Here is a 70892-nt window from a genome sequence, read left to right as displayed (position 1 = left end):
ATTTGGATCTCTGTGAGTTTAAAGCCACACTGGAAACAGCCAGGCATGGCAACAGGAGCCTTTAATCCCAGGAAGTGATGTCAGAAAGCAGAAAGATATTTAAGGCATGAGGACAAGGAACTAGAACCTGGTTAAGCTTTTAGGCTTTTGAGCAACACAGTTCAGCTGAGAGGCATCCAGTCTGAGGAAACAGGATCAGCTGAGGAACTGGCAAGATGAGGTAACTGTGGCTTGTTCTGTCTCTCTGATCTTCCAGCATTCACTCCAATAACTGGCTTCAGGTTTGATTTTTATTAATGAGACCTGTTTAAGATTCATGCTACACATCTCTAAGACCATTATGAGATTTTCTAGTGGCATTATTCTCTCTGGCACTAGCAGCATGACCTAGGTAACTTGGAAAGCAAAGCTAGAAAGGTTGATGCACAGGTACCTTTGATTAATATGTTTTGTTGAGAAAGAAAACCAAAAGTATGACCTCCTTTAACACCTTTGCCTTTGACTCTTGGTATCTTGTTTTATATTTTAAAAATAAACACAACAGTCTTAAATACTTACACTTTTATTGTGTGAAGCAATTCAGCTCTGCCTAAGGTCCAATATGGAAATTTACATTTGCATATTACATTTAGCCTAAACCAAAAAGTTTTAAAAATGGCAACCAACCTGACTTACTCATTGTACTTTTAAAGGGCTATTTAAGAGAATCATGTAGACAAAAATGAGTCTCCCCACTGGGAATTTTTAAACCAGGTGCTAAGCAGGGGAGGGGTATAGGGTGTACATAAACACATTCTTGATCACATTCTAATAACTTCTACTGCCTGAATAGTTCGTGAATTGGCTTGTCTTCCTGCCAACCAGTTTCTTAGCTTAAAAAAAAGTATTTAACAGCATTTAGCAACTGAAAAACTCTTAGATCATTGAGAAAGGCATACATCATAACCATTCACAAACTTCTTTGAGTTCCAACAAAAACCCTTCAAAAGACTCTAATCGCTTGCTTACAAAGACATAAAATGGTTTCTATCTGGAAAAAATAGATTAAATTATACAATTCAGAAACAAACTTATTACTAATAAAAGAACTAAATGGGAATAGGCATTTGACATACAATAAAATAACTTCAGTGTAATTAACTTAAATCATAGAATTTCCTCATCCTCGAGAGCATTGCATCCCCTATCTCTATCACCATAACTATAAAACGGTTTTAATTGAAGGAGAAGTATTTTATAAAAATGTTTACAGAATACAATTTGTCAATATTCATCAGATTGTTCAGAATTAAAAGCATTAATCAGAAAAGCCATTCTAAAATCTTAAAATTTCTAGTCTGAACTAAGAAGAGAGGGAAAAAAATTGCAAATCCCACCTCTGTTTTTTGTTGGTGTTTATGCTTTAAGCTATGAGCGTTTATTTGAAAATTATTCCAAATTATAAGACAGAAAAGTGCATAATGCCCTATTGGCTTATTTGAAGATTTGCAGGCTCTCACAGGAGAGTTATTTAACATACCATCATTATTAGTCTTCAGAATGAATTACTCAAATTTGGAATGCATTGCTAAGCCCCTTCTTAATCAGCCACCTCACTCAGTTCCTACCACATTCAAATGAAAGAAAATGATAGCTCTTGGAGACCATTAGGAATAATTATCCCTTTTACAATCTATAATTTGATCATAGATAATTATGTGATGTAACAATAGAATAATTAGACTTGTTTCTCTATCTGTGTTTCTGTGTGGCCTAGTCATGCCGTGATTGCTCAGTTATATTTTTTTTTAATTTTTTGAGATTATAATATAATCATATAATTTCCCCTTTCCCTTTCCTCCATCCAAAGCCTCCCATATACCACACTGCCCTACGCCTTGCTCTCTTTCAAATTCATGACCTCTTTTTCTCATTTTGTTGTTATATATGTGTCTGTGTGTGTTCCTAAACACATAAATATAACCTGCTCACTCTTTACATTGTTACTTGTATGTACATGTTTTCAGGCTGACCATTTTAACAACCCCCTATGAGACCTGGTCAACCCAATAAATGTCACAGATACATAAGATTCAGATGATCACAGTATACATTATACTCAAAATATTTTATTTTCCTTCTTTAATACTCAAAAAATTAATTGAGTAGAAAAGCATCTACTAGATTATTTCAGTGGGCAGATACTGTCAGAAGAAAAATAAACAAATGACACAGAAATGGTTTGGGAATGTTGGTCAGTCCTGGGGAGGAGAAAGACATTGCTTAAAAGTAGAGGTGTCTAGTCTTACTGCGACGACATGCCATGGCTGGCTGATATACAAGGGAGGCCCACCCTTTTCTGAAGAAAAAAAGGAGGAGGAGTGGATGAGGGGTGGGAATAGTGGAGGTTGTGGGGAGAGATTGGGAGGAGAGGAGGGATGGAGAGGAACTATGATTGGGCTGGAAAACATAAATTTATCAGTTCAATAAAAAACTTATTGCTGTGGATGTCTTTCTGTGCGCTATGAATATGTGTTGCTCTGATTAGTTGATAAATAAAATCCTGATTGTCCAGTAGCCAGGCAAGAAGTATAGGCAGAGTAAACAGACAAGGAGAATTCTGGGAACAGGAAGGCTGAGTCGGTAGACGCCAGCCTGCCACCCAGGGAGCAGCATGTAATGGCACACAGGTAAAGCCATGGAACACGTGGCAACATATAGATTAACAGGAATGGGCTGAGTTTAAATGTAAGAACTAGTCAGTTGTAGGCCTGAGCGAATTGCCAAACAGTTTTAATTAATATAAGCTTCTGAGTGATTACTTTATAAGCTGCTGTGGGGTCTGTGGGGCTGGGCAGGACTGGAGAAAGCTTCAGCTACAACATATTATGTTGGAAAAGAAAGAAAAAATAAGTAACCAAACATACACATGACAATTGAGGAAAACCATGATAAGATGATCAAAGGAACTCTCCATTCTAAGCAGATGATCTCAGGTTCCCCTCTAATAACAACCCAAGGGATGACCTTTTTTTCTTTTTTCTTTTTCTTTTCCCCCTTTGAGACAAGTTCTGGCTTCAAATTCAAGGTTTTTCTTCCTCAGCTTTGGAAGTACTGGAGATACGGGCATGCACCACCATATGAGGCCACTATTTTTCATTTTAACTACAGTTCAGTGTACTATATATATCCACAAATTTACAGTCATTACCACTTTCTGTACCCAAACCTTCTTTATTGACTTTAATTTAAAAACTGTATTATTAAATAAAAATTCCTTGTTTTAATTTAATTTATATTGCTGTGATAAATACTATAACCCAAAGCAACTTGGGGAAAAAAGGTTGGTCTCAGTTTACAGTTTATAGGCGTTGTGAAGGGCAGTCAGAGTAATAGCATAAGGCAGGAACCTGGAGGCAGGAAGTACAGCAGCAGTCTGGGAGGAACACTACGTACTGGTGTGTTCTCCATGGCTTGCTCAGCCTACTCCATTATACAACTCAGGACCACTTCTCCAGGAGTGGAGCCACCCATGGTGGGCAGAGTTCTCCCACATCAACCATTAACCAAGAAATGCCCTACAGACTTGCCTACAAGGCCAGTCTGATAGAGGCAATTCCTCAGTTGAGATTCCCTCTTCTTAGATATATCTTGTTTTGTGACAGGTGAAAAACACCAACCAGAACAGCTCTCCTCCCTCCCTGCATCCTTGGTAGCCACAATGAGATCTTCTGTGTATGTTAATTTGCTTATTCATGCTACTTTTATGACCATGATCTAAATGTTTAGATTCCGCCAAATTTTCTATGTTGAAATTGTAACATAGAATATTGATATCAAGAGGTGATGCCTTTGGGATATAGGATCATCATCAATGAGATTATTAGCCCTGTGAAAGAATCCCAAGAGAAGTCTCTTATACCCTCTGTGGTGTAAGGGTACAGCAAACACATGACCCAAAAAGTCAGCTCTGGCCAGACCTTGAATCTGCTAGTGAATTCCTAAGTCCAGAATTGTAAAAATTGTATTTATGTTGCTTTTAGTATATGGTACTTTTCTCTGAAGCACCCCGTGAAACCATAACATATGTGTTAACTGGAAATGTATGATATTTCCTCCTCTTTTTCTGAATTATGCCATTAAGTATAAGAATTTCATGATCTATTCATGTTGCAGCATATACTGAAGTTTGTGGTGATATTTTATTTGTGGACACAATAAAGTTTATCTGAGTATCAGAGAAAAAAGCCAGCCACTATATTAAACATAGAAGTCAAGCAATGGTAACACACGCCTTTAATCTTATCACTCGGGAGGCAGGGATCTGTCTGGATCTCTGTGAGTTCAAGGCCACACTGGGAACAGAGCCAGGTGTGGTGGCACACACCTCAAATTCTAACACTAGTTAACCATAAAGGTTTTGAGGTCTGTACAGACATACAGAAAGTGACAGAGCTGGGCAGGAAGAAGATGTGATATAATTGGACAGAGAGAGAGAGCAAATAAGATAGCAGAGCAGAAAGGCATATAGGCATGGATATACAGGAAGTAGGTCTCTCTTTGGAAGCTGACGTTTCGGTGAGGTGAGGGTGGCTTGTAGCTTTTCCTATTCCTCTGATCTCTAAGGTTTTCATCTCAATATCTGGCTTCATGTTTGTTTTTGTTTTTTTAATAAGACTGTTTAGCAATTCATCTACAGAAGTTGCTTGTGGAAGAGTCTGATATAGCACATACTTTTACTTCCAGTACACAGGAGGCAGACACAGGTGGATCTATGTGAGTTCAAGGCCAGCCTATTCTACATATTGAGTTCCAGGTCAGCTATAGTTACATAGTGAGGCCTTGTCGCTATTGTTTTTCATGCCTCTTTATTGTTAGATAATAGTATATTACTTCATGTACCAGATTTTGTTAATCTTTTAATCTAATGAATTTTTTCTGAATGGCAATTTTTATGATGAATGTTACTATTAACATGCAACTGTCTATTCTAGACCTTATTTTCAATTTGGGTCAGAATAGATACAAGTGTAATCACTGAATTATGGGGCAAGTCTGTAGTCAGTTTTTGTGTATTTGTTTTTTTTTTTTTAATGAAAAGCCATACTTCTCTTCATGGTGAGCATCATTTTATATTCACCTCATCAGTGTGTAAGATTTCTAATTTCTACACAGCACCATCAACACTTGTACTTTTCTATGTCCTAGGAGAGGTGAAGGATCTCATTGTAGCTTTAACATGCATTTTCCTAATAAGAAAAAACACCAAGCATCTTTGAACACATTTGTTGGATATTCATATGTTTTTGTTTGCGTATGTTTGCTGTGGAAAATACAGGGGAGAGAAACCATTTAAAGTAGGAAATGTTTCTTTTGGTTCATGTTTTCAGATCATGGTCAACTCATGCTTCTGCTTTTGGTTGAGTTGGCAGAACATTGTGATGAAGGTTTGATAGAGCAGAGTTGATGATCTCAGAGTGGTTAGGAGAAAGAGTGTGGGAGGAGGGGCCATGATGAGACACTCTTTAAAGGCATGTCCCCGGTGAACTATTTCCTCTTTTTAAAAAATATCATTTATTATTATTATTATATGTGTATGGGTGTTCTGTCTGCATGTTTATCTGTGCACTAGATGTGTGCACAGTATCCACAGAGCCAGAAGAGGGTATCTGATACCCTGAGACTGGAGTTATAGATGGTTGTGAACCACCATGCAGGTTCTAAGGAGATCAAACTTTAGTCCTCTGGTAGAGCAGCTGATGCTCTTAACTTCTGAGCCATCCATCCTTCTAACCCCTGTACTTTCTCTAATCCCATCGAATTATAAACTTTTTAATGTGTTGACTCTGGTTAGATCATATCCTTCATTACCCAGTTGCTTCTCAGTGATTAGGTCTACAAGCTTATGATCAATTATTCAACCCTTGAGTCTTTTGGAGATGCTAAATATACAAACCCCAACATCCACTTTGGAGATTTATCTATTCAAACTCCTGTCCATGTTTGAATTGAGCCATTCATTACTTATTGTCATGGTTGGATTTAGAGTTCTTTGTGTGTTCTGACATCAATTCCTTAGAAGTTACAAAATTTCCAAATATTTTTCTAATTCTCTAGATTGTGATTTTGCTTTTTTGATAACATCCTATGATGCACAGACGTTCTTAACTTTTGAAGTCTAACTTAACTGTATCATTTTCCTTTTCTTCAATGTGCCTTATCTGTTGCATTTTCCCTAATCCAATGACAGGGAAGTTTTCTCAAATGCTTTCTTCTAACATTTTTGTAGTTTAAGCTTTAGGTTTGGATCACTGATCCATTTGAACTCACATTGGTGTTTAGTGTACAGTGAGGGCCTGACTTCAGTCTTTAACAGATCAATATCCAAGTACCATTTGTTGAAAAGACTTTTTTTCCCCATTAGAGAGACTTGGCACACTTGTTGAAAATCAATTGGCCACTTATGTGAGGGTTATTTCTGGGCTCTTTGCTGATATTTCGAGGATGAACAGGAATTAAGTCATGAACGAAACAGCTCTTAGAGAGGAGAGATTGATTTGTACAACAGTAAGCTCTGACTTCCTTCTCTAGGTGTGAAGGAATATAGCATTGATGAGTCTCAGTCCCCCATCCATCTCATACATAATATATTAAGTTATTCTTGCATTGAAGTCTCTTGGGAGAGATTCTGAGTTATTTACTTCACTTTGGTGTCTCCAGCAGAGTAGGGTGGTACTTAATCCATTCTTCTTTGTCTTACTACCACCATGTCAGATGCATACCTCTTTTGTCGGTCTAAGAACCAGCAGGTATCAGTACTCTGGAAAGCACATCTTCCGAATAAACCAGTTGGTTCTCAGAAACAGTATACAACATTGCATGGAGAAAGCCTGATTCTCTTAGCATTGCCCACTTGGCCAACAACAGAAGGATTATGCTGCTGTGAAGAGTACAACTAGGAAAGTTTCTTCCAGGTAGTTACAGATTTAGGGTGATGGGAGAAGGGAGGGTTGTGTCATTAGTGGAAATTTAGCAAGCTGTTAACATTGGAAATTTCTGTCATTTAAGACAATTATTTTTATAATTCTATATTTTTGTCAAGTATCTCTTGCCCATTAATTTGTTTTGAACAGTAATGATGGATGATATATCTAGTTAAGAAATGCGCTGTTTTCTGATACAGAAATAAACAATTTCAGCCATTTAGTTAAAATACTTCAAATATCTAAGTATATGGCATTTAATTTCAATGTGTGTTAACCATGGTTAAAAAAAAAAAAAATCTCCTACTTCCACACGATGTCCTCTTAGCTTTATAATAAAGAAAGCAGCAGCTATTTGCTAGGTGATAGCCCTTTTCATCATTGCTGGCTTAGCCACTCAAAGGCTCAGATGAAACTTTGAAAGTATGACTTATAGGAGTCTCCTCAGTTCTGCAGACAAGTCACTGTTATCCCCCTGTAGCTCCTGGAGATGTGAATGTACAGGAAAGAAATGAAGCAGAGAAGGGAAGGGGGGAGGATGGGAGGTATGTGGGTGGGAGAGGAAGAAGGGAGAGGGGGAAAGACAAAAAGATAAAGCTGCTGTTTTACTCTGTGTGTGTGTTGTGTGTGTGTGTGTGTGTGTGTGTGTGTGTGTCCAAAATTTATGGTTCAACTGTTTCAAATTATACACTTAATTTTAACAAGAAGTCATTTATACTGTCACTGGTGGTCCCATTGTTATTTGAGAAATTAAAGGGCTACGTACTCAGACAATATTGCCTTGTTTTTATAATTTTTTTTCAAAAATGTAAGACAACAGCAATTCATTTGTGTATATAATAAAACAAGAAACAGTTTTTGTCACCCACTACATGAAATTTCACAATGCGCTGATCCCGCCAACTTACCATCGAAATTGTTCTAGAATATTATGCTCCTTAGACACTGCACTGTGCTTGACAGCTGTCACAATTATGCTTTTTGTGTTTTTGTGCTTCTCTGTTACCTCTTCTCTATTTTCCCTTTAGATGAATGAATCATGTCCACTTGTCTTTATCTTTTATCTAAGACTTGAAAGGTTAACACCCTATTTTAGAGATAATCTTACATGATTATCTTAAGGCATTAAAATTCTTTTAACCTAATTATGCCAACAGTAACTACTGGCTTCCTCTGATGGATGTCAAGGAATTCAACACTGATGACATCCATCCTTGCTATTCCTCTTTCATATTTTACATTATATTAACCTCGAGTCTAAGATCTTTCTTTAAAAACAAAAGTTTCTGGGGATATGGAGATAGCTCGGTGAGTACAAGTACTTACTGAACAACTGTGAGGACTTGAGTTCTGGTCTCCAGCACCCACTTTAAAAGGTGTGCATGACCCTGTGTGCTTGTAACCCTGTAGAGGGAGGAGATAGAAAAATGGCTGGGACTTGATGGCCAGCCAGCTTAGTAAAAAAGGCATGCTCAAAGTTCAGTTAGAGCTCAAGGGCACAGGGCAAAGCATGATAAAGGTGTTTCACATCCTCCTCTGGCCTCTATATATGCACATATACTAGACAGCACATATGACACATTTGTGCATGCAAGTGTGCATGCACACACACAATTTTATTTTTATATTGACTTTTAATAATTTGGGTTGCTACAATTACCCCCAGTTATAGTATTTTCTTCCAAGTACAGGACAGTGATTTTCTGACCTATATTTTGTTTGTGTTTTATTTATCCTGTAAATTTAGACAATTTAAATGATTATAAGCACTTCTTAATCACTACTTCCTTAATGAATATTATGGTCATTCATCTCCTAGTTCTGCAGAGTATACTTATAGTGCACATTGTTGAAAAATGGTCTTAAGTAGCAAGTTTTCTAAACACTGAAGTCCAGAAAATAACCTTACCTTATCTTTTGAAAATAATAGTCCTGTAGCTGGAGACAAAATATTTGAAGCTGCATATATTAACAATCTTTGAAGTTTCATGAAACACAAATTATAGTTACTGGCAGGTTACCTCCCTCCCACCCCCGTGTGTGTGTGTGTGTGTGTGTGTGTGTGTGTGTGTGTGTGTGTGTGTGTGTGGTGGTGGTGGTGGTGGTGGTGGTGCTTCTCCTAGCAGAAGTCTGCAGGCATGCAGTTGCTGGTTTTGACTCAGATACCAAAATGGTGCTTCAGCACCTGCCACCAGGTCTCTGACAGGCAGAAGGTCCCTAAGGATGTTCTACATTCTCTGGCACCTGCTAAGGCAGTTTGCATGAAAGGGGATTGAAGCTTGCTAATTAGCGAACCTGAGAAGGGGATATTTTCCTGGATTATCCTGGTAGGCTCTTTATAATCACAAGGGTCCTTAAAAATAGAAAAGGGTAAGAGTCAGAGGGACAGCAGGATACAAAGGTTCATTATCAGGGACATCACATCCCTGGCTTTGAAGATACAAAACAGGTCCATGAGGTAACATCCTTTCTAGAAGTCACACGGAGAAGGGCAAGGAACAGGCTTTCCTTATAAACTACAGATGACAGCCCTGCCCACATCTTAATTTCACTGCTGAGAGAAGGCCTCAGACTTCTGACCTGGGACATGAGATAATAGATTTGTGTTGTTTGCAACTGTTAAGTTCATTGTGATATTGACAGGATCCAATATGATGTCCAAGTAATTACATAAAAGCCAGAGAGAAAGGACCTGTCCAGTCAATGGAGCCTTCTGCCAGAGATTAAAGCCTTTCTCAGAAATGCCCCTGGCAGAATTCTATTTTCTTCTCATAGATAGACCACAATCTGGTTTTATAACTACTCTTAATTAAAAGAAAAATAGAGAGGACAATTGTTTAGCTTTTTAGCTTCAGCATTAGGATAACCCACTAGAGAGTTAGAAATGGCTTGTGAGCTCCTTGGTTGGGTCAAAATACTCTTTTCTGCTAGGGACTCTGCAGACATCGCCCCTACTTTCTCATTCTTCAGTTTCCCACAAAAGAAATTACAAATATGTCACAGTTAAGTGTAAAATGTGTGTGTATGATGTTACAAGGTATAGATTAGAAAGTATTCTCTGGAATGTATCTTAGATTCAACTTATCCATTTTATTTATTTAGAAGATGGTAAATCTCATGTCTTTTTTTCAGTTAGTTCAAATACTTAATAAATATTTGCTAAGAACTTAATACACTTCAAATATTCAAGTGATTTACTTAGATCTTCCTTTTCCTTCTCTTGTGTTTGATCTTTCTTCTCACTTTGAAATTATTATTTTTAATTCTTCTCTCATATATTATATCCCAATTGCAGTTTCCCCTCCCTCCACTCCTCCCAGCTTCTTGTTTCCCCGAGATCTACTCCTCCTCCATTTCTCTTAAAAAAAGAGAGTAGGCCTCCAAGGATTACAAACAGGGCATAACAAGTTACAATAGGATCAGACACAAACACAAGGCTGGACAAGGCAATTCAGTAGGAGAAAAGGGTCCCAAGAGCAGGCAAAAGAGTCAAAGACACCTCCACTCCAACTGTTAGGAGTCCCACAAGAACACCAAGCTACACAACCATAACATGTGTGCAGAGGACCTAGTTCATGCCCATACAGGTCTGATTGCCATACTTACTTCACTCTGATTGAGCCCTTATGAGCCCTGCTTAGTTGATTCTGTGGGCCATGCTCTTGTATCCTTGACCTCTCTGGCTTCTAAATCCTTCCTCCCCCTCTTAATGTTAGACCTTTATTGTCTCTATTATTTAATAAAAATCATGCTTCACAGCCTTTTTGATTTAGGGTCTCACTATAATAGCTTCACTTGTAGTCTTGAATTTGAGATTTTCCTGCCTCATGCTGGGATTACAGGTGTGTACCACCATGCCTTGCTTTAATATCTCACACATTGAATGCCTTCCACATTCATCTTCATCTTATATTTCAGTGGCCTGCTTTTCCTGGAGTTGTGAATCTTTTCCCCCCACTGAATGACAGAGTTTATTTTCACTAATCTGTTCCCTTTCTTCTTTCTTATCCTTTTCATGCTCTAATCTTTGAAAACAGCTTCCATATCTACTTGTAATTCATTAAAAACATAAGACCTTGTCTTTTAACTCTTTTATCTCTGCTCATTGCCCCCTTTATCTCCCAGATTTTTTAATGATTGAAAGTTCTGTTGTTGTTTACTCATTGTGAATAGCTCCACTTAGTTATTGGTGTTTAAAGTTGTGATTCAGAGGATTTCCAGAACCCTGCGTGAATGGTGAGAGTAAAACACCATTTTTGATGAGGGAGAACTCAGAAGGCCAAAGAAATATTTCCACCCTATCTAGATCCTGATTGTAGATTCCACAGAAATGCAGACCCACCTTCCTGGTATGCAATATGGACATGCTCAGAGGGCAATTTCTGTACCAGAGCTGCAAGAAGAGACTGCATCTGCCTGGAGGAGCAGACCTTCAGACCACCTGCTCCATGTGAGTCAGTATTCTATCACCTGCCTGGGCCTGAAGACAAGGAGCAGAAAGTGATATGAAGCATTCATCAATCCTGATCTGCATTTGGAGTGTGCCCAACATCTTACTAACTGCTATGGTGCTTTCAACTCTAATTGTGGGCACGAAGAATTGCCTAGGATTTATTTTAGAGGGTGGGGGTCCCCCCAGCACTTCCATTCACTCCACTTACAAACTTCTAGGGGACCACTGTCTAATTTGATTTAACTGAAGATATGTGTAGCTAAAGTCTACCTCTGAGACAATGTCGAATTATTAAAGAAGAACCATCTTCCTTTTGTCTTTGCACAAACACATCAGCCGTGTTACTATTGTTTAGTGAAAGCAATATCAAAATGTAAGACTGTGATGGGTAAACATTGAAGACCAACAGCTCCGGTTTACCAATCAGTTGTCATGTAGGTTTGCTTTTAAACAAACCAGTACCTTAGGAGAATGCCTTGAAAGTTTATGACTCAACAGTTTTTCTTTGTATAAACAGGCATTTGGCACTTTTATTAACAAAATGTTTAGAGGGAACCAATTTCAGCTTGGGGGAAGTAAGAGTGTAGGTTGGGGCCACAGGCTCTCAAGATGATTCGGTGAAGAGCCAGGCACTGGGAGCCATAACTTCTGTCTTGAAATAAAAGATCTGGAAGCTTAGAAAGTTCTTTTATTGCTTTTTGCTAGATTTCTTATCACTGAAATTACTTGTAAAGTTGTTTGTTTATAATAACATCAACTTGCATCTGCTGTTCTAAGGGGAAATAAGGAAGCAGAAAATTGCGCATCTTTGGGGAGTGATAGATATTGAAGAAGGAAAAGCTTAAGAAGGAAGAAAAACATCAGCACAAAAGTGGCAGAGCCAGCCAAGGAGTCCAGCCATCTCGCTTGGAGTTTCCTACCCAGGAGACCTTTTAGGCTCCACATTTACGTTAGAGCTTGTGTGTGTGCTGGAGATAATGAAATCTATGAGGCATATGCTTTATTTATTTTTTTTTTGGCATATGCTTTATTAACTTCTGCCTCTCAGCTTAAAAATATTTAAGTATTACTGTTCATTATTTATTCTTTCTAAAACACTTCTAAACACCTAATATGTGCCAGGTATTGAGCAAATTACAGCAAAGATTTATACTCAGCTTTAACTGGAACTCACTGCACTGCCTGTTAATAGCTGCAGAGTACAGCATAATTTAGCAGATGCATGCTGTACTTTCTCCTCACTATTAACACCTGGTTGGGGACTGGAGAAATGGCTCAGTGGTTAAAAAGCATTTCCTGCTCTTACAGAGGACCAGGTTTGATTCCTGGTATCCACATGATGGCTCACATTCTTCTGTAACTCCAGTTCCAGGCAATCTGATGCCCTCTTCTGGCTTCTGGCACCAAGCACACTGTCCAAGCACGCTCACAGTGTGCATGCATACATGCAGGCAAAACACTCATGCACAATAAAATAAAAATAGAAAAACTTGGTTTGAAAATATGTAGATTGGGATATAAGGCCAATTGTAATAATAAATTTAATCTTCTACGCATCCTGGTGGTGTTTTCTTTGAAAACTAGATGACCTCAGATTTTCTCAACAAGAAAATAAAATGACTTAAGTCCGAATAAAAGAAAATGGCATTTGTAGTATGTCATACAACAAAAAAGAAAACAAGTGTTTCATTGTAATAGCAATGCGTGGTGTGTTACAAATTTATACTGGAATTTCTGGGCTTCATAAAGAAATAGCTACATTTTAGATTTGTGAGTATGTTTAAACATACTTTAATTGTGTACTTTATTGCTTTTTCAAGTTTCCAGGCATATCTTTAGTACATCTAGGAGAGGCTGGGGGTGTAGGGTATATGTAGAGTGAGAACATCAAAGCATGCTAGATGGATAATAGGAAACACACAGATGTTTGGATGGATATGATGGAAACACACAGATACATGATAGAATTACCTAATAATGCATCTGAGGATTGGGCTCCCCCCCCCCCCGCCAGTCACTGAAAGTTGTGGAAAGAGCTGACCACAAGTAAAGACAGCCCTTTATCAGAGAGCTTCTAAACAAATGGAAAAAACAAGAGTTATAGACACACCAGTGTAATTGGAGTTTTAATGAGGTCCAAACGCAGGTCATTAAACTTAATCAGGCTTATTAATTGACCCTCGATATTATGAGCAAACAGCCTCCTGTCCAAGTGGGGACTCGCTATTTGTCTTCACCCTTCTATCACTCATTCAGCCAATTCATTAAAGCCTGTTTCTCTCTCAGTGCCTCAACGAGTTCCATTGTTTGGTTTCTTGTGCATGTTGGCTCATAGTCTCTTTCACAATTTTCATCGGTTTCTAAATGCTCTTTAAGTACCAGTTGTGATGAGCCCATACGCAGCTAGTGCTTTCATAAGCATGCTTTTGAATAAATGAAAGATGCGCGGGGGTGGGGGGTGGGGGGATAAGATGGGACGGGGTGATGAGGGGAGAAGAAAATGGGCCCGAGAAATTCACCAGGTGCCTGTGCTCCCTACAAGAACCAGCAGGTGGTAGCAACACTTCGTGAGAAGGCTACAGCCCAGCTCCGCGGGACCTGAACAATAGACCCCCAATCCTGGACTCCAGTTTAGAACTGGTTAGGGGTGGGCAGAAACGTTTCTCCCTGGAAGCGAGACCGCTCTGTTCGGCCCCCGCCTCCGGGTACCGACCGAGTATACCTTCCACCGCCTCTCACTGCTGTCGAGAGGTTCTCTGCGGAGCGCGCGCCAAGGAGGTGGCACCCAGAGGTGCAGCGACTTGTCCAAGCCATGTCTGAGCCAGGCAAAGACATCAGACTTCGCGGACTCCGCCCCAGGCTTCCCTGACTATGAGGAGGGTGAAGGGAGCGAGGGAGGTTCTCGTCAGAAGCCCCAACGCTGACCCAGATCCAGGCACAGAAAGAGACACAAGTTTGACGCTAGCACGGGACGTTTTCCTCCCTAGACGCCCGCACTCTCTCTGGCTGTCCTGCCCTCCGGTGCCCCCGAGATTTGTTTCTCCTTCCACCTCCTCCTTTTCTCGTTTCTCTGCTCACGCCCACCTCGGTTCAACCCTGGGTAGGAGCCCCACCGGTTTAGTTCCTAGAGTTAAAGAAGAAGGAAGGAGGAGCCAGGGGCGCCGCGCTTGGGTTTGTGCCTGGCCCTGACCATCAGCCGCCAGCCAGTAGCGCTTTGCTCCGCTGATGCTCCAGTGCGAGCATCAGGGTTTTAAGCACGCCTCGCAGCGGCGCCCACTGACCGCCTCCTCCCGGACCCTAATGCATGCCATCCTCCGACCCACGTCTCCTCCACTGGCCAGGACCTGTGGGAGGAGGCCGACCCTCCCCAGCACACGGGCGGGCCCAGGGCGCGCCTAGCGTCTCCACTGCGCGCCCCACTGGGGAGCGGGCGCTGCGTACTCGGGTCCTAGGCCCAGAGGGCGGGCTCGGCTCCCGGAAGAGGAGAGAGAGAGGGCGGCTGAAGGGGCCGGAGAGGGGCGGGCCAGGCTGGGAGGGACGAGAGGGGGCGGGCCCCGCTGCGTTCGCCTAGCCCGCACTCCGGAGCAGCGGGCGTCCGAACCCCAGACCAGAGCTCGGCGACTCCGTGACACTGGCCCCGGCAGGATTCCTCGGGGCTCCGCCTGCCTCGGGAGCAGCCCCTGCCTGCAGCCTCGGGTCCTCCCCAGAATCCCAGACTCCAAGCTACAAGCAGACGCGGGCCGCGGGGAAACGAGGTCCCCAGACCCGAGAGGACACGCACGACGCTGGGAGAGATCTGCTAGCTGCAGGGCCACCACGGGGGCCTCGGGGGCGCAGACTGCAGAGCTGGAGGCCGGCAGGAAGGTGAGCTAGGGATTTGGGAGGTCAAAGGATACTGTGTCTGGAGACTAAGGGATTAAGGTTTGCAAAGTGGAGGATTGCTTTAGCCTGGGCCTGTGCACACCCTGGGTGGTGGGGAGTCTCTTGGGGGAGTACTGAGTATACCTCTCCAAAACAAGAGAAGGTTCCTGAGGAACTGTCCCTGCCCTAGCCTTCATTCATGTCCACTATCCTGGGTGTTAAAATTCTTTCATCATCCAGCGACCCTCCTCTGCCTCTGGCTTGGGGAGGGGTTGTGTGATGGGTAACCTCGCAAAGGTCAGGCTCCCCTCGTTCAGAAAAGGTTTGCCCATGCCTCTGACTCCTGTGGCATCTCTCCAATCTCCTCGCTGCTGGGAGGATCCAGGGGGCCAATCTACATCTTCACCACTACCTCCCCCCACCCCCACCCCCCGCACTTAAGCCTGGAGTTAGAGGCTTGGATTTTGAGCCCCAGTCATAAGCAACCCCCCACCCCCGACTCCAGTTGCATACAAAGTCTCCTGCCTGCTCCTGCCCCAGCTCCACCCCCTCTATGCATCTGGGTGCTTGGCCCAGCCTGCCTCTCTGCCCCTGCCCACTGATCTTGGCCGTCTGGCACCCTCTCTCCTCCCATCCCTGGGGGAGCTGGCAGGGGACCAGCATAGCTGATGTTGTAATGTCCCTGGCAGTGCCCATGTAGAAGAGCTGCCCAGCCTGTTCCCAATCAGTTAACCCAAGCCCTCCACCCATCAGGGGAATTTGACTTAGGTGGTTCTGAAAGGGGAGATGATGCTTCTCAACTGCCAGACCAGTGGGAGTGACTGGTAGGGTTGTGGACAGTCCTTGGAGGCTGACCCAGTAATAGGACATTGAGGGACTGAACCTTGCTCATAGCAAGGACCTTTGAAAGCTATGGGTCTTTTTGTCCTGAAGGAGGATTGCCATGAGAGCCCCAGTGTACATACCTAATGACATATAGAAAATTCCTTTCAAGTCTATTGGTCCGTTCATCATACAAGCAGATGATTGGTAAAGTCCATGGAGTTATCAGAATGCTGGCAATAACAGGCTTGGATGGCTGAGCTTGGGAAAGGCAGGATTTTCTTCTGGGATAGTATTTTGCCAAGTCTTCGCCATCTCCTGAACCTGGCCATAAGGTTACCTGTCACCCTCCCATACCTCACTGCAGGTGGGAGGACTGTGGTAGCATCTGAGGTGCTGGAAGCCTTGGTTCCCCTTTCTCTACCCCATGCTCACCTGGGCACTTCTGCAGAATCATCTTCCTGGAGAGCAGTGAGGATGGAGCAGGGCCCACCGCAAGGACAGCAATTCCTAAGACCCCTGCCACTCATTCCCCAGCTCTTTGCTGCTGCCTACCCCATCTATCCATCAGTCACCTGCTGATACAGCTCCTGACCCTCGGGGCTTTCTCCTGTTACCTTTCAGGACGCATTGCTCTCGCTCACCCATATTTGCCCCCAAACCATCCATTATATGCTTTCCCAGCACCATCATGACCCCAGTCAGTGAACAGCCAGAGTGCTTCATTCTCAATGGCTGTCTGGCTAGACCTAGACATTGCTTGCATCTTAAATGCCTCTCCTGTCTGCAAAGACTGGGAGTGGGAGGCACAAGTGCTTGAGCGAGCATGCTTCTGGGGGACATTCTTGGAGGCTGGAGATCTCCAGGGACATAGAACTGTCCTCAGCTAGACGATCCACAAATTGGCTTCTCCAGCCTGGCCATCAGAAGAGCCAGAGCCAGAGGACAGCCATCTCCTCCCTGTATGTCCTGGAGGCTGCCTTGAAGCCTCATGGGATCCTTTTCAAGGCACAAGGCCAGAGCACGGAGAGAGCTCACCAGAGGATCTCCAGGGTGCAGATTAAAGGGTAGAGACGGCAGCAGAAAGCTGAGCAAGGATTATATTGGAATTTCCTGGGCGTTTAACAGCTGCAGAACAGGACAGAGGACCAGCCTATGGTGCTGACCCCTCCTACGCTGACCCTGCAGCTAACAGGTGTGAAAACCAGCTCAGCAACCACAAGAGACCTAAAACCTCTGGGAATGCTCCCCATCCCTGCTGGATAGCAGCCGACCATACCCCGTGAAAATCTCTCTCACAAGCCTCCCTCTATTGCCAGGGAGGCCCTCCTGACATGTTGCAAGTATCCAGTCCCCTCTGTCCCCCTTCTTTCCCTTGGTAGACACAGTCCTTAGCCCAACATGGCGACAGAGAAGCATGCTGACAACTTGAACTTCTTGGGAGAGAAGCTTACAGAAAGCCCAAGAATAAAAGTTCCTTCTGCTTTGTGGCTGACATCCTTCTGCTCCATGACTCCCAGTTTTGCCTCTTGTGTCTCAGAGTTGAAAATTCCTAGATGTTCTGAAAACAGACAGGTGAAAAAGGGAAGAGAAATTAAATATGTAAACATGTGCTCTGTGTGTCCAGTTTCAAAAGTATCCTTTCATACATCCTAGCTTTGTTTAGGTTTTAATGATGAAAGTAAGGTATGCATATTATAATAAGAACAAACAATTCAGGCGTGTGTTAATTATCCCCACTTCTCATCCTCCATCCCTAGCACCTCGTACAGTAGCAAGTTTTAATGGTCTCTATATCTCTGTCATACCTTGCTTTAAACTGACTTTCTTACTTATTTTTTTTTTAGTTCAGAGTGAGGTGCATAAACTACCAAATAAGCTGGGTTTGTTCATGAAGCCATCAAACTTAGCATGTCATTTAAGCGTAGTTAATTTTTAAAGCTCTTACAGATTTGCTGATTTAATTTACTTTCCAATCTTTCGTTCTCATAGAAAACAGAATTCACAATTTATATCTGATGAGCTAAAACGCTACACATCTCTGGAATTTGCCAGTTTCTAAAAGCAAATACAGCCTCGATGCCTAAGATCCTGCCTATTTTTTGTAAAATAAAGCAAATGTATCAGGCTTGTGATCTAGCTGATACACTTGCTTTATTTTACAAAAAAATAAATAAAATAAAATAAAAAAGAAGGAAAGCGATAGACCCCGAAAAAGGGTTCAGGAATAGAAAAAGGCAAAATCGTAGAATGTGATTTGTGTCACATAAAGCTGTCCTGTTGATGTTTTTCTGAGCCACATTTCTGCTGCTTCAGGTATTTTATATTTTTAAAACTTCATGTACATCTGAAATATGAATGTTTTTTTGATTGAGATCAGTTTCTTGTCCTTGCTGAAGTCTGAGGACTTCCAAACCCTGGACAGTTCATTTCTTGAGCTGCAGCAGAAATGGGGATCTCAGACAGGCTGGGGGAGAGGGACTAAAGGGGGCTTTGGCTACAGGATGCTGGCTGTGCCCAAGATACCCTCCTGCACCAAATGAGAGGGATGTTGTGGCTTCAAGCTGCAAAGCAACCTTTGAAAGTCGAGTGTTAAGGCCTGCCTCCTTAGTATTCCAGACATGAGGCGCACTCCTGTCTTGTCTCTTGTTTTTCTACCTTTGGAACTTGCTTCAGAAGAATCTGCAGTGGTATGACATAGTTGACAGCAATTACTCCCTACCTCAAGGTTTCCCCTTTCTTTGTTTTCATTCTGGCAATGGAGAGACACTGTGAATCTTCTTATGTATAAATAGGAGACTTGGTTAGTTGGATTAGCAAGAACTGATCTAACTTCCTACTCTGACTCAGCAACATTTTCCCCCACCTCCCACCCCACCCCCTCACCCCCCAATACACTTGTTTTTAATCTTCAATATTCTGGGTCTGAATCTGAAGGTTCACTTCCAGCATCAAAATATACCGCTGAATACTTTAAGATCATCAAGCATTTTTAAAAAAGTGAATGTCTTTGCTCTTAGTAAAATAAAAAGAAAAAAGAAAAAAAAAAAGCAAGTACTCAAATAACAGTCTCCATTCGGTGTTTGCATTTTATTCTCGATGACAGGAGTGGTGTGGCTTTAATACGTTTCATCATTGCTTTTGCTATTTTCTGGATCATCTGGAGATAGGCCAGCTTCGGGTTGTCATCAAGATGCATGCTAAGGCGCTATACTAGGGTACCTTATCCGAGCAATTATTTTATCATTCTTCATCTTCTAGAATGTTCCATACTGCACAACTGTTGCTTTCTGTTATTTTTTTCTGTCTCGCTTTTCTCTTCCAAACAAAAAGTTCTATTAACACTGTTAACAAAATATTAACTTTTCCTTCTCCATGATTGTCCAGTTGTGAGTGTAAAAAGGCTCAGTCTTCACTGTTTCTTCGCTGTATAGAATCAGAACCCACTCATGTTCTGCCTGAAAGAGACTATTTTGAGGAGTATCTTCTAGGCATATAGTAAAGTAGCCTTCACTGTTTAAAAGCCTGCCTCTGGCATCTTCTGACCTTGATAAAAATGTACCCGAGCGCTGTGGCTCTGGATGGAACCTGGGCTCTTTTGACAAGCCCTGAAATTTGGGGGATTGTACCTCCAATGTGTATTACTTCATGGTATTCATGAAACAGATATTGATGCTGGAGCCAGCATTACAAAAATTAAGACAGCTACATAAGCTCTGAAGTTCTTCCCTAGAGCATTTACTTGATCCGTGAGAGAGCCTGGCATCACTTAGAACAGTGTTTTCAGAGAATCTGTGCTTCTTACAAACTTTCTTCCTACATGGAACTGTTTAATGAGTGCCTCTCTCTATAGGCCCGTGAATTGTCTATGTCACACACATAGGGCACCATTGGTAATGAGGGGAAGAATTCACTGGTTACTTGATTACTACTCAGCCCTCAGGTGTGTACAAAAGGTGTCCCTCTAGGATGGCTTCATGGGATGGCACTAAAAGCTTTATCTTATCACACACGTAACACCTTTGCCAGAAAAGAAACTCAGATGGGCAGGAATTAGATGATAGCGTTTCTGTTGACCACAGGAAAGCACAGTTTCTGTCTAACTTCAGCTTCACTGGAAATGTGTCCTTTGCTATCGTTGGATCACCAGGCCACATGCAGCCAGGGTGAGGCTGCTCTTCCAATTGGCTTTGGGCTTTGCTGTTTGTTTTGCTTGCTTGTTTTCCTCTAAGTTCTCTCAGTATTGTGAGCAACATGCCTTTCATTTTTCTCCTCACCAGAAACGAATGAATCCCGCTATTCTTGTTCATGTGCCACATGAACTTTGGAGACCAGGTTACTGAGGAAGACAAGAGTACCACCAATAGTGGAACTGGTCTTCACCATGGCCCTGGAAGCAGCCATGTCTTGGCAGGCTGTTTGGCATAGAACTGTACCTACTAATGGCTATAGAAGTTTCCTGTAGGGGGTGGATATTAGGTAGAGCCTAGAAATCACTCAGAGGGCATAAGCACTATCTTGATTCATTTTACTAAACAGGTATTAACTACAGTTTTAAAAATAAATCTTGATTCATCATTAAATTCAAAAGATCATTAATACTTATGAAAGATGATTTTACTATAAAAATTAAGAAGAAGACAATGAAATTATCTCCCCTGTCCCTCTCGTTTCCTCCCTTCCCAAATTTTATGTATCCTTCCATAATATTTTTCCACATGCATATGTATTTATTTGTTTTTTTTTATTTCTGGTGCTGTGATTGAACCCAGGGCCTCACATATGATAGGCAAATGCTCTACCACTGAGCTAAATACCCAGCCCAATATCTATTCTCTTCAAGTTAACAAGTGGGAGCTTACTCTAGACTGTGCCGCACATACTGCTTTCACCTGGACATCATTTTCAAAATATTACCTTAACAGCTCATATTTGTTGCTTAGGATGGACCATACTTTCTCAACCACCCTCCTACTGATGTTCAGCCACTTTACAGTCTTTTCCCTTACAAACAACTCACAGTGGCTAAGGACAAAGCTTGGTAGATAGAGCTGGATTCAATCCCCACCATCGTCCCACCCCCAATCTCATTAATACCCTGGTTTAAACAAGTACATGCAAGTTCGTGATACCCGAAGGACTTCTAGATGTCAAGTTACCAGACAGATATTGCCAGTTATTTCCCACGTGCCATATGCAATATGAATTCACCAGCACAGTGTAAAGAAGAGACCCTTACCATGTCTTGTCCGACTTTGTGTTGTCAATCTCCCAGGTTAAAGTGGTATTTTATTCATTTCAGCCTACAACCGTAAAGGTCCATCCATTGGACAGTGACAGTTAGTAAACAACAGAAGTGTATTCCTCACCATTCAGAGGATGTTCAGAGATCAGGGTACCAGCGTGGCTGGATTGTGGTGAGGACCACCTTCCTTGTTTCAGACTGCCTCCATGCATTGCCACTTCGCAACGTGGAGAGAAGGCTAGAGAGTCCTTTTGGGGGTTCTCTTCTGAGAATACTAATCCATTCCTATAAATCCTTCATGCAGAATTACCTCCCGAAGGCTCCGCCTCTTAAAACCATCCCACTGGGGAATATGATTGTAACATATGCAGTCATGGTAAAGGCACACACATCCCTTCTGTAACAAATAGCTGTCGCTGTTGTTTCAACCTGCTTTCCTCCAATTTTGAGCAAATAAGCATCCTTTTGTAGGTTTACGGTGTATGCTTAGTTTTCTGTGAGCCGTGAGGGAAAACATGCCCCGTGGGGAAGAGAACCTTTGTTCAGAATGAGTGCCAGACCCACATAGCTCTGTCCTCTCCTAACACAGCCTCATTTATCTTCCAGAGTCCTTATGCCTGCGTTCTTTTTGCATCTGTTCATCCACCTCCCCTCCCTTCATACCCCACAGCCATCTTTCTTTGTCCCTTTTGCTTCACTGTCTCTGTGAAACAGCGGAGAGTATTCAGGGCAGGATTGCTGGGGCCTAGTGAGAACCCACGTGTCCATCAGGATGGACTGCTTCTTACCCGCCTGCTGTTAATGACCAGAGACTTTCAACTACCATACAGGTTGGCTGCTGGAGGAAAGGAGCAGAGTAAATGAAGAGAACAAACTGGAATAAGCCCTTCCAGACGAAAAGGGTAAGACTAGGCTAGCACTCTGCTGTGCATCCTCTTGAAGAATTGGGGCCTTGAGACACGGTCGCATAAAGAGTAGAGGTGAGGGGTTTGACAGGTGTCTCTACAGGAAAGTGGAATGTGCCTAGCAGACTCAGATGAGTCAGTGCTTACTGGCTTCTGCCCGAAGTTGGTTCAGGGACAGCTTGAGGACTGTAGAGCAGGCACTATATGAAGTTTGGGCACCTATACAGTGTATCAATATGACTTCTCCTCTCTGTTTCTATTCTCCCTAGGAAACAAACTTGGCTGTAGACCCCAAGTCTTGCAAAAGCTGCAGCCCCGCCTCAGAGCAGGGTGGCAGCCGAGGCAATGGTGGGAGTTCTGAAGATACCTCATGGCTACTGAGGACACTGCTGGGTCAGGGAGCAGAGTGGCGGGCATGGTGTGCAGTCTGTGGGTCCTGGTTCTGGGGCCCTCGGTTCTGGCTCTGGAAGGTAGGAAGGAGAGGAGGCAGGAGAGTCCCACCTAGCCAGTGGAGTTGAGTGGGAGGGGGTGGGGATAAAGAGTGATGATGTTAAGGAATCGTGTAAGGAGGGTGAACAGAACTTGTATCAAGTATTTTAGACTCAGGATCTTCACGGATACTAAGCTCCTGCTGGCAAATCAAATGGATCTGGGAGGGATAGTATTTGGTTTTCTATGGAATGGAGTGGGAGTACCGTTGCCAGCTGGAGGCTTTACACAATGTGCCCCATTATGTCTGCACAGAAGTACTGCTGGATACCACAGGAGAGACCTCTGAGATTGGCTGGCTCACCTACCCACCAGGTGGGGTGAGTGCCACTCTTCATTCTGAACCCATCCTCTGACCCGGATTGTTCCCTAGAAAGTGGAACTGAGGGAGGACATCCTGGATAAGAGCTGAGCTAAGACTCCCATCCATTGTGGGGAACAGAATTTCAGTGTACCCTCTCTCTGCTTTGCTTGTCATTAATGCTGTATCTCAGTAGAACAGATACAACCCCGCAATGCCCCGCTGTCGTTTCCCTTTGCAAACTGAGCAGTTGTTGTTTTCCCTGGTCCCCTTGCAGTGGGACGAGGTGAGTGTTCTAGATGACCAGCGCCGTCTGACTCGGACCTTCGAAGCATGCCACGTGGCAGGGGTCCCTCCAGGTGCTGGACAGGACAATTGGCTGCAGACACACTTTGTGGAGCGGCGAGGCGCCCAGAGGGCGCACATCCGCCTTCACTTCTCTGTACGAGCATGTTCCAGCCTGGGTGTCAGTGGGGGTACCTGCCGGGAGACCTTCACCCTTTACTACCGGCAGGCCGAGGAGCCTGACGGCCCCGACAGCATTTCAACCTGGCACCTCAAACGCTGGACCAAAGTGGACACAATTGCAGCAGACGAGAGCTTCCCTGCCTCCTCCTCCTCCTCTTCCTCATGGGCCGTGGGACCCCACAGGACTGGTCAGCGGGTGGGGCTGCAGCTGAATGTCAAAGAACGCAGCTTTGGTCCTCTCACGCAGCGTGGCTTCTACGTGGCCTTCCAGGACACAGGGGCCTGCCTGGCCCTTGTGGCAGTCAAGCTCTTCTCCTACACCTGTCCCTCTGTCCTGCGGGCCTTTGCCTCCTTTCCTGAGACGCAGGCCAGTGGAGCTGGAGGCGCCTCCCTGGTGGCAGCTGTGGGGACCTGTGTAGCTCATGCAGAACCAGAGGAGGACGGAGTCGGAGGCCAGGCAGGGGGCAGCCCCCCGCGGTTACACTGCAATGGGGAAGGCAGGTGGATGGTAGCTGTGGGAGGCTGCCGCTGCCAGCCCGGTCACCAGCCTGCTCGTGGAGACAAGCTCTGCCAAGGTGAGAGCCTTTCCCGCACCCCCTTGGCCTTGGGATTTCCCTCCTGGACACTCCAAATTTGGCTTTGCCCACAAAATACCTCAAAGAAGCCACCTCAGGAAAGGACCTGTTTTCCCCAATTTTACTTTCTAAAGTATACAGACTTGCTCATTGAACTCATCTGCAATGTCTAGAAATGGCTATGGTTTTTCCATATTCCGATGTTTGGTACCCTAAGGCCATGGGCCCAAGAAGGGATAGAGAGCAAAAGTTCCTCCATTCTTGGGTTGCCCTGTGTGGGCTCCTCTGTGCTCATAAGCTACCTGACTGGGGAGGGTTCATTGTAGAGCCGGTAGCTGAAAGGCAAGTAGGAAGTGGTAGTGGATAGGCTGAAAAGAATGATTCAGGGAGTTTCTGTGTCCTCGCCAGGAACACCTACTTCTGGCTTGCACCGCCCCAGCTCCCAGCACACCGGACTATTCATAAGTGGAAGTGATTTCTGTCCCCTGACTGACTGAATAGACCTGTGCACCAGGGAACAGCGGGTGGAGACTGGGTCTCAGGACCAAGAAGCAGCTCTGGGGAACAGAGGACACTTTGTACAGATGACTAGAAACTCAGGTGGGTGGATAAAGTAAACATGACACCACATTCTCTCCTTTGCCTCCTTAGCCTGCCCTGAAGGGTCCTATAAGGCCCTGGCGGGGAATGTCGCCTGCTCAGCATGTCCGGCCCGCAGCCACTCCCCTGACCCTGCGGCCCCGGTATGCCCTTGTCTCCAGGGCTTCTACAGGGCCAGTTCCGACCCCCCAGAGGCTCCATGCACTGGTGAGACCTGAGCCCAGCTCAACACATTAAATCCGGGAATGGTTGAGGATGGGGGGGACCTAATTTAACCATGGGGATGAGAGGGCTTTGGAGTTCACTTGGAATGACTTTGCATTTTTTGGTTTTTTGTTGTTATTGTTTTGTTTGGTTTTTGTTGTTGTTGTTTGTTTGTTTTTTTGTCTCCTCTCCTCATCCACCCTCCTTTCTGCCTCTACTTTCTGCCCCCTTGGCCACACCCTCTGGCCTCCTTCCTCCCCTAATCACCTTTACCTCACAACCATCCCCACCCCGCTACACCCCTTCCAGGCCCTCCGTCTGCTCCCAGGGAGCTTTGGTTTGAGGTGCAGGGCTCAGCCCTCATGCTGCACTGGCGCTTGCCTCACGAGCTGGGCGGAAGAGGGGACCTGCTCTTCAATGTTGTGTGCAAAGAGTGTGGAGGCCACCGGGAGCCCAGCAGTGGGGGGACCTGCCGTCGCTGCAGGGATGAGGTGCATTTCGACCCTCGCCAGAGGGGCCTGACAGAGAGCCGAGTGTTAGTTGGGGGGCTTCGAGCCATGTGCCGTACATCTTGGAAGTGCAGGCTGTCAATGGGGTGTCTGAGCTCAGCCCTGACCCTCCCCAGGCAGCGGCCATCAATGTCAGCACCAGCCATGAAGGTGAGCCCTCTTCCTTCTTAAGGCCAGCTTGCTCCAGCCCCTCAGATCCCCTCTTCCCCATACCTGTTTTCCAGCCAGCCTGCATTAGAGATCACATTCTCAAGTCTATCCTCTCCACCCTTGGGGGCTGCTGCTCCCAGAGACTCCTGTCGTCCCCCCCCCCCAACAATAACTCTCTCCACTCTGCGCTTCAGTCCCTTCTGCAGTACCTGTGATGCACCAGGTGAGCCGGGCAGCCAACAGCATCACAGTGTCCTGGCCACAGCCTGAGCAAACAAATGGGAACATCCTGGACTACCAGCTGCGATACTATGACCAGGTGGGCAGGGAGTCTGGCACTTTGGCAGGCCTCATGAGAGCTCTCAGCCACCACAACCCCAACCCTAAAGGGCATTGCTATAGAGTGGGGCAAGAGATGCCAGGAGCCCAAGGCACCAGGTGTATCACAGAGGAAGATGGGGGAATCAAAGCAGGGACAAAGTAAGTGAGTGATCGTTGTCCCTAGGCAGAAGACGAATCCCACTCCTTCACCATGACCAGTGAGACTAACACTGCCACTGTGACACGGTTGAGCCCTGGCCACATCTATGGCTTCCAGGTGCGGGCACGGACTGCAGCTGGCCATGGCCCCTATGGGGGCAAAGTCTACTTCCAGACCCTGCCTCAAGGTGAGAGGAAGTCTACATGGGCATTTGGGTCCCAAGACTGTCTAAGTCACAAATCTTGACCTGTCATCCTCCAGACCAGAGTCTCTGGGAAAGAAGGATGCTGTGGGTGACCCCTGACTTTAGAGGTTGTATGGGTAAAGTGGGAGGTAGTGAGTTCATATGAGTGGGTTTGCAGGTATGAATGCATGTAGTGTGGACCTGGGTGGACAGTTCTTGACTATGGAGGATTGGAAGTATGTTCAAGTGGATGAGTGTATCCGTGAGGGGTGTGCATGTGGTGCTGTGGATGTCCAGGGGCATCGGAGGCATGTAGACACAAAGAAAGCCTGGCTGCCCCCTGTGACTCTGCCACTTATCCCTCAGGTGAGCTGCCCTCCCAGCTTCCAGAGCAGCTGTCCTTGGTGATTGGGTCCATCCTGGGGGCCTTGGCCTTCCTTCTACTGGCAGCCATCACTGTACTGGCTGTCATCTTCCAGCGGTGAGGCCCCTGCCACTCCTACCCACCTGCCCCAGTACCACTCGAGTCCTGACCACCCCAGGAACCCCTGCAGCATTTCACATACCTTTCTACTAGTTCATTGCTAAGGTGGGAAGGAGGGTCCCGGTAGGGTCCCCTCAGTCCTCCACCTATGGGCTGCCAAGTTGTCTGCTGGGCCAGGGTGATTGGGGCGGACATGAGCCAGCAGAAACAGGTGCCATTATAGGCTGATGGTTTGCCTCTCAGGAAACGGCGTGGGACCGGCTACACAGAACAGCTGCAGCAGTACAGCAGCCCAGGTAGGGACAGGGAGAGGGATTGTGACTGGGATTGCAGGCTCGAGGCACATGCCTAGTGGGGAAGGGGCTCTTCCTCACCATCTTCCAGAAGTAGAAGGGTGTGTCCTGTCTCGGGTATTTGGGTGTTCTTGCTTTGCAGCACGCCCTCATAATACGCTATACTCCTCAGGGCTTGGAGTGAAGTATTACATTGACCCTTCCACATATGAGGACCCCTGCCAGGCTATCAGAGAGCTTGCTCGGGAAGTTGACCCTACATATATCAAGATTGAGGAAGTCATCGGGGCAGGTATTTGAGGGGCAAGGGATGCCTGGGAGGCCTGGTTGATCCCTTCTAAGCACAGCTGAACACCTCATGACTTCTATCCATACCTGTATCTATTCTTCCAGGTTCCTTCGGAGAAGTGCGTCGGGGCCGATTACAACCCAGGGGAAGGCGGGAACAGGCTGTGGCTATCCAGGCCCTGTGGGCAGGAGGTGCTGAGAGCCTGAAGATGACCTTTCTGGGCCGAGCAGCACTGCTGGGCCAGTTCCAGCACCCCAATATCCTACGGCTGGAAGGTGTAGTCACCAAGAGCCGGCCTGTCATGGTGCTGACGGAACTCATGGAGCTTGGTCCCCTGGACAGCTTCCTGAGGGTCAGTTCTGCTCTGGTGAAGGAGGCGGGTCCTGGGTTGAGGAAAGCCTAGAACTCCACATTTTCCAGAAGGCAGAGCCTTGTGCCTTGGCTCCTTGCCGTCCCATCCTCCTTCATTCCCAGGCCACTTTGATTCCCAAGTTTGCTCCCAAAGGGCCCCCTTGCGCTGATATATGTTTTGCAGTGTGTCTACCCTGTTGATGACCTCTATCCTCTGCTCTTCAGCAGCGGGAGGGTCAGTTCAGTAGCCTGCAGCTGGTGGCCATGCAGCGGGGTGTGGCTGCTGCCATGCAGTACCTCTCCAGCTTCGCCTTTGTGCACCGAGCACTCTCTGCCCGAAGTGTGCTGGTGAACAGCCACCTGGTGTGCAAGGTGGCCCGACTTGGCCACAGCCCTCAGGTGAGTTCAGGGCCTTAGAAGGGTCACTGCTCTTGAGCATGCTGGAAGGAAAGCTAGGACATGGGGTGGGTACAGCTATGGGATATCATGGTGCCTGGGACTTTAGAAACTCCATCGCATGCTGAGGGGAGGGGAGCCTGGGCTTAGAGCAATTGGGGGACTTAAGGAACCAAGGGGAAAAGGGAGCACAGGAAAACAAGAGAAACGTGAGACTAGGACCAGCTCCTACTAGCCATCAGTAGAGAGGTCACAAAGGCTGAAGAGTCAGCACGGTGGTATTGAAATCCCGAATGCTCCACTCTCAAGCCCCATGACCTTGTGCAGTTTCATAGTCTTGAAGCTTCGATCCCACATCTCATGTCTACTCCTCAGGATGGTCAAGGGGATAGAACGAGATGTTGGATGTGAGACTCCAGAGACATCGAAGCATCTAAGTTGCCCAGTGAATGTGATTCTTACTATGGTTATTACTATTTCACCTCTGGCTCTCCCTTTCAGGGTTCGAGCTCCTTGCTTCGCTGGGCAGCCCCAGAGGTCATTACACATGGGAAGTACACAACCTCCAGCGATGTCTGGAGCTTTGGAATACTTATGTGGGAAGTGATGAGCTACGGCGAACGGCCCTACTGGGACATGAGTGAGCAGGAGGTGAACTTGACCAAGATGTCTGCTGATTGTCCGCTGTGATCCCACCTGTGTGCTCTTATATCCCAAACCCATCCTTTTCTGAGCCGTTCCTGTTCGAATATCTTGTGACTAGAACATTGCAAATTTTAAGGTTCCCTTCCCATCTCCGCCTCATGCTGCACCTGAATTCAGCCCACCCCACCCCCGCTTTTCTAACACCCCTGCTAGCAATAGCTTCTCGTCACGTGCTCCTCTTGACCTGCAGGTACTAAACGCAATAGAGCAAGAGTTCCGCCTGCCTCCACCTCCGGGGTGCCCCACTGGACTCCATCTACTGATGCTAGACACTTGGCAGAAGGACCGTGCCCGCCGGCCTCACTTTGACCAGCTTGTGGCTGCATTTGACAAGATGATCCGAAAGCCAGACACCCTACAGGCTGAAGGGGGCTCCGGGGACAGGTCTGAAGCTTGGGGCTGGAGCCTGGGAAAGCCAGGGAGGGTAAATGTAAACCAAAAGGAAAATGGAGCAGAGAGAGTCAGATGAAGAGGAAACCTGTTTTGCTTGCCCCTCCCCACCTTAGGCCTTCCCAGGCTCTCCTGAACCCTGTGGCCTTGGCCTTTCCTTGCCTGGACTCTCCCCAGGCCTGGCTCTCAGCCATTGGACTAGAGTGTTACAAGGACAACTTCTCCAAGTTCGGCCTTTCCACCTTCAGTGATGTGGCTCAGCTCAGCCTAGAGTAAGCGGGGCTGATGAGACGGGAGGGAAGACACTCTGAGCCTCAGGCAAGGGGTGCATCGGGGGTATGGAAGGGCCTGGCCCAAGCCCAAGTTTGATCCACTCCTTCCCCACAGAGACCTGCCAGGTCTGGGCATCACCCTGGCTGGCCACCAGAAGAAACTACTGCACAACATCCAGCTCCTCCAGCAGCACCTGAGGCAGCCAGGCTCCGTGGAGGTGTAAAGCCTGGTCGGGAATCTGTGAGCCGCTGAAGCCCCACCCCAGGCCTGGACATAGGGTGGAGGAAGTACGTGTGAGACTGAGGCTGGCCTTCTCCTGGCCTCCATGCCTGCCGCATTAAACCCAGCCCGCTGGACACTGCATCCCCAAATCCTGCCCTTCCAACAGCCTCCCCCATATTAAAGGGAAAGAAGGGAATTTACAAGTTTAGGTGTGTCCATGCCTCAGTCTGCAAGGGCGGGCTAGGGAGGCCTTAGGGAGGGGCAGAGCCGCATGACGGGGTGGGCCGGTGGTTAAGTTCGCCAAAACATAAAGGGAGCGGGGTGGGGATCAGGAAATGACTTTATTGGAAGGTGGCAAGGCTCATCCCAGCTTCCCCACCCCACGACTGGTGCCTGTATCTCTCCATCACACACCTTCTCACAAGCTCAGTCTTCTCCATCAGTTGTCGGGCGCACTCTGGGAAGAGCTCTGTCCCCTCCCACTTACAAGACCTGGGTGGAGACAGGTGCCCCAGATGGCAAACCTGTCTTTAAAGTGCTCTGGTGTGCAGTGGAGCTTCCATGCGAGAACAAGGAATGCTGGGTTAAGGCAAGGACCGGAGAGTCTTCTTCCCTTTGCCCCAAGCTGAAGGAGTTGTGGAGACCTGGAACATTTATTCCCGCTGTGCATTCCTTAGCATGGTCCTCCCCCTACCCCCTTGGACTTGGAGGATGACTTCTACTTTTCAACTGGTTTTCTTTCGTTCTGTTTTGACGTTTAGTGAGAGCCAACCTTCAGATCTGGTACTCCCAGCCCTCCCCATCTTCTAGGCCCCGGTTGACTATCCCTCGAAGGTCCCTCCTTAGAGTCCCCCGTCGAAGCCTTTCCCAGTTGATGCTGCTCTGGGAGGTGCTTCGAGACACTGAGGGTGTGGGAAAGGTCAGGTAGGCCCCAAAGGAACGTGTCATCTCCAGTTTTCCTCCTGGGTCTTTTTCCAAGTCCTCTGAGCAGAGGCCGTCGTGTTGCTGGAAGGCCCGTGCATAGCGGCGGATGCGTTGCCTGTTGAGGTCTTGCCTGTCTTCCACCCTGGAGGGGGTGGGAGGAGGGATTCAGAGAACGTGGAGCAGAAAAGAAGACCTAAGATCAAAACTTCTCATTCAGCCCCGCCATTGTTGGAGGTTCTGTGCAGCCACATTGTGGACACGGAGCACCAGCCCCTCAGCCCACTAGCCCTCAGGAAGCGGTAGGCTCTGAGGAATCTTAGGAGCCCCAGCTCAAAATGGAGTCCCGTCCTCAGTAGCCACACTTGCGACAATTAAGCATGGGGTCTAGGAAGCATACAGACCTCCGTATAGCTTCTAGAAAGAAGAAGACACCATGCAAAGTGACTGCTTAGGGAATACCACTAATGGACCGCATCACTTACCGCAGGAACCAGCGGTCCCCAAGTCCATACTCGCGCCCACAGATCCCAGAGCGAGGCCACAGGAAGCGAGGCAGCTTCCGCTCCAGCATCACAGTGGTGGCTACAACCTGTGTTTAGGGACAGAAAGGGAAGTCAGAGAGGTCGGGAACAGCTGAGAAGGGCAGGGAGAAGAGAAGAAAGGAGACCAGGCAGAAGGAAGACAGTTTAGTAACAAACTCCGGGGTTTACGACGCTCTAAAATGGAACCAAGACCCCCCAAACCAAGATGTGGCAAGGACTTGGTCGAGCCCCTTCTGTGTGAGAGAGTGGATGAGACTTGAGCCTCACAGTTCTTTATCCCATGACTTGAAAGCCATGACAAAGCCAGGTGAGGTGTGGGTGGCCTGTAAGAGTTTCCCCTCAAGAGAGACCTTGACCAAAGGTATAGGCAAGGGTGTGGAAGACATAGAGGAGTTCCACAGGTCTCAGAATGCTTCGAACCTGCATACACAAAGTGATTTAAAAATATGAACATTCTGCTTGGAAACCTAATATCAACATACTCTCAAAATATTTCTCCCAGCAAACCCTTCTTAGCCGGGTTAGGTTTTACTCCATTTCCACACATCACAGTTAAATGCTTTCTAGGATTTTATAGTTGCATTTTTGTTTTACTTAAATTATTTTTGTTGAGATAAATTCTTTTCCAGGTATATTTTTAAGTGAGGACTTGATTCATCACATTGTCCTTTATGCCCATCATAATAGGATCTGGCTGAAGATAGCTTCTGCTGCTAAAGAAAGGGTTTTTTTTTTTTATGTCATTATTTATAACACTTCCAATTTTTCTGGGTCAAATCTTGCAGGCTTCACTGTTTTCAGGAAGACTAGATACTTCCATTCTTACTTGGGAGCAAAATTTACCAAATATAGTTTTAGCCATTTGTTCACTTTATTTCTAGAAAAAGACTAAGGATTTAATTGTTGAGAAAATACATGGAATTCTTCCCCAAGTTTCCAGAAGTGCTCTTGGTTGCTAATTAAATTCCCCTAGAATGTTGCATTATTTTATAACTTGTGCAAAAACCTATCCAAATATACGTGAGTACAAATGGTTGCTTCTATCTGAGCACGGCCAGTTTCTGAGCACGAAGGAGAGATATGCAGTAACCCTCCTGGCCACTAGAGGGCTCACCTGTGCCCTCCAGAGCTCATCCCGTTCATGGGCAACTCTCCAATGAGTGTCCCCCATCATGGCAATGAGGAGGTTGAGCATGAGCAGGGTGGCGATGATGGCAAAGGCGGCATAGGTGATGCTGTACATGAAGGGCAGATCCACGTCATAGTTGGCAGGGCCATCGATGATGGTGAGGAAGAGCTCAAAAGTGCTGAACAGTGCCATGGGGTAGTCATAGAAATGGCCCAGCTCATCAGGGTCCTCTGTCTGGAAGATGATATAGAAGGCTGCTCCACCCAAGGGGTGAGAGTTACCATGGCAACTGTATCATGACTAGCCCACCATTAGCTATTTGATATCTGTTTCCATCCCATTCCCTTCATCTCATATTGCTGTTTCAACTCAAAACAATACATCTTAAATTATTTATTTTATTTTTTTGAGATTATAATAAAATTGTATTATTCCCCCTTCTCTTTCCTCCTTCCAAGCCCTCTCATATGTCCCTTCTTGCTCTTTATCATATTCATGACCTCTTTTTCATTAACTGTTGATATATTTCCTGTTACTTGTATGCATGTTTTCAGGTGTTGGGTAACAAACTGATACGTTCTTTCCTGAGGAAGACTGTCTTCCTCTCGGCATTTCTTCATGCCTGTAGTTCTCTGTGTAGGGTTGAGACCCTCTGGGCTTTCCCCTCTCCACCTTAGCATATCTCTTGTTGTTGTCCTTGATCAACTCACAAAGGATACATTTTAAGTTATTATGCTCCACTGTTTTCTATAAGGCTTATGCTCCTAATCTTCTGCCCCTAACACTACTGTCCCTCACTTCTGAGCAACATCTTATCTTTAGACATTTCATGGCTTCCTCTAATGTCTGGCCTCCCTCCAAGTTCGGCCTGAAGAATTCTGTACCCTCTCAACTCCCCCACCCCAGCCATTTCTTCCCACAGCTTCCATCCTGGATCCATGATTTACCTGAAGCAAATCCCAAGATCACCACAGCCATCAGCCAGCAAAATCGCATCAAGTCACCAAAAATCATCTGTGGAGAGGAGGAGGCAGAGAACACCACACTTTCAGATCACTTACCAATCTGACACCAGCAAATCTAATCCCCAAAGTCTGATGGCTCCATACACCAAGATGAGTTGGCAAACTACAACATGCTGGCTAAATCTACTTGCCCTGTCTTGGTGAGGATATTATTAAGCTAAGGTCGATCTTTAAGCTTGTAAGAGGATTTTAATTAAAAAAAAAATTAGAGGAACATATGACAATAACTATGTAGGGTTCACAACACGTGAAATATGTACTATCCAGCCCCCTAGAAAAGTGTTTGCTTAACCTTGGTCTAGGGATCTTTATTAGTAAGTGTGGGGGAGGCACTGACCTTCTGGATCATGATGGTGAAGGGACCCAGCATTTGGAATCCTCTGGCAAAGTACATAACATTGCACCAACCCAACACCAGAGCAAAGGACATAGGCACCACCTCCCCATCTGTATTGGTGAGCCGCATCACCATGGTCACCAGCACCATGAAGGCATAAGTGATCCTGAGGGGGGAAGAAAAAGGGGGAAAATGAGAGAAAAAACCCTCAGGTTTATCCTGGGGACCTATAAACAAGAGTACAGCTGTGACAGACCCCATCCCGTCAGATTCAGCCTCAACATACTCAGTACCCTGGGGTTACATATCACAGAGGGAACTCAAAGCTAAGGGAAAGGAGGCCAGTGGAAGCCCTAGAGAGATGAAGTAAGGGAGTGGGATGAAGGAGACACTCACATGATGACATGGAATGGCCCCCCAAGGATGGTATGCCCAAAGAATCGAGTGACCCCCAACCTGAAGATGTCGGGAATCTGGAAAGAAGTCAGGGAGACATAAAGGCTCTTGAAGACCAGACTGCGGGCTGGGCCCTGGGGCAGACAGCCTCCAACAGGATCCTATCCACACCTTACCTCCACCAGCAGGATGATCACAGCCCCAATGATGCTCACCAGCTCCCCCACCAGCCGTAGGTCATCCTTGGGGGTCACATAGGCCTCCTAGGGAGGAAAGATATTGGTAAATTGCCCGTTTCTGTCCTGTGTATCAGTTCCCAAGGCCACTTGCTCTTTCAGATTCTTTCTAGACCACGAGGTTCAACTAGTCTCAAACTCTGCTCCTAGGGTAAGAATGTATGCGTGTTTCTGTGTGTGCGGGTTGTATCTGTGCCCCACTTCTTAGAGATCAAGGTGAGAAGTGAAATCCTGGTGTGGAGTCAGGAAAGTGGGACATCACTGTGAAGAGACAATTTCTAACGTACTATCTGTCGCTACCAGGGAGTCACCTGAAGGAGTTTCTGCTGCAGGAGGGTGTTGTCCCGGGGATTGGTGCGGTTAGTGATCCTGGGCTTGAGGGGGCGGTAGACACAGCACATGGTAAAGCAGATGATGTACAGCACGTAGATGGCACCCAGCATGCAGAAGTAGGGCCGCCCGTACCTCTTCCACTTGAGGCTCACCAGCTCCTTCACAGGTGTCTGGTCCAGAATCTGGCGAGCCTGCACCAGAAAGAGTAAAACGGTATCTCCAAGACCCCGCAACCCCTCACCAGGGCCTGAGATGGGAAGACTCTTTACCTCACGCTTCTTGGTAGTAACAATAAGTTCCAGCAGGGATTGATCATTCCCTGAAGAGTCAATCTCAGTGAGGTCATAAAGAGTGGACGTCAAAGGCCCGTAGGTCCACTGGATGTGCTTCCGCTTCTGCATCAAGTGTTGGAACATCTGGAAGGGAGTGGAGATGGTCACAATCCCGAGCCGAAGGGAGCGGCACAGCCCAGGAGAGAAAGACTGCAAAAGGTGTTGGCCTTCTTGTAGACCACAGCCTTTGGAAGACAAAAGAACTCATGTCCCACAGGATCCTAGATTTATCCTGCCCCAAGACTCATTCCAGAACCTGGAGATGTGGGGAAATTTGCAGGTCACTCTTCGGGGAAGGACAAGTGGACTTGGGTATTGCAGAAAATCTCAGGATGAGGTCTAGACTACATGAATTCCCAGTACTTCAGTCAGAGGAAACTGGCAAAGAGAAAAAAATGGACCGGTGACATGAAGGGCATAGGTTGATGCGGATCGGAATTAGAGCTGAGAATGGGACCTAAGCCTTATAGGTGGATTGAGTTCTCTTTGTTCCTAGCAATGTAAAATGGGGGTCATTAAAGACACCTTGGGACATGGGTCTCACCACAGTGTTGCCTTCCACCCCAGCCAGCTTGAAGGGGGTGAGTCCCTGGTTGTTGGGCACAAGTTCCAGGGACTTCAGGTGGTCTCCCCCATCATAGGACAGTAACAGGTTGTACATCTGGCAGGCAAAGGTTTTGTTGGGCTGCAAGATGAGTATGTGCAGTACTGTGTTTCCTGGGGAAGACAGAAGTTACCATCAGTTTCCCTGATGACTCACTCCCCCATCCCAGTGTCCTCTCTGCCTACCCCCCCCCCTCTCTCTCACACACACAGCATCCAGCACTTTCTCCTCATCCCTACTCTTACCCAGGGAGTCCTGGGCCCGGATGTCAGCTCCATGTTCAATGAGCAGCCTAACAATCTCCTCACTGCCCACACAGGCAGCAAAGGACAAAGGGTGCTCTCCTGTGGACACACAAAGAGATATGTGACAGGAGACAGCAGGATCAGAAGAGGAGAGGGATAGTTGGCCTCCAGGCCTACAACTGCCTCCTCCTTCCCTATCTCAGCTTGTGGCTTGGAATAACGTGCACAGCAGAAACCTCAGGAATGGACAGTCCAGGAGTTATGGAGGGAATTGGCCTCTGGCTCTAAGTCTTAGAAGCACTGCCCTCCTGGCCTCCCAGACCTAAAGGGTCCTCCTTAGCCTCCCCTACTGTCATTGCTTCACTTTCCACCTCTGAGCCGGGCCCTGGAACTCACCATAGTAGATGAGGTTGTGAGAACTGCGGTGAAAGGCGGAGCCTGTAGCTCTGGCAGAGACACTGGCCCCTCTGGCAAGCAGCGCACAGACCAGGTTCACATTCTGGTTCATGACTGCGATGTGTAGTGCAGTCTGACCTGGCCCAGAGAGAGCTGGAGGTCACATAATCTGTTCCCAGGACCCTGAAGGAATCCCTCTCACATGTCCCCATAGTTTCCTTTGTGTGGCCATCTTGGGTGGATGCAGAGACCCAATGGGTGTTAAAGGTTCCCAGTAGATTCTTTCATTCCCTCCATCTAACTCTGCCCCTACCCTGGGTCTCTGGAAGATCAGGGACCAGATGTAATGACTTGTCATCAGCACTTAGAAAAAAGGACCACTTGTGGAATAATAATAAAGATTAGGAATCTTCAGATAACTTCTCTGGTTCCCCAAATTATCTATCTGAGATTGCTAGACCATCCATCTTAGGGACTCACCTTCATATAGCTCAGAGGTCATGGGCTCAAAGACCAGCTCTGGGGCAGCCTCCATCAGCACCATGGCAGCCTCCAGGTTGTCATAGAGGGCTGCTATGTGCAGTGCAGTTTCTCCCATGGCTCCTGGCATTTAGAGGAGGGGAAAAAAGGCATATAATGTCTTTGGGGCAGTCAATGGAGAAAAAGCAGACTCTAGGTCTTGGGATCTCTTGGGGAGGCCTTTGAGGTCAGGGACTGACCCACAAACCATTGCTACGACTCTGCTCCGTACCTCTTTGGTGCACCTCACATCCTTCAAACTTGAGTAACTTGCTCAGAGCCTGGACATCATTTTCTTTGGCAGCTAGAAGAAGAGGTGACTCCCAGATCCTACCAGGAAATGGGACAAGAAAGGGATAACAGTAAACATGCCCAGTTGTGGAGCAAGTTATGAAGGCTTCACTCAGATATGTGTGTCTCAACAGCATGGATGGCAAGGTTCCTGACCCAGGCAGATGGGTCCATTACAGTGCAAAGGTCACCAACTCTCTTCTCCCTGTTGCTTAGTTCTCCTAAACTGAAGTCCAACATTTAGCCTGTGTAAGAGAATGCCCTGACTAATTTCCTATTCCCTGGTAGTGGGACGAAAACACCCAGGCCTTTATGTATGTGTGTGTGTGTGTGTGTGTGTGTGTGTGTGTGTGTGTGTGTGTGTAAGTGTGTGTACTCACGCATGTATATAAACCATCTGTGCCTATTGGACAAAGAAAGGAGGATTTTTGTTCAGGCATACACTCACCCCATGATCTGTTCATGCCTGGATGGTCCTATTCTGGACTCAGCAGTGTCCTGAGATTGCCCTGCATGATAAGCCTTGTTTTCTATGTACTGAAGGTATAAGGAGTTCCTCCCTCATATTTGTGGAGGAAGTCAACATGTAGAGACTAGTGGGTTTTCGTCTATTACAAGATGCTTTGCTATTTGACTTTCAGTGTGGAACATTTGATTCCTCCACTTTCCTCCTCTTTCTGGCAGTATCTTCAGGACTCAATCTAAAAACAGCAACGGCCCTTGTGAGAAAGCCTGGCTCCAGGCAGTGGTCATTCACACCTCTCTCCTCACATCTTAATTTCTGCAATTTTCCTTCTTAAATCAAGAATCCTATAGATGATCAGCATCTCATGCAAATTAATAATAAATTTCAACTCTAATTACCCTTTGACATGAAATGTCCAGGTCTGAAGTTCAGGAAGAGTCCCAATGGATTCTTGTGCAAATGAAAGTTCTGGGAACATCACTCAAGCCAGGAGTCTTTGAGTGTGGGCCATGCATGTGAAAATGCTAAAGTAATAAATCCAAGGCAAGCATTGGAATCCCATTCTCTAAAGAGCACTCTTTAAAGCTTAAGAAGTAAAGTCATCTATCATCCTCAACCCTGTCTATAGGGCCTTAGGTGCTACTTTATTTCCACTATTAGTACCTGTGAAGATATAAATGGTGGCCAACAATGACAGATGAGGGGGAAATAGAGAATCTAATTTAGAGAATTCATTTATTGAATTTAATGTGGGTCTGAATGTTCTCATTTCCCCCTTCCATTTCTTCTTGAGTGTACCCAATTTTGAATTCAGAGTCCTCTCAACTCCCAGTCCTTAGTATTTCCCTATTTATTAACTGATTTTTATGCATTTAGAAAAAATTATATTCCCTGGCTCTACAAATCACCTCTCTAGTCTTACTCCAACTAAGAAACATGGTTTTGTTTTTATTGAATTTTTCCTTCAGCTTGGAGCAATTTGTTCTTTCTACGTAAATAAAATTATCACATTTATCCATAGATAGCTCATTACATGGCATACAAAAGTATCTGGACAAGAGTTCTCATCCTGAAAGAGCTGGCAGTGGCAAGAAGCTTACTGCAAAGCTGGGGTTAGGGAAATGATAAAGAGAAGAAAGTGACTTCTATCTCGCACAACCATAACCCCAGCTCCCACATAGGCCCGTGGGCAGCAACCAGGTTCAATCAATCACCTAAGATTCTGTCTCCATTTAGTTCTTTCTCCTTTGTTGCTGCTAAAGCTCATTAATTCACATCTTTGCACTCTGGTCCAGGATTAACAAGATATTCTCTTTGTTTCCCTGTACCCTATTTATCCCTAGTCCATCCTTTTTAATGCTGTCAAGACAGTCTTTCTAAATGGCAATGTAGTCACAGCTTACAGAAGGCCGGCGGGTCTTTCAATGCCCAAGGATAAGGAACACAGAGGTCCTTCACGGTCTTTATGCAACCATTTTTCCATTCTCTGATCCTCCCCCTCACTCCTTACACCTGGCCTTTCAGTCTTACCACACGCCTCAGCCCCACAGAGCACACCGTTCTTCTTGGGCCTGTGCCCACAAGGCTGCTTCTTCCTGAATCCACTCCCCCAACCAGTGATTGTCCATTGTGCATTCTGCACTTCTGTGCTTAGCAAAATTCCCTACTGTACTGTGGCTGCTCACTATGATAGATGTAAAATGGATGAATCAGTAGTGATGCCACGGTGGCTTTACTGTCCCTCTTATCGTCTCTATCTATTACCCCCACGAAGCCAACCTTCAATAAACATATAACCTAAGTGAAAAACAGTATTTAGTTTGAAAATGCTGCTGAAAAACAAGTTTTCTAGATCCTTCTCCACCATAATGACTCCAGCCATTTGCCCAAAGCTCTCTTACATAGATGTTTTAGAGTCAGAGTTAGCACTAGAATGTAGGGGAAACACAACTTCCTACACACACACACACACACACACACACACACACACACACACACACACACCATCACCAACACCAACACCACTATTCCCAGAATATTTTTCACTCTTTCCTTTGGTCTTATTTTTATTATAACATCTTGCAGTTTGTGTTGTAAATAGAATATGTTTCTTCCTCTATTCTTGGGAATCACAGAATTTCTTTTTGTTCATGACATGTCTCTGAAGCTGGCAAAAGTTCCCCACAAGCCTCAATTCCCTATGTAATCCTTCCCCTTTTGTCTGCTGCTATCCTAGTAGACCTGTGAAAGACCAAAGACTACCAGATGTAGAATACAGTTACATGATGCTCAATTAAAATTGAACTTCAGTTACACAACTATTTCAATACTATTTTTTGCATTCTTTGAAAATGTCATGGATTTATACAATGTATTTTGATCATATATACGCACAACTTCTCCCTTCAATTCTATAAATACATTCTATTCAAAATTTGGAGACATGTCTACAGTAACAACTTACCCATTATTCATCTAAAAGTCAAATTAAAAGAGGTGCCCTGTGTCTTATCTGGCAACTTAGTCAGACCACATCCCTGGTAAAGAAACAGCTTGTAATCCAACTCAACAATGTTTGTAAGAAATGGCCTCGTCTGGTTGCAAACTCCGGAATTGGGAAAAGGAAGGGTCAGAGAGCTGTTTTCAGCCTACTTTATCACTTGCAGTAACTACATAGGGCCACAAGGTGATAGCAGAGAAAGTCCTAAGTCCCTAAGGTAGTTGTAACAGCAAGAACACAGAACTCTAAGCTTGCCTCGCGATCTTTGGTCTCCCAAACAAGAAGTGTAAGGAATACCAAAGAATCTTGTAGATTCTCCAATAGCAACCCATCATAGAAGGTTAAAGAACAACTAAGTACAGGGGATCAAGGGAAGAGACAATCTAAACATCCCATACAGGGCACCTGCAAAGAATGATCCCGCTCAACATGTTAACAATGCCAGGGTGGAGAAACCCTGATTTACAGGTGCAATTACTCATAACTTATTAAGAGAAAGGGATTCTTCACATAAAAAGAAACTAAAGTTTCATAAAAAATTCAAAATATTTTCTAGTAATTAAAACAAGAAAGAAACAAAAAGATGTGGTGAGAGAATAGCAAAAGGAAATAGAAATTATAAAAACATGGAAGTATTTCCAGGTTCTTCAATATTCTGCTTTACTTGGAAATTAAGTATAAAATTGAGCAGTCTGATTCCATGATAGCTTGGGGAAAATTCAGTAACAGGCTTCTTTGACACAAAACCTAGCATATTTGTTGTTGTTGTTGTTGACAAAGTTAGTGTTCTCTTGTTCAAGGCCAAGATGGTGTCTCCAAGTGAGAGTCCTTGACTTTCCTCCTTCATGACTTTGCTCCTCCAACCCTCTGCTTCTGATTCTTAGGAACATGTAAGTCTATGTGTGCCATGCGCATGAGTCATGTTCTGTCTTTTATTTTGAGAAACTAGGAAGGATCCAAAGAGTTTTAAGGAATGTTCAAATCAGGACAGTAGACGTTGTGCAGAAATGGAGTCTAACCTACTCATGTAACAGATGGAGCCTTAGGGTGAGTACTCAGAAGTGATTTATCCAACCAGGTCAGAGTCTGAGTTGAGACAAGTGCCTCCTTAGCCATTTCTCTGTCCCTGTTCTTTGTGTTGATTGGGGTAGAAGTGTGTGTGTGGGGGGGAGGGCGGGGGGAGCTCTGAGGATACACAGAAGTTTCTCTACAGATACCCTTACAGTTGACTGTAGGTGCTGAGTAGACTGCGAGTGATAATACCATGTGGTTGCCAGGAGCATACATTTTCATTCTGATTGGATTCATTTCTGTTAGGAAGAAGTTCATAGCCCCACCGATTCTTGTCATCCTCAGTAGTTGCCTTTTTAATGCTATTTTTTTTGTCATAATCCCATTTGTTCAACGTGCCTGTCAGTTTCCAAAGTAACATCCCTTAGTTGCTTTCCACAGCCATACAATAGAAGCTGAGTAATTCTCTCCATTTTTTTTCTAAGAAAAAGAAACCGAGGTGGCAAGGTCAGGTACTGCCAGAAGATCACACAGGGTTAAAAGGCAGACTGACTTACCAAGAACATAGCCCCGGGTGCCTACCACTAAATTATGTGGTTCTTCTAGTTTTTACGGCTCTTCCTGATTTTTCTCGGGAGGTGGGGGTCAGGCCCAGAGCAATGACCACAGATGAGAAAGATCAGTCATGTGTGGGAACATGGCATGCACTGGGCACTCATGGGCCACCTCCCTCCAGCTGAGACTCCTGGCTATGAGAGGAGGAAGTCACAACCTGGAGAGTGTGCTTATTTCAAGATTTGGAACCAAGCTGTTTCTTAACTGCCACAACTCCCTTACACAGACACACATGTATGTGTGTATCAAGGCAAGAACTGAGGTAGGTCTACAGAAGCGTGGCAGAGCTGAGCTTGCACAGAAACTTCAACTCACATCTGTTATTTATACAGGTATCTATGTAACCCAACTCAAACCGTCCAGCATGACTCCCTGTCCTCCCAGAGAGTGAAAATGCCTGCACAGGAGGGGTGGGAAGTCAGGTTGGGCAGCCTCTGTGAAGCTCCCAGCACACACCACACTAGCAGAAATCAGATAACAGATAAGACAGTTTCCTTCTCTGCTCTCTCAACACTTGCTTAAACCTTTTCATGACCTTCACCATGCTCACCTTTAACCTAAGTACAGTTATTCTTCCGGTAGGACATTGGTTCTCTAACATTCCTCTCGTACCAAAATCCATACAAGCTCTAGCACCTTCCTTACGGTGATATAATATTTGCATATCATTTACATATTCATATAGTAGACTTTGAGCTACATTCTGTGGCCCAGGCTGCCCTGGAACTCACTGTGCAGTCCATGTTAAACTTGTGGCAACCCTCCTGCCTCAGCCTCCCAAGTGCTGGGGTTACAAGTGAAGCCCACAATGTTCAACTTATTTCTTAAGTTTTGGATTTTTGGGGACAAGTTCCATTGTGTTTTCCACGTTAGCCTTGAGCTTATCAGTCCTGTGCTTCAGTATTCCAAGTACTGGTAGGATAGGCACACACCATTGCCCTACCTCTCTTGTGTACTTTATCTCTAGGTGACCTATAATGCCTAGTGGAATATAAATTATATATAAATTGCTATTGTACAGTATTGTTCATAATGATGACAAGGAAAAAAAATGCTATACATGTTCATCGTTGATTCAACTACCATGAGCCTAACGTTGTATGACACACAAGCAGCAATATAGCTTCTTTGTCTGAGGTTGATTTAATCTGAAGATATGTAGGGACAACGTGAACATTAGAACATTTTGTCCACGAGAACATGAGCTCTTTGAGAAGCAAGAACTATATCAGGTTAATTTCCCACAAACCTAGTGGAGTATATTATGCTCAATCAATGTTTCATACATTGGATATACAGAAATGAAAAACTTCAGGCCTCAAGAAATGGTTTAGAAGAATTGGTAAAGAATTGAGAATTCAGCTAAAATGGATTTCAATTGGGGAGCTGTATGATTAAGACCCAAGAGAAGTGTGTCACAAAGTGGAAGGTTGCCTCTGCTCATCTTGCAGAGTTCTTAAAGCTTTGCCTTCTGGTGAGACCATCATCTAGTCTATGAAATCCTAGCTGGTCCTATCCCAGAATTCCTGTCTGGGGCTCCCTCTTGAGTTCCAGGGCTGATTTGTTTTAATGGGGATGACAGAATCTCCCTCCATCCAAAGCCTGGGTTTGATTTTATATCAGATAAGTTGGGTGATGGTGCCCATAAAGGATGAGACCCTCCACAACTCACAGGGCTTAGTTAAGTGCTCACCCCCAGCTCATCAAATTTCCAGCATGCCTTCCCTGTGTGTAGTTGACCTCTCAGACCAAGAAACTCCAAGGAAATTCCAGCTCCTTCTGGGAAGTAACATCCAAAGAGGGCTACTAGCATGGACACCAAGTGTCTGGGAAGAAGGGGTTAAGAAACTATAGAAACAGATGTGGAGATTAGAAGATGGAAGGGAGAATCCTCTGACTGGTGGCATTAGGTCTTCCTAGCCCAACACTACAGAGGAGGCCACTAGATGGTAGGAAGAAATGGGTACAGACTACACACATGCAAATAGCATATGCTTAGCCAGGCTATCTACTCAGGCCTAGGTCCTTTACTGCGTTCTTCCTGCACAGGAGATATAGGAACTTCACCTACCCCTTTCAAAGCCCATGACCTTTCTGCAATCTGTGCCTGATGCCCCCAGCAACAGGGTCCTGAGAGTGGGAAGAGAACAAGGGAAACCAGTGAGGAATTATTCTCTAACAACAATGCGGTTCTGTTGCCTTAAGACGTCATCAGCCAGACATGTGCCCTGGCCCCCACTCTCCCAGCCCTGGGGGGAGAGAGGTGGGTGGCTGGTGTGAGAGACAGGAAAGCCACAGCTCCAAGAAGGGGCACATCCCAGCTGGGAATGCTTAATCCAAAGAAGAGGAAATCCCATGCAGCCTTCAGGCCAGGTTAAGACAAACCCTGCATTCAGAGATGGAGAAAAACCCAAAGACAAAACCTTCAGCCTTTCCCCTGTGAATACACATGCTACCTGTCTCTGCATAGCCTGGGGGAGCCCCCAAAAGCAGAACTTCCTTTTAGCATGTCACCAACTGGGTGAGGAACCCCACTGACAATGTCAGAGAAGAGACCACCACAGGGTGGGCCCAAGATTTCCTATTCTCCTGCTCCCAAATCCAACTCTAAGATGCTGTCTGAGGCAGGAGTGGGTATCAGGTGAGTATAAGGAAGTTTTCAGAGAATGGAAACAAAATGTGGGTGTTCCTTAGGGCTCAAACTCCAGGTTCTCTCCCAGACACCCTAGCTTGAAAGGCAACATGGTGAGCATCTCAGGCATTGCAGCCAGGAGATCCTGCAAACCCACCAATAGAGAGGAAGATACTTCAGGCTGCATCTGAGCTTTGTGGGGTCTTTAAATCCCTCCAGTGGCTGAGACAAATGGGCAGGAGTGTAAGTGTTTTCACATTTTTTTTTGCCATATTTTGTTATTGCTTTATTCATTCGATTGCTGTCTCATTCATTCCCACATGTATGCTTATATATAAAATGTGTTTCCGCCATCGACTGCCAAAAGGAGCATGGAGTACAGATACATAAGAATAACACATTATCCTGCCTCAATCCCCTTTCGTGTTGAGGGTTCACAAGGGCCAGTGAGGTGCCTGGCTACTGGGGAGGTACTCACAGGAGGCCTACAGGATTGAATGGGACTGTAAAGATCACTACCATCTGTGCCCAGGCTGCTACTCACCTGACATCCTGGCCAGCTAGCTCCACAGGCCAAGACTCAGGAGAAAGTGCTAACAAGGAGCCAGTCCATAACCTGGGGCACAGACTGTCCAGCCAGGGGTACCAAGGAAAGACTCAAGCAAGCTGGGAAGGGGTAGGGTGTAAGCTCTGCTGCTAGGTAGAAGAGCAGGAGCAGATGGCAAGCTTACCTCTTCTGCTGCAGCAGGTTCTGTTCGTCTCGGCTCTGAGCCCAGGACTCTTGTCTGTGGAACCATCTGCAGAACTTGTTCCATAGGCAAAGTATTAACCCCTTCTCCTTAGGCAGTGACCACCCCATGGGGTGGAAGGCTGGTTCCTTGTGGGGCTGAGGTTGATGCCAGACCCCAACTGGGCTCGGCCTTGGGGCCACATTGGCACCCCCAAGAGCCGGCCTGCCTTCTCTCTGTAGAGGTCCCGTCTCCTGTCTCCTGTCTTTACTTCTCCTGTAGAGCTGCTAAGGCTTCCCGTGGCTGCCCCTATGAGTCTGAAGAGGGCTCCTGCTTTGTTCCACTTGGCAGAGCTGGGAATCTGCTGGGCTTGTATATCTGGAGCTTCTGTTGGGAGTGAGCAGGAGCTGTGTGGGCACTCCCTCCCTCCTCCCAAATTACCTGAGATTTAAAGAGACAGGCCCCAAAGTCCTGCCTGCTGAGGCCATGCGTCAGCTGCAACTCTCTCCACCCTGGAACTCTCCCTCTGTTCCTAGGCCTTCAAAGAGATTAAAGAGCTGGCCCCTGGACTTTGGGATACCCAATGACCTTTTTCTTGAAAGGCCTGAATAGGTCAGGCTCCCTTGAGGAACTCTTGGCTGTGAGGAGGAGGAAAGCTAGAAAAGACCTTTTGCAGGATGGAGGGGCTACTGCCTGTCTCTTCTCAAGTCCTGAGGATTTAAGTTCTCTTGACTCTCAGGGTTAAATGTCTTGCCTGGCCTGGAATAGGTGTATAAATAGCAAAGACTCAGTGCTCACCCACTTTGAGTTGAAAACTGCTTTCTGTAAAGAACCAGACAGTACATGTATTTTGGGCATTGTAAGCCCAGTGCTTTCTCCAATGAACAGTCTTAGCTCTTTGGCTGTGGGCTGTCTCCATCACCACCACATAAAGATGTAAAATCCATCCCCAAGCCAGTGAGTCAGGGTATAAAATCTAGCCGTGAAAGATCCCGCTTCTGGTGGTGGGTGGGTTACCCGATAAGATACAGGCCAGGCCCAGCGAGGTGGCACCCACCTGTTATCCCAGTAATGCACAGTTGGGGAAAAAAATGCAAAGACAGAGGCCAGCCTGTGCTACACTGTGAGACCTGGTCTAGAAATAAAAGGTATAAGAATGCCCAGTTAAATCTGATTGGGGGAGATAAATACAGATTTTTTTTTATATGCTCTAGAGTATTTTATCTGGCAACTTTCTCATAGAGACATTAGTCCTATACTTGAGTGTGTCCACACAAACTCAGAGTGACCCTATGAGGCAGTTATTGTCCATATTTTTCCCGTGGAGAAAATTGAGGCTTAAAGTACTAAAGTGAGTCCCTAAGGCCACAGAAGTGACAGGTGAAGCCCCAAACCATCCCTGACTCTATAGTCCACCTTGCTTATGCTTCCCCATGTACTTACTCTAGTAGGCAAAGTGGTTTCTGCAGAGGTCACAGGCATCCTTGGTCACAGCATCAGACCTCAACAGGGCCCACCCAGAGACTTATCTGTTCACCTTCCCTATCTGGAAGAAGCTGAAGATCTGTCTTATTCAAAATTCTGCTGCCACCCAGGGGACCAGTTAGCTGGGATAGCACCCGGCTGTCTAAAGTCACGGGTGTCTGTGTGTCACTTTCCAGCTTCAGCTTGTTGTTCCCATGTCACCCTCACAAAGCAGGAAGGCTCAACAAGAGAAGTGTGAGTGTCTGTGGTACAGTGAGCGTCTAATGTGCAGGTGGTATGTACACATGTGTATGTGGTATGCCTGTGCTCTGTGTGCTGTGTGCCCCATGTGTGTTGTGTACATGGGATGTATTTGACATGTGGTATGTCCAGTGTGTGCCCTTGGTGCTTTATGTGTGCAAGCTTCATGATGACTATGATACTACATGACAGGTACAGGGAATCTTATATACGTGTACGTAGGATATGGAATGTTTGTACTGTGGGTTTGTTTGTGTTGTGTGTTTCATATATGCTATACGCATGTGATATGTGCTTTTTCATGTATGTGCATGGTCCATGAAGTGTGTGTGCATGTTTTGTGCTTAGTAGGCACGTAACAATGGTATGTGGTATGTGTCTAGAATCTAGGTATGGTATGTATGACGCAGCATGTGTTGGCTCGGTGGGATGTGTCACATATGTTGTGTGGGTTAGTTTGTAAGAGTATACTCAAGCATGGGTGGGGAGGAGGTTCTTGGGAGCAAAAGTGAGGTATCTTTGTGGGTAGGGGATGGAAGGGCCACCTTCAAATGAAAAGCTACTCATGTTCCTGCTCTTGGGCCTAAGGCCAGGACATAGAGCCCTGAGCAAACAATGCACTTCGATTAGCTGCCTTCCCCACCCAGCTAGGGGTCAGTGAGTTCAAGCTGGGTGGGGGTAAGTCTAGAATCCAAACCTTGAACCCAGGACCTTTGTGCCCATTAAGCCAAGTGTTTGTCTGTCGCTGACCTACCCCACCTTCTCTGTCCTCTTCAGCTCCAGGGAAAGACCCCAGTGTAGTCACGAGTGGGAGAGCAGATAATATAGCACAGCTTGTATGTGCTGGGGAGTGAGACAACAGGAAGCCAGCAGGAAGGAGTCATTTTCGAATGCCCTTTCCCCTTCTTTCTCAGCTTCCCTCACCTGGCCTTGATGTCGGATGAGTAGAGCTGCAGGTGGAACACTTGTTGTATCAAAAGAGACACAAATGGGGTGGCTTGGTGGTCACAAACCCAGACATCAAGATTCCCCGTCTCTGCACCCCACATTGTGTTCTTGGGACAGAGCGAGGCTGTGGACTCATGTCTCCACCCAAGACCTTGGTAACAGCAGCCCCCTCATCCACTCCCAGACTTGCAGTTGACAGGTATGTCCCCCTATGCCTCCTGGACTGCTGGTTTTGAGGGAACAGAAAGCATTCTGAAGATGGCATGGCTTTGTCCCCAGGACACTCCTGAGCAGTACTGCCCACTTAAGGGAGAGGAATTCATTTGGCAGCCTAGAGCCAAAGGGTGTCCTTATGCTGCATACTGTCTGTCTTGGAGTGAAGGAAGCTCACACTCGGCCACAGGGATTGGCCTCAGCTTGAGAGACTTGAAATCTTACTCTTCCGAAATCTATTTCTTGATGACAAATCTGAGGAGACAAATGGTCAGCCCAGTCAGTAAGTAGCTCCCTGTCTGTGGGTCAGCAGACAGCAAGGATAACCTGAAGTCTAGAACAGGTCAAGATGCTGTGTAGAACAGTTGGTTCTATCTGGTTCTTGCTTTGGGCAACCTCACCTCCAATTCTAAGCTGGGGAGAAGGACATCAGAACATGAGTGGCCGTCTCTAGGGGTCACATGTGTGTGTGGGGTGCTAGAGATGTTGATGAGATTCTATGTGTTTACCTGTGCTCAAGGGTGAGAATGGGCCTGAGATGCCAATGTCTGCATTTGGCATTGTGGCTGGACCTGGGCACTGTGCATACTGCTTTCCTGTAGGACCTGATTCAGGCATCTCCCAATGCTCTGCAGCATCTGGACCTCCAGTCATGAGGTGACAATAGTGTTTAGTGCCAACATCTTCAAGGGGGCAAAATCAACTTTTACTGAGAGCCACCAATAGAGTGTGTGTGTGTGTGTGTATGTATATGTGTGTGTATGTGTGTGTATAAGGGTGTATGTGTGTATGTGTATATGTGTGTGTATGTGTGTATATATATGTGTGTGTATATGTGTGTATGTGTATATATGTATATGTGTGTGTATGTGTGTGTATAAGGGTGTATGTGTGTATGTGTATATGTGTGTGTATGTGTGTATATATATGTGTGTATATGTGTGTATGTATATATGTATGTTTGTGTATGTGTGTATATAGTGTGTGTATGTGTATGTATGTGTATATATATGTGTGTGTATGTGTATATGTGTGTATATATATGTGTGTGTGTATATGTGTGTATGTGTATATATGTATATGTGTGTGTATGTGTGTGTATAAGTGTGTATGTGTATGTATGTGTATATATATGTGTGTGTATGTGTATATATGTGTGTATGTGTATATATGTATATGTGTGTGTATGTGTGTGTATAAGTGTGTATGTATGTGTATATATGTGTGTGTGTATGTGTATATGTGTGTGTGTATGTGTGTGTGTCCATATCCCATTTCCTTCCGTTGTCACTCTAACTATCTCCACCAGTCTGCAATTGTGCCTCTATTTTCTCGCCTTTAGTTTCTGTTGTAAGGTGTGTATTGTGTGTGTGTTATACTTGGCTACTGGGTATGCAGAATTTGCTTTGTAGATATATGGCATGTATGTAGTATGTAATGCAAACATCTGTGTATGTGTGTTGTATATGTCACAGTGTGTGAAGTGCACACATAGAATGAATGAGGTATATGTGGAGGTGGTACATAATATGTTTGTGGTATGTTGTGTGTGTGGTATGTAGCATTTGTTATATGTACAGTGTGTGTGTGTAGGGTATATAGTGTTATATGTTATGTGTGTATTTAGCATGTGAATGTGTATATATGTTATATGTATGAAGTATTATTGTGTATATGCATGTGGTTTGTGTTGCATGCATGTTGCATAATGTTTGTTGTATATGGTATGTACTTATGAATATCTGTGTGCATGTGTGTGTGTAGTACAATGGGACATAAAAATATGTGTTTTTACTATTGTGTGATGTATGACTCGTATGCATACATGCATTGTGTGTGTATGTGTTGCATGTTGAGTATGTATGTATTGTATTGTACTGTGGGTGTATGTAGAGCATACTTTGTTTGCATGTGAGGGTTGTATATGTGTAGTGTGTGGGTCTGTGTATCCATGTCTAAAACTCTGTGTAGTCTCTGTGGAACTCTGGGTTTCTGGTTTCTTAGTCCTCTCCAGCTCCTCCTCTCACTGGATCCAATGACTCTCTAGGCCCATGGTTCTTAGTCTGGGCCCTCCTGGAAGGTGTCTGTAGGCAGTTTGGTCGGCAGGTGTAGCTTGCTGATGGCTGACGATGGGGTCTTCAAGGATGGAGCCAGGGCAGGGCAGTGAGGTCACTGACGTCACTAACTGTGCTCACTGAGAGTGGAGTTTGTTCCAGTCACCGGGTTCAAAAGCCCTGAGTGCCAGCTCATAAAGCCAGTGGAGGTTAGCAGGAGAGCGGGCACATCACACACACACACACACACACACACACACACACACACACACACACACACACCGGCACTACCTAGGGGCTTCCATGGCTGACTTGGAGACTGGCAAGCCGGGCTTCAGTGCTGGCTCTGTTGTATTCTTGTCTGTGACTGGAAGACACTTTGTGCTGAAACCCTTCCAGGCCCTTTTCAACCCAAACAACTTGTGACTGTGAAGAAATCTGAAGGTGCGGTTCCATGTGTACACAGAGACACTTCAGTTTTCACAGGTCAGGAGCTCCAGTTCATTGCCGAGCTTTTGTCCGTCTGTCCCCCGAGCGTGCCTTTGTTCACCTTTTCTTCCTCCCGTCAAACACAGCTGTCGCGCCGTTAGTCTGCCCCACAGCTTCCTTTCCTGCTCTCTCCTGCCCAGGCCCCAGTGAGCCTGACAACGGGAGACGCACCGTGGAGCTTCACACTCTGCGTCTTTGGGAAGTTCCAGGGAAGGGCCAAAAGGAAGGCGCTTGGTTGGAAGGCCAAGGTGGCGGCCACTGGCCACTGGGAAGGCAGAGGCCATGATAAGCCATACTAGGAAGCTGCTCCTACTTTCTGAGGTATATGTGTGTACATTTTTTGGGGGACAGGAATTAGTGCATTTTTCATGTGAAAATGGATCAGTGTACTGTAGCAATATTGCCCTCCCCGCCTGCTGGGGGCTCAGTTTACTGTGGAAATGTGCACATGTCTGTTTTCTGTTTCCTTCAAATTGTCTTTACATTTCAAAATCCATCTTGCCCTATACATTGCAGGATTCATCCAGAGGTCATGCATGGATGGTTGGATGGATGGATGGATGGGAGCATCTACCTTCTTACTTGTATCGACTACCTAATCTGACCCCACCACCTTCCTATCCACACTACCAGTGGAAGACTGTTTGGCTCCACCTTGACGAGAGAGGGTGCGGTCCGGTCCGGGTGCAATGACCATAGACAAGTCCCACCTTGAGAATGCTTATGCTGATGGTGGCGCCTGTCTGACTCTGTCAATAAGTCTGGCACTTGTTCCTTAGTCCCCCACCCTGAAGATATCAGGGGAGGGTCTGAACTCTGGTTTGAGGAACTTGGCAATGGGTCTCGTGGGTTTGTCAAAGAACTTGGTTACTTTAGAGGAAGACCATGAATCCCAGGGACCCCACAAGCTCTGACCTCACTCACTCAGCATCTGGCTAGATGTGACTTAGGCCCCAGCAGGGGCCCCCTGGAGATACGATGTATGAAAGAAGGTATCAAAGTCCACAGCCTGCCCCTGGGTGAGCCGCTGGTCCTATTGGCCTTGTTTTCCCCAGACCTGTTTTTGCTCCGCTGCTTCCTTCTTGGTCTCTCCTCCTCACCAACCATGGGGTCATCTGCCTTCCAAAACTGGACCTCGATCGTCTTACCCCCACTCACGGTACCTGTATCTCATGGTCTGCAGAACCAAACAGGAGGAAAACTGCAGACTTTTACACAGCCTTTCAAGCCAATGAACTTTGCCAAGCTGTGCGAAATGTGCTAGGGTGGGTTGACTTCCTAGGAGAGGAAAGTAGAGGAAGCAATTGATTTTTAGTTGTGGCGGCTGCATTCCAGCTTCAATGCTGTGAGAACTCCCTGGGTGACTTTGAGGGTGACTGACCATCAGGGTTCCTGATTTGTAAAACTTAAGGCCCCCTGTTCCTCACTTCTTTTTCTGTCCTTTCAGGCCAAACCCCCTCAACTTCCCTGTGCAGGAATGAAGGCGTTCTCATTTGGAAGAGCTTCTCAGAAATGGATCTCTCCTTCTCTGATCAAGTCTGGATGTCCATGTATAAATAACAGCACAGGCACTGTACTAGGTTGGGAAAAAAAGAGAAGGCAACAGGGTAAATCTGGGCATATGAGCTTCTGATCACTGTCTAGCTCTGGGTAGGGAATGAATGATGATTCCCAACCTTGGCAATTTCCAGAATGCCCAGAAATCAAAATAGAGGAGGAAACAAGGTTTGTAGCCACTCTGGCCAAGCAAGAGGAAGTCAGGGCAGTGTCTTTGGATTCCAGATTCAAATCCATCATTGGTTTCTACTCTGTATGGAATACTGTTCACTCAGCCAAAGATTTGGGGAGGTGGGTGTGGCAAGAAACAGTATTGTTTAGGGCTCAGGAGAGGGTCCTACATTTCTTTGTGGCTGCTCAAATCCAACCCGCCTTGGAAAGAGGATATTCAGAAGCAGCTCTGCCGTGGCACATTTTATCACTGATCTTTCCCGATTTGCTCCCACCTGCACTTATTCTTTTTTTCTCTCCACCCCAACAAACTCAGTGAAAGGGCAGCCGGTGATAAGAACTCTTTCAAATTCTATTTATTCAACACAAGCACTCACTGAAACACCCTGCCACCTCCGTCATAAAACCAAGCAAAACGCCAGACTTGTTAAAGAGTAGGGGTGATTAATGTGTATAGACATAGACATGTGTAAAACTGTGGGAGGGGACTGCTTCTTCTTCTCGATGATACCAGACTAAGGGGTCCGAGTCAGAGACACAGAGGGATGGGGGAGGAGGCGTGTCGGAGACTGGGGGAAGATTCTGAGCCCTGGAATCAAGATGTGAGACCCTGGTTCTCACAGGTGGGGATTATAACTCAACCTGCAATGAAATGGAAGCTGAGGTCCACTGTCAGCATGTTCCAGAATGCAAGCTAGCACCAAGCTGGGGTACGAGGGGCTGGAGAGATTCTGAGTAGATACCTGAGCAGGGTGTGGTGGGAGGCAGAGAGCGAAGTGGAGAGGTAGCAGCCAAGGAGGCCAGGAAGAGGTGACCTGGTGAAGAACAAGGCAGGGCCTGAAGCCAAACAGCACATTCTCTAGGTGGCTGTTGGGCAATTCTGGGTCTACCTAGGCAGAGAAGGTGAGGTCTCTGGTCAGTCACCAAAATAACAGGAAACAGAAAGAAGGCGGGGGCTTGAGGGGGGAGTTCTTAGTTATTCTGCAACTCCTGCCCATCCTTTCCCTGCCACGGGGCGCAATTCCAGGACAAGGGACAAGGTGCTGTCCCGTGTATAGATCCCTGTATACACGAGGATATAGATGTCTGAAGAAGCCACTGGTGCTTATACAGGTGCTTAGTCAGCATAGGTGTACTAGAGCATACATAGAGCTATGGGGGGCCAGGAGCAGAGCATGAGCTGGGTGAACATGGGCAGGAATATCTAATGAGCTCTTGATAGGGACCTGTTCACACATTCATCATATTATCACAGAGTCACATGCTGCCCCTCAAGGACAATTCTCCTGCATGGCTCCAATCTGCTTCCCTCCGTTTTCCTGTCTCCAAGCTGCCACAAGGTCTGGGAACTATTTTGCTATTTTGGATTGGACCATAAGTCCTTACACACAGACTAAAGTGTACAAGGCCAACCCCCAGAACACAGGACTGCCAGTGAGAGAGTTAACATCGAAATCACTGGTGCGTGAGTTTTGACCAGGGTTGTCTGCCCATATAGAGGGCAATCTAGTAAAGCACATTTCTTGTAAGAAAGTGCCCCTGAGCTAGCATGGCTTCAAAGTCTCACTGGGTTTCAGAATTTGTAGAGAAAGTAGTGTCCCACGTACCTGGGTTGGATTCGTCCACCTGTCCATATAGAGGAGGGAGATAAACCTTTCCAGGAGCCCATAAGCCCTGGATTAACTTCCTGCTCTGAACTACTCAGGCCTATGACCTCAACTGGACAGCCTGAGAATCAACTTCCTTGTCTGTAAATTGGAACATTCATCTTGCCCTGTTAACTTTATAGGGCTGTTGTTAGGATATAGGTGATAATGGACATGAAAAGATTTTATGTACTATAAAGTGTGGTAGGAATGCAAGCCACTTGCGTGATCATCTTTGCTTGGGTGGGAGAATTTGGAACTGAAGAGATAGCTTTCTGACAGGTGTTAGAGTCGTCTCACTTCAAGCTGCCATCTTATAATGGAAGCATTGGCTTTGAGGCCAGATACATTTGAACCCAAGCAAAGTCAGGTCCAGCTAATTTCTGGTTGGGTGATCTTGGGCAAACAGTCCACCTGTCTGAGACTCAACTTCCTTGTCTACAAAATGAGCACAGTAATAGTCACTTCACCTTGGGCAAGAAAGTCACCTTTCTTTGGCTCTTGATTGCCTGTCTGTGAATGAGTGTAAGAGTTAACGTACAGGCCTGTGGGAATTAGATGATACAGGTGTCCAGGGCACCTGGCCCCTTTTAAACACACAGTTAAAAACACAGGCCTCTGTTTTATCCCTTGGTCTTCTGAGACTACCTTCCTGTCGTAGAGCCCTTTTGGAGACCAGGTTATTTCCCATGAACAAACTCTCTGTTCCATTTCAAGGGAGAACAGATCCAAACTTAGACTGTTTCACCCATACAGGCAAGTTTCCATACCACACATTACATGTCTTACCTCATCCATCCTGAGAAGTGTTTAACTATGGCCATTGACTTATGTGGAGCAGAAACTCCTGGCTTAAATAGATATGATAGATAGTTCCATGATAGGCTCTTCGTCTAGATCAGCCCTACCCAAGCTCAAGAAGATGCCCTAAGACAGTGGTTCTCGACCTTCCTAAAGCTGCAACCCTTTAACATAGTTCCCCATGTCGTGATAACCCCAACCATAAAATTATTTTCATTGCTGCTTCATATCTATAATTTTTCCACTGTGGTGAATCGTAATGTAAACATCTGTACTTTCCAGTGGTCTTAGGGGACCCTATGAAAGAGTCGTTCAGTTTCTCCAGAGGGATGTTGATCCACAGGTTGAGAACTCAGTTGCCTACGCTTCCATCCCCAGCTCACTCACTGAAGTGTAGCCCAAACACTGCACACGCTGTAGCCAGTTCCGCCGATCCAGACTCATTCCTGTGTGTTCCACCTCCCTTCTGCTCAGAGTGCACAGTGCCCTACCACAGGAACAGCCATCCATCCCTTACTATTTCCTCCACTTACAGATCCTCCAAGGAAGAGGCCAAACCACACTGTATTCTTCTCTATCCCCATTAGTGCACGTGGCATAGAGTTGAACTATGGCTTGTGAACAACAAACTGTGCCAAGGGACTTCCAAATCATTTGGTGTGTGTATTTGCTTTCCAGGGTAAAATTAGGTCAGTGGGGAAGAGAGGGTCCAGAATGTGACAAAAACTAATGGGCAGAGGAGTCTATGGGAGTTGAGGGTGTCTAGCCATCTTCTCCTGAAAGATTTATTGTCTTGGAGGTGAGCAGGGTGCATGCAGCACGTGGGATGAAGAGGGGAGAGGCATGTAGAAAAGGCACCTATGTTTTTAGCTGCTGTCAGCTTTTCTGATATGAGCTCCCTCATCCTAGGCACTTGTGACCTGATGGGAAGAAGTGACCCTTGATATAGGGGGCTATCACAATGGTTCAAGGACCTGGTTTTGTCCATAGAGGGTGAAAGAAAAGGAGCGTTCCATCAAAGGAAAAGGGGTACCATTAGTCTCAGCCTTCCTTTGCAGCTACCACCTCTGAAATCGCCTTATATGAGCAGATGAGAGAAAATAAATGAGAGCCTAGGAGAGGTCTGGAGTCTAAGGAGTCCCTAGAGGAGCTAATCATTCACTGGGGGTTACAGTTTTTAACCCAAGGTCTCAAGAAAGGCTTAGCGGGAGAGGGTCACAGACATTTTCATGACATTTTTTGATATTTGTCTTATTCTTATCCTTTTAAAATCTTATTCATCCCGAGTTAGGAGGCAGCTGGGAGCTGAAGAAAAAGAGAGAGAGTAAGAACAGACAGAGCCAGGCACAGGCCAAGACATTGCAGTGCCTCCTGGTATCATAAAATCTCAGCCTGCACGCTTTCACATGCATGCTGCTATGTTGTCGTCACGGCTGTGCCAGGTAGACAAGTCAGAAATCAGGACGATCGCTGACTCCTATCCAAGTTCCCCCAGCTAATCCCATTAGCCGAGCTGGGGGTTAGAACTGAATCCATTCCTGAGTGTATTGTCCCTGAAGGACCCAGCTCTGGAGAGGGCTCATTTCACAGGGACAAGAAAGGAGGAAGCTGCTTCCTGAGTTGACCTGAGATAGGCTTAGGACCTAAGGTGGTCATTCGCCAGAGAAATCTACCCTGGGACTCGGAGAAGGAATCAGGATGCTGGGATGAAAACGTTGTGCCAGCCCCACAGTTGACTTCATAGCTGGGCGAGGAAGGTGTCAGGAGTGCGGCTCCAGAAGGCATGGAATGAGGGGTGGTTTTATTGGATAAGATTGGTCCTTAGGAATCACTAGGCAGAATCCTCCTACCTGTCGCTGCTTGGGCAGAAGCAGACTCCCATTCTATTTCCAGCTGCAGCCCAGCCTTGCCTAAGCCTCTGCACCCTCAGGCCCAATTGGCTCTAATTGCCGCCTCCTAGATTCTGGGATGACAAAGAAGGCCTACAAGCAGAGTCAAGAAGGTGTGTCCAGCCCTTTCCCAGGTGGCTCCTGCCTGGCTGTTATGCCACACAGAGATGGGGGCCCCACAGCCTGAACCTCTCCCACTGGGGTGACTCTTACTCGTCACCTGGTCAAAGTGTTCCTTTCCTTGCACAGTTTTCACTTTTTCTTCAAGAAACAAGTGTGTCTGGGATAGAGTGGTAAATAATTCATGACCCACATCACAGTGTTCTCTCAGTTTTTCACAGTCATCCTCATGGGGCAAAAGGACCAACGCTTGGCTCTTCTCTCCAGCTCCTTTTCTCTCCCTGGTCTAGGCCAAGCCCACCCTACTCAGGGGTCTTACTAACCAGCCACCCTGTTTCCTATCTCTTTCTCCTCTCTTCTCCATCTCTCTCAGTTCTAGTCCCTCACATTTTATCTTGCATTTCTTTATGTACACCAACCCCACTGAAGGCACGCTGACCTCTGGCCTGTTACCTCAACACTGAAGACAATCATTCTTCAGGTGCAGCCTGCCCTCCTCACCAGAGCCTGTGGTCAAGTCAGGAACACACTTTGCAAACATCTGAGAGGGAGCATCTCTCTAAGTTCAGTGACACCTGTACGAACAAACCATCTTCATCTCTCCCCTGCCTCTGGCCTCTGAGATATGCAGGAGTATCTCTTCTGTATTCTCTTCAGAAGGAGCCAGGAAGGGGGCAGGCAGGAGGGGGAAATGGGAGCCCTTTGCAGTCTTACTGGGATAGTTCCTTAGGAAAGAACAGCAGGGTTTCTCTTACTCTCCACTCCAGCCCTTTTTGCTGTCTCTGCAAAGCAGGAAGCATAGGAACATCTGCTCCCGCTTTAACCCTTCAGTGCATGGGGAATTTGATACATCTGCAGGGCGGTATCAGGATGTCCTTGTGTATTTTCTCTCCTCCTCTTGAGCCCTGGAAGACAGACTTGGAAAACTGAGGAGCTCATCCAAATGCTTCTCACAGAGGGCATCACACATGGGTAGGTTCCAAAAGTTCCATCCAGAGACCTGCTGTGGGAGTCTTCCCCTTCTTCCTCACACCTCCTCTTCTTTCCTTTAAACCCTGGGCCCTGGGCTCCTACTGTCCCTTTCCTCCCTTCCCCTGCCTCATCTCTCTCATACATGCGTGCATACTTACACAGAAGTACATTTAAGTTGACGAAAGAATTACCACTAGTCAATTCCTCTTTTTTTGTCCTTTCAGAATTTTCCACTCCTGTTATGCTCATCTCTACTACAGCCTCACTCAAAGGAAAGAGGAGGAAAGAAAAATAAAACAGAATAACAAAATGTGTGTGTGTCCAGGAAAACTTAAAACAAGTCTATCATTCATAGGTTCCGTTAATGAATGTTTATTTCATAATACATGGTACCAGGAATTGTACAAGGTTCTGAGAACACAATAATGAATAACATGAACACTGTTTTGCCTTTTTGACACTTACTCTCTAGTAAGAAAAACAGATGTTAAATAAGTGTAATAAAGTGCAGATCAATAACATACAAAAGAAAATATAAATGATCTAGAAACAAAATGAGCATGTTCTAATTTCCCTCTAGATCAGGGATTACACACACACACACACACACACACACACACACACACACACACACACCAGATGTCTTTAAGCAGAGGACAATAAAATAAATAAAAAGTTACAAAGATTGAAGGAGAATGGGCACAGACAGTAAGAAAATCTGTAAAGTCACATCAAAAGGGAGAAGTACTACCCAGGAAATAAAAATTGCTCATCTGATGAATCCCATTCGGAGGGAGAGAGATGCCCCCCAGCAGCTGTCACAGCTCAGGCCAGGAGCTGGCTTACCAAAGACCATCGTAGGAGGCAGAGGTTGCATTTGGCAAACAAATTTTGGATCTAGTGTAGACTAGGGGCTGGAGAAGACCAGGACCATGTACAAACAGAGCAGGCAGAAAGATGATCCTGTCATGCAGAAGTAAGATGTTGGTGGCCTATTTTAGAAGAATGGCAACCGTGTGAAGAGGGGAAACAAAGTTTTCCATTGCTTCTTTGAGTATTGAAATGGGATCTCACTGTATAGCCCACACTAGCTTTGAATGTACAGGTCTCCTGTCCCTGCCACTCTCTCCTGAGTTCTGGGACTGTAGGTGTACACCATTACACTTCGCTTTGGAAGGGTGTTTTCTAATGTTACAATGATATGAAGTTAGTCTTTACAGCATATCTCATGAGGAAATAAAAGAACTGCTTTTCTAATATATCATACTTGGATATTTTTAAGAGAAATGTGCTCATACAAATGCTTGGTCACATTGAGGATATCTTTGGAAGTACACATAACAAAATTTTATTAGTAATTACCAGAGGAAAAAATATATAAGGAACTGAGACAGTGGTAGAAAAATTCTTTTTTGTGTTTAATTAGAATTAGTTACTCTAAAGAAAAGTAATGGACTTTCTATCCATTGGCATTGAAAGTGCTGGCTATGAGAATTGAGACAGAGTATTAAGGGTGATGCCCAGAGCTGTGGTTTAAGCAATCTGGCCCGTTATCCTCACACTTAACTTGGTTGAGAATACTGGTAGAGGAGAAGGTTTGGTAAGGAAGAAAAACTGCTCAGTTTGAGACATGTTGAGCTGGAGGTGTCTATAAAATACCCAAGTAGAGCAAGTCTAATAGTTGAGCATCTAAGTAGTTCATTCCTGGAGCTCAGAAGACAGGGCAGAGCTGGAAATAGGCCCTTCTGAATCATGAGCTTGGTCATCTACTATGTGGCAATCTGCAGTAGTAAGTGGGACTGCCTATGTAATAAGAAACAAAGAGCCCCAGTGGGCCAAAATTACTTCATGGAGTGGTAAAAAAAAAAAAAAAAAAAAAAAAAAAAAAAAAAAAAAAAAAAAAAAAAAAAAAAGCACCGAGAGTGGTAGGAACGTGAAGAGTGTTGAATAGTCTGGTGTATTCTATAGAGTTCAAAAAAAAAAAAAACTGAGATGATTAAGTGGCTTTACCTTCAGGGAGATAACAAGAGTGGAATCAGTAGCATGGAGAAGATCAGATCAAATCACAAAGGGTTGAGAAATCAGTGGAAGCCAGTAGATAATGGAATCAACTCTTAAGAAGTTTGGCTTTGATCAATAGGGCAGCTGTCGAAGGGAGAGGTGGTTTGGAAGGAGAGTATTTAAAGAGTTCAGCATGCTTGCTGGCAGAGGTGATGGAGGAGAGGTCACAGATGACACAAGGAAGAAGGGCTGGAAGATGCAGTGATGGCTCCCTCGCAGGCATCGGAAAACACAGAAGCAACTGGATCTGGAACCATTTAGAACACGAATGGAGTTTAACTACACCGAAGATGGATGTGCTTCCACTGTGAAAGAGAATAAAACTGAGTCATGATGACTCACTCGGCCCTGTAAAGTTCCATACCACCAAAGGTATGTGTACATTTTTGTGATAGTTCACTGTTGGGCATACAGCTTTGAAAATGTGTATTGCAATACACTTGTCTGAAATTTCCCAAATCTTACTTATCTGTTCACTATTTCCAAGAGCACGCTCAGCTTTTTGACTGAGACGTTGATAGGAGTGAGATGAGACATAAGTGTTAGAGACAAGAAAAAGGCTATACATCAGCCTCTGTAATGGGTGCTCTGGATACTTGGCCCAAAGTTTCCCTTCAGTTAGGAATGGTCAGATCAGCATTACTGCTGTTCACTTCACAGCACAGTATAAAAGTAAAGGGAGAAAGTTGTGGATCATGGCATCCTCAAGATAAAAACAGGAGCCTGTGCTTTCAGGATCAAGGATGATAACTTACAGAGGATCACCTAAAGGATAGAGCAGAGAAGGTCCTATGGAAGAATTGATTGGACCACTCAAACAAAGGAAGATATGCTTCAGCTCTCACAAAATGTATCAGGATACAAGTGAGATGCAAACACCTCAGACTCGGAGCCTCTGGAAAGAAGAATGCAGTACACTGATAAAAACTATTCCATAAGTAAGAGCATGAAAAGAGACTTGATATTCATAGACTTTGAGAAAAAGCAAATCAAAACTACAATGAGATAGCATTTCACACCCACTACCAGGATTTATAAAATGCTGAAGGCCATTATGGAAAACAGTATGATAATTTAACTAAAGAATTAAACTCGGGTTTGCCGTGTGATCCATCAGTTCAATTTCTAGGCATATAACCCCCATCAACACCAATTAAAAACAAGGACCTCTATAGACATGCACACTCTCATTTTCTTAGCAGCAACATTCACAATAACCAGGAGATAGGAAAACCCATAAATACACTTTGACAGACAGATGGATAAACAAAGTGAGATGTGTGTACAGTCAGTCTTAAAAAGAAATGCAATGCTGATACCTTCACATAATAGAAGAAACCTTGAAATTATTATACAAAATGAAACAAGGCAAGCACAATGGAACTGGCCTTGTACAATTCCACTTAGATAAAGTGCCTACAATAAATTCCTAGGCAGGACGTAAAATGATGGTTATTGAGGACTAAAGAGAAGGAATAGCAGAGAGGTATTGTTCAGTGGATAGGAGTTCCAGTGTCTGAAGATGAAAAACTTTTGTAGATGAATAGTAGTGATGCTTATACAATAGTCTGAATGTACTTTATAGTGAACGTAGTTAAAACGACAATTTTTATGATATATACTTTTGATATAAGAAAAGTATTAAAGGCAATAGGATAAGGAACTTTTCTTCTTGTAGTTTTCTACTTGGGATTTGCTTGCTAGTTGGGCAGAGAGTCCTAAGGAGAGTAAAGAAAAGGAAGGAATTTAGCATCATGATGGTTCTTTTCACATGAAGCATTGTGGAATCAGGCAAGTTCCTGGCTTACTGCTTTCTGTCTTCTTCTGTTTAAGGCATAAAAAAGATCGTCTAGATGTCAATCAAAGGTGTGAGTGTCCTCATTTCATGTCCTCAGTTGCCAGTTTCTCAAAATATGAGGCTTAGAGGAATCCAAAAGGTATGTACAATAGATGACCACTGCCCATCTCTACAAATGATGAAATGTGAAGGGTGATATATTGCCCCTTAAAGAATATTTTATATATACCTTCCCACAACTCACAACCATTAGTCAGATTCTTGCAGAACCATATCTTTCCCTTTTTCTGTCCCTCTTCCTCCCTACCCCTCTCTCTTCCTACACCTTGACCCACCTGGGGCTAGTTCTAAAGTAGCAGGATCCTCTTTAGAAATGGTAGATCTCTTCTCCATCCCCCTCACCAAGGTCTAGTCCAAGATTCAAATGTCCCAGGGTATTTCGACGGAGAATTTCCCAGCCACGGTGGCTACTGCTGCTTAGGGATGTAGTCCTAGACAGAGGAGGTGTTTGGAGGACCACAGAGCCTCTAGCTAAAGTCCCAGTCTCAGTCCCAGAAGGCTGTTTCTCAGATAGCTGCTCTTGCACCTCCTCCTTGTCTGAAGATTTGAAAGCTTCCACATAGCGAAGTACTCGGTAAGGATTCTGGTCATGGTGGTACTCAACTCTGGGAGGAAACAGAAAATACTCATGATAGCTGAGGAAGGTGGGTCATGGAGAGAAGCAGAGGTGAACACGGAGGAAATGGGATATTAGGAAATAGAAGGAGGGACCAGAACTAAAGCAAGAAGAGCATCTAGAATGGAGGGGCCAAAAGAGAACGGAGTGAAAGTTAACCTGATAATGAGGGGAGAGAAGTAAGAAGTCAACTATGAGAGTAATGGAATGCAGGCTGTGCTGTATGTGGTAACATGAGGGAAAAAAAATAAAGAGATCTGCGTGTCATGAGGTTTCCAGTATCCAATTCAAGGTGTACCAGTGAGGGGTGAGGAGAGCCAGGTCAGGGGATAATAAGGGTTGTCCATGAAGGAAGAAGCTAGAGTCAAGGTCAAAGTATATTGGAAATGAAGATAAGGAAGTAACATGAGTAGACACAAGTAAAAAAAAAATGGACAACCCATATCCACACCTGAGCATTTACATGTCTGTATACATACCATTTCACACACCACTGCCCTGTAGTAAACACAGCTGGCTATTGTTTTCTAACCCCTCCACTGACACTTTACCTCCCCCACTAACAACAGACTAATGCAATCCCATGACATTTCCTGGTTGCTCGCCATCTCAGAGATTCCACCTGCAGGTTTCACATACAAACTGTCACTCACCGCAAGAACCAGCGGTCCCCCAGGCCGTACTCGTAACCACAGATACCAGATCGAGGCCATAGGAAACGAGGCATTTTCCTCTCCAGCATCACTGTAGTGGCCACAACCTGGAAAGAGATGAGGTAGCAAAAGATCTGAGAAAGAGCCACAAGGGACAGAGAGACACCAAGACCACCAAAAAGGGAAACAAAAACCAATCTGTTCAAGGAAGACCCTGGAGGGCAGTGCTAAGAGCTAACATTCATCCACATCTAAGCTTTTCCCAGAACCATGCTAACCTGGTTATCTCATCAAAACAGGACAGAGGATATTTTTAAATAGAACAATGAGTTCTATATTATTATTCATATTCACAGAAAGTGAGTCATTCAAAACTAATGTGATTTCCTTCCTACCTCTCGTAGGAAAGCTCAGACCAATGGCATTAACTTAAATAGAAGGATCAAATAGAATCTGTATGATGTCAGAAATGAAACAAGGCAGCTCCAGTTCATGGACTTCCTAACAAATTAAAAATCCATATCTGAAGAAGGAAAAAGTTTGATTAATGTCTGTGTACTTGGCAAGGAAGTTCCTAGTAGTATGTCCCATGTTCTGTCCTTTGTCCTGACCTCATTACTCGGCTAGATGAAACAGACATCAAGCTTATCAAATATGCCCATTACACAAAACTGGGAGGGATACGTAATACGTGGAGTGACCAAAGCAATATAAAATGATTTCACCGAAGCAGAATGCCTCTCTAAAGCCAGCAACACAAAGAACTAACAGAACAAAATGAGAAGTGTTGTTACCTTACTTTTAAGGAATTTAGCTCATTCGTGTAACAAAGATCCAAGGGTGATGGTTGATTGTGAGTTTAGAGTGACCACTTGTACATCTGGTTGACAAACTGATTCCATTGCACATGTTATTGATATAAGTAGTGTTTCTTCCATAAGAAGAATAAGAAGAAGCCTCTTCTGGGACTTTACCACTCCCACCACATCAGGAACTATTCTAGTATCAAATGGACTTGAGTAGAGTGTGCAGTCCAGATGGGTTGGGGACAGGAGATTATTAATGAAGGAGCTGTCAATTCCTAACACAGCCAGCTCTATGTGACACGTCTTTCTATACTTCCTCATTGTCTTGTCTTCTCTTGGTCCCTTCATTGTACCAGGTTCTCTCCCACCTTCCTTCCAATCATTTTGTTCTCTTCTCCTGGGTAGCTAGCCCTCTTTCCTCTGAAATGAGTCCTCATGGTTATTCTTCATTTAGCCTTTCCTTGACCCTTTTCGCTCTGGCAACAGAGCCTATCTTTTTTGTCTAGACTGTGATCTAACTACTTTCTGACACTTGGTTAGAGTAGATGGGGCTGCACAGTTAGTTGGTTCTTCCTAACAGACTAGAGAAGAGGGGACCTCACCTTCTTACTGCCACTTTGGCCTCTACTATCCAGCACTTGACCTTGTCTTAAGTTCAAAAATAAGCCTTTCACCTAAACTTTGTTACAGTCCCATGGAACTTAGAATGAATTGTCTGGGGCCAAACATGCTTTTAATCTTATTTTTTGAGATATAGAGAATTCATCCCCTAGCCTTGGACATACTAGGTATAATAGTTTGAATGTAATCATCCCCTATAAGCTCATAGGGAGTGGCATTATTCAGAGGTGTGGCCTTGTTTGAGCAGATGTGGCCTTGTTTTTAAGAAGCGTGTCACTGTGGGGGTGGGCTTTTAGGTTTCCTTTGCTCAAGCATCACTTAGTATAACATTCAGATCACTTCCTGTTGCCTGTGGGTTAAGATATAGGACTCTCAGCTCCTTCTCTAGCACCATGTCTGCCCGCACACCACCATGCTGCATCATGATGACACTGGAGTAAACCTCTGAAAACGTAAGCCACCCCAGTGAAATGTTTTTCCTTTATAAGAGTTGCTATGGTCATGGCAATCTTCACAACTCTTCACAGCAATAGAAACCTTAAGACACTAGGCAAGCAAGATTCTATGCAGCTACATCTCTAGCCCAAAGGCATTCTTTTAAAGCCTATATTGTTGGACAATGTCAGAAGAGTCAGAGGGTGCAACTGTAAAGGGACCTATAGAATTGTGAAAAAAAAAGTGTACCCTGCCCCTATTCCCTCAGGTGCCTTCAGCTTCTTAGAAGCTGTCAGCATGGGGTGGTTTATCTTAGAAGAGAGAGTCAGGCTGAATGGGTAGAACAGGGAAATTGATGGGATGTGTAAGGTAAAGACTGGATTCTAGACAGATATCCAAATCTAGTTTGATGTTTTAAACTTCCCAGTTATGAGGATCAGTTCATCCACCTCCAACTCCTTACAAAAAGCTGCTTGTGTTTGGTTTATTTCTCTCTGTGGTCACACACATTCATTGATATAAACCCTGACTTGTACCCTCTCCACTATTCTCTTCAGCTAGCTAGTCCTACCCATCTTTAGTGTCTCTCTTAAACATTTCTCCCTCGATAAAAGCATTTCCTAACTTTCTACTTTAATTCCTCAGTTGCATCTCTTCTTAGCACGACATACTTCTCTGTAGCAATTTTACTTCTGTGAGTTTTCAGCCTCCTGTGAAGTGATTTACTTAGTGTCTGTCTTTTCCAGAGCTTGGCACTTCAGCTGGAGGACCTCCTATGTCTTTGATGGCTGTGTTTGTGTCCCAGCTCCTAGACACTTCCCTGCATATAACAGGCTTTTGAGGAGTGTTGCCACATACACACTATATAATTATCTGAAGGGTAAACATTGGTTATATTCAGATATTTATATAGTACTCATGTGGAAAGATATGTGCTCTCTGATAGATAGGAGGAAAAGTCTCAAGTTGAGGAGTAGAATTACAGCAACAGAGGGTTTAGTTCACTGTAATACGGATGCTTCTGATAATAAACTTTTCACAGTATGGAAAACTCCTATTCTCTGAAACCTTACTCAAATCTACAAAATAATAAGATCATAATTAGACTAAAGAATATACTGAATGACTCTCACACAGATACATAATTATGCTGAAAAGCAGCTCAATTACTTATGAGTCTTTGGAACATAGCTCGTAACTCTAGTATTTGATTAGCTTATTGTGATACAAAGAAAAGATATAATAGGGATTTAGGGATTTATAGAATCTAATAGAAGAGAAACTCTAAATTTATAAACTGCATCATATAAAAACAAAATATTCTTGTTCTCTGTGGATTCAGACTCCCGGATTTACATTTTTTTACCTATAATAACTACCCCAACTGCATGCTTAGACCCTCCACCCCATCGATACATGCTTCAGGCTTGTATAACTGAAACAGTAGCCTTGCAGGGCTGTCCTGGGACTCCACTAAGAGTGGTTCACAACGAACACATCCTACCATGACATTTCCCTTCAGTTCCTGCCCCTTTGCAAGGGCAACACAAATGGACTCACCTGTGCTCTCCAGAGCTCATCCCTCTCCTGGGCCACTCGCCAGTGCGTGTCCCCCATCATGGCAATGAACAAGTTGAGCATGAGCAGGGTGGCGATGATGGCGAAAGCAGAGTAGGTGAGGTTGTACATGAAGGGCAGATCCACGCTGTAGTTGGCAGGGCCATCGATGTTGGTGAGGAAAAGCTCAAAGGTGCTGAACAGTGCTGTGGGGTAGTCGGAGAATTCCCCCAGACTGTCTGGGTTCTCTGTCTGGAAAATGATACAGAAGGCTGCTCCGCCCAGGAAGATGCAGATGGGGAATAAAATTGTCACAGTAAGTATGGACTTAGTTACCATTAGTTCTGTTTCTGATCTATATATCTCCATCAGTTTATACACAAGTACACGTGACTGTGTGTCTACAATATTACCTTAGAACTGACTAAACCTAAGAATCCTGAATAAGTTCACTGTTCTGGGTAATGATAACACCCAACCGTTTATCACAACAAATTATATGTGTGCACATATGCACAATAAGTTGTCTAACAGATTATTACCTTCTGGAAATCAAATATTTAAAAGGTAAGTCATTAAAAGAATGTATTGAGAGTTCGAGGCCAGCCTGGGCTACCAAGTGAGTTCCAGGAAGAGGCGCAAAGCTACACAGAGAAACCCTGTCTCAAAAAAAAAAAAAAAAAAAAAAAAAAAAAAGAATGTATTGAATCTCCTATGACTTTGAAGAGCAGAGCACATGATAAGGCCAAAAGAAGAGCACTTTTTAATCTTGAAGACTTCCAGAAAACCACCCATCACTCTAGGCGAGCTTTGACCATCATGGAAAAGCTGTCTCACTGGTGTGCACCCTACCACATGGCAAGCTATTCTGGATCCTTACAACAGCACAGGGCTCTTTAAATGGCTTCTTTCTGTATGGTACTGAAATACTTGACAAGGTGGTCCCAAGAGCATACAAAAGAGTCTTTTCTTTAAGTAAAATCACAAGTGCAGGGTGATCATTTAGGGGATCAGAGATGTAGAACATCTTCAGGAAATAAGTGCTCTTCTCCTAATTGCAGTCTGTATATGGGTAAGCAATTTATGGGCAAGTAAATTTAGGGTAGGGAGAAGGAAGAGAACTTGCATCAGGCCTCACAGGATAGAGTACTCCATGCAGACTGCCAGTTTGAGCCTTTCACACTTAAGGTCTTAGTATATATATTTTAATCTATCATTTTGTGGGGAACCTCATTGAACAGAGAAGCTTCTAGAGATAGTGATAGGGTTCTGTAATGTTGGGGCAGGGTTCTTCAGAGATCATTTTTCTTGTACATCCTCTTCTCTAACGGGTGACCAGTCACAGACACAGAAGACTGAGCTAGAATTGCAAGTTTTTCATAAATCAGACCTGGGCCTTCTTCCTACGAGTGCAAACTCTCTTGTGCCTGCCGTGCTCCCCCGATTCTCTCAGTTGGCTTTTCCTTCCTGTGCTGGACTTTCTCTGCTTCTTGGCACTCCCCATTGCACCTGCTTGTCTCCATTCTCTTGGTCTCTCATCACAGCTCTTCTTTGTCTGCATTCTCTGTCATGTCTCGGGCTCTCCAAACTCTCATTATGTACCTCCGTTTGTATAATCCTTCCCTTTTCTCCATACTTTAAATGACTACATATAGAAAGAGGGCACTTTCTGTTCTATTGCATGCCTTCTATTTCTTCTTCTGAACTGTAAACATAACAGAGTTCAACATGGCCTTGTCCTATTTGCCAAGTATTTAAAGTTGTAGATAGTATTTAAAATATCTACAGCTCTTCAGTGTTCTGTGTCTCTCTTTCTCCAGTATTCCTTTAAGGGGCTTGTGGCACAGTTAGCAAAAATGAATCTTGATGGCTCAGAACTCGTGAGTCTACCTTCCAGGCCAACCTGGACGGTACCTTTCTATGGACAAAGGTGTGTTTTTAGACTCAATTTCCAATAGGAAATGAAAACAAAAAACCAAGTGAAAGTGTGAACTGAGACGAGAGTCATCTTACTGAAGATCTGCCTCTAACAGTCTAGAAGTAGTGCTGTTACCTGAGGCAAATCCCAGGATGACCATAGCCATCAGCCAGCAGAAGCGTAGTAGGTCTCCAAAAATCATCTACAGGAAACAAAGAAGAGGAAGAAAGATGGGGTGACTCTTTCTCCACTGTCTCCGAGTAGCTGTTGCTAACAGAGCTGAATGTCCCCATGATGCCTCCAGCTCGGCTCTGAACAGCATTTCCCTTTTCAGCTTTCCCCACTTATGAAGGTCCTGTATCCTAATCAGAGGGAGGTTTGGGGAAGCACTGACCTTCTGAATCATGATTGTGAAGGGGCCCAGCATCTGGAATCCTCGGGCAAAGTACATGACACTACACCAGCCCAACACCAGGGCCATGGATATGGGTACCGCCTCCCCATTCACATTGGTAAGCCTCATCACCATGGTCACCAGCACAAGGGAGGCATAGGTGATGCTGGAGTGAGAGCAGAAAGCAAAAAGTGAGGTATGAGCTGGGAATATTCTGGATCTACTGTAACATGATAGTGACTTGACTAGCACCTATGGTGATATTTTATTTGTGCTGAAATGTGATTTTATTTGTATGTTAATAAATAAAGTTGCCTGGGGGGTCAGAGCTAATAGCAAGTCATAGCAGAAGCCAGGCAGTGGTGGTGCATGCCTTTAATCCAATCACATGGCAGGCAGAGCCTGTGTGTTCAAGGACATAGCCAGCTTGGAGACACACACACACGCCTTTAATCTCATTACAAACCATAGAGACCTGGAGGTCTGTATAGACAGACAGTGACGAGGAGGTCATGTGGTTGGGTTTACAACCAATGAGAAGGCAGAACAGAAAGTCAATAAAAAGACAAACACACAGGAAGTAGGTCTCTTTCTCAGGGGAAGGACACCAGCAGCAATGGGTGGTAAGAAGGTGGTCTCAGCTTTTGGATACTGCTCTCTGATCTCTGGGCTTTTAACTCTGCATTTGGCTCTGTTTCTTATTTAATAAAACCGTTTAGAAATACATCTACATTTGGCACTCAACATGGGGTTCGAACTCATGACCCTGAGATTAAGAGTCTCATGCTCTACCGACTGAGCTAGCCAGGATCAGTCCATTTAGAATTACCCACACATTCAGGCTAAGTCTTAACAGATAAAACATAAATCCAAAGATTCGAATCCACTGGGCAGAAATCTCTGAAGTGTCACCCCCAGGTCATATCCAGGTCTCAGCAAGAGAACGGTACACCTGTAAGATTCTAGTAAGTGAAATCAGGGCCTGAAAGAAGACACTCACATGATGACATGAAATGGTCCCCCAAGAACTGTCTGTCCAAAGTAGCGAGAGGCACCAACTCTGAAGATGTCTGGGATCTAGGGAAGGATGATAAAGCAAATATATATATATATATATATATATATATATATATATATATATATAGAGAGAGAGAGAGAGAGAGAGAGAGAGACTGCAATTCAATAGGGGACCTAGGTAGATTGCTTTATCCCAGACTCCCCTGCTCCTTACCTCTAGAAGTAGAATAACCACAGCCCCAATGACTGTCACCAGCTCCCCCACCAGCCGGATATCATCCTGGTAAGTCACATATGCTTCCTACAAAAGGAAATCAGAACAAGAAATATTTCTTAATGTGAGGAGTTGTATAACCTTTGGTGCCTACTGTCTAAAGTTGTCAAGTTGTGTCCAAGAGAAGGAAAAGCTCTTTTTATCACTATCAACATCACCCCATTGTAACTTCCACCCTGGCTAATTCTGGGACCAGGACGTGGGTTTACGTGTCCAAGGTTTTCTTGTAATGTTATATACTAATGACTTGATCTAGTCTGTGGCAATGTTGCCTCTTTTATATATGTTCTGAGTAACAATTTCCATATGTATTGAGCAACTGAGACAACATTTCAAAGCACCAAAATGACCAAATAAAATACTGGGCACGGTGGTACATGCCTGTAATCCAGAGACTGAGACGAAACAACAGAGCACAAATGCAAGGCCAGCTCGGGCTACATAATGAAACCTTGTCTAATGAAATGACAGAAGAAAACAAACAAAACAACAAAGCATGCCAAATGGGTAAGAGAGACTAGGACATGGTGATGGTGGTTTCTGCTGTGGAACGAATCCAACTGCTCCAATCTCACTGTGACTTCCACTCACTTTTAACATATTGTAAGCATATCTCAGAATTCAGGGGCCACTATGGGCCCAAAACTTACTAGCTCTAATGAGACCTTGAAGCACTGAAGACATTTGATCATAAGGCTTCTCATGTGGAAGAGGAAAACCCTAATGCTTATTTCCTGTAGATAGTGTAAAGGTCACAGTAGGTGTTGCCTTTGGAGTGTACTTTAAACCATAAAAAAGCCCTAGAAATAAATATTATAGTTTTACTGATTTGGCAATACATAATAGGGTAGAAATGGGCCTAGAAATGGATTTTGGTTTTCTGGAAAGAACCTGATTATCCTGAGAAGTCAAGATATTCCTGGGGTCAAGGTGGGTTGAAGGCCATCCTGTTTCAAGAGCATGCAGACTTGATAATGGAATTCTTCATGCATGATCCTTACCTACTGAGAATCCATGACCTCGTTTGAATGAATGCAAAAAAGTTTTTGGACTGCTTTTTTTTTTGGGGGGGGGTGGAATTCATGTACAGAAAATTTCAGCATGAAATTATACATCTGAGTTGAGCAAGTTAAAGCAGTGTTGGGCCTGCCCCAGAGTTCTTTGTTTGCTGGTAATTTGGTTTGTTTGCTTATTTTACCCTCAGCCCTTGCAACTATATGAATT

At 45.2% G+C, this 70892-nt stretch overlaps 3 protein-coding genes across 3 annotated transcripts in view; 1 reads left to right on the top strand and 2 right to left on the bottom strand.

Annotated features, from left to right (window-relative positions):
* Nucleotides 1-14946: 14946 nt before the first annotated feature.
* Nucleotides 14947-29818, top strand: Ephb6 (EPH receptor B6). Its single transcript, XM_028876471.2, is given in 19 exon segments — nucleotides 14947-15279; nucleotides 22174-22245; nucleotides 22518-22718; nucleotides 22993-23057; nucleotides 23316-24081; nucleotides 24733-24888; nucleotides 25195-25437; nucleotides 25440-25544; nucleotides 25739-25863; nucleotides 26050-26212; nucleotides 26576-26690; nucleotides 26937-26989; nucleotides 27159-27278; nucleotides 27380-27627; nucleotides 27852-28025; nucleotides 28524-28673; nucleotides 28918-29111; nucleotides 29234-29389; nucleotides 29505-29818. Coding segments are annotated over 17 exon segments (3042 nt in total). The 5' UTR covers nucleotides 14947-15279; nucleotides 22174-22245; nucleotides 22518-22618; the 3' UTR covers nucleotides 29614-29818.
* Nucleotides 29819-29934: 116 nt separating this feature from the next.
* Nucleotides 29935-45298, bottom strand: Trpv6 (transient receptor potential cation channel subfamily V member 6). The gene is made up of 15 exons (XM_028876470.2): nucleotides 44877-45298; nucleotides 36863-36960; nucleotides 36592-36714; nucleotides 36112-36249; nucleotides 35716-35814; nucleotides 35411-35583; nucleotides 34804-34950; nucleotides 34513-34725; nucleotides 34142-34228; nucleotides 33966-34042; nucleotides 33570-33735; nucleotides 33155-33221; nucleotides 32193-32461; nucleotides 31019-31125; nucleotides 29935-30678 (listed from the first exon to the last, which is right to left on the bottom strand). Exons 1-15 carry the CDS (start codon nucleotides 45002-45004, stop codon nucleotides 30387-30389), a joined length of 2184 nt encoding a protein of 727 aa, XP_028732303.1. The 5' UTR covers nucleotides 45005-45298; the 3' UTR covers nucleotides 29935-30386.
* A 15812-nt stretch (nucleotides 45299-61110) lies between these two features.
* Nucleotides 61111-70892, bottom strand: part of Trpv5 (transient receptor potential cation channel subfamily V member 5) — a 27414-nt gene continuing 17632 nt past the window's right edge. The window contains exons 9-15 of the mRNA XM_028876428.2: nucleotides 69609-69695; nucleotides 69378-69454; nucleotides 68378-68543; nucleotides 68119-68185; nucleotides 66069-66337; nucleotides 62647-62753; nucleotides 61111-61982 (exon numbers count right to left, since the gene is read on the bottom strand). Coding sequence (XP_028732261.1) covers nucleotides 61685-61982; nucleotides 62647-62753; nucleotides 66069-66337; nucleotides 68119-68185; nucleotides 68378-68543; nucleotides 69378-69454; nucleotides 69609-69695 — 1071 coding nt within the window. The 3' untranslated portion in view covers nucleotides 61111-61684. The remainder of the gene's footprint in view (nucleotides 61983-62646; nucleotides 62754-66068; nucleotides 66338-68118; nucleotides 68186-68377; nucleotides 68544-69377; nucleotides 69455-69608; nucleotides 69696-70892) is intronic.

The sequence above is a fragment of the Peromyscus leucopus genome, chromosome 3, assembly GCF_004664715.2.
Source record: "Peromyscus leucopus breed LL Stock chromosome 3, UCI_PerLeu_2.1, whole genome shotgun sequence".
Lineage (NCBI taxonomy): Eukaryota > Metazoa > Chordata > Mammalia > Rodentia > Cricetidae > Peromyscus > Peromyscus leucopus.
The sequence above is the reverse complement of the archived record's forward strand: the minus strand, read 5'-3'. Positions and strand labels throughout refer to the sequence as shown.

What these genes read in the sequence shown, in the direction of transcription:
- Trpv6 (XM_028876470.2), bottom strand. Translation starts at nt 45,004, where the DNA reads ATGGGGTGGTCACTGCCTAAGGAGAAGGGGTTAATACTTTGCCTATGG. An exon ending in GACCTCTGAGCTATATGAAG is followed by an intron (nt 36,250 to 36,591) that starts GTGAGTCCCTAA and finishes TCTCTGGGCCAG; the next exon opens with GTCAGACTGCACTACACATC. An exon ending in TGATCATCCTGCTGGTGGAG is followed by an intron (nt 34,043 to 34,141) that starts GTAAGGTGTGGA and finishes ACTTCTTTCCAG; the next exon opens with ATTCCCGACATCTTCAGGTT.